The sequence below is a fragment of the Fundulus heteroclitus genome, chromosome 17 (genome assembly GCF_011125445.2).
Source record: "Fundulus heteroclitus isolate FHET01 chromosome 17, MU-UCD_Fhet_4.1, whole genome shotgun sequence".
Classification (NCBI taxonomy): Eukaryota; Metazoa; Chordata; class Actinopteri; order Cyprinodontiformes; family Fundulidae; genus Fundulus; species Fundulus heteroclitus.
Window position 1 is genome coordinate 22,672,056 of NC_046377.1, and position 71,282 is coordinate 22,743,337.

At 40.5% G+C, this 71,282-nt stretch overlaps 3 protein-coding genes across 6 annotated transcripts in view; all 3 read right to left on the reverse strand.

Annotated features, from left to right (window-relative positions):
* Positions 1–12,263: 12,263 nt before the first annotated feature.
* On the reverse strand, positions 12,264–33,342 carry mdm1 (Mdm1 nuclear protein). The gene is made up of 17 exons (XM_036149389.1): positions 33,113–33,342; positions 30,036–30,123; positions 29,836–29,952; positions 28,895–29,029; positions 28,742–28,812; positions 28,537–28,674; positions 26,029–26,190; positions 25,070–25,170; positions 24,907–24,994; positions 18,535–18,749; positions 18,343–18,456; positions 16,779–16,861; positions 15,102–15,166; positions 14,792–15,029; positions 13,149–13,211; positions 12,333–13,060; positions 12,264–12,299 (listed from the first exon to the last, which is right to left on the reverse strand). The coding sequence occupies exons 1-16, from the start codon at positions 33,128–33,130 to the stop codon at positions 12,951–12,953; spliced, it is 1,806 nt and encodes a 601-aa protein (XP_036005282.1). The 5' UTR covers positions 33,131–33,342; the 3' UTR covers positions 12,264–12,299; positions 12,333–12,950.
* Positions 33,343–37,235: 3,893 nt separating this feature from the next.
* LOC105918704 (ras-related protein Rap-1b) lies at positions 37,236–47,066 on the reverse strand. Of its 3 annotated transcripts, none has more exons than XM_012853842.3 (8): positions 46,959–47,066; positions 42,152–42,221; positions 40,899–40,967; positions 39,791–39,847; positions 39,576–39,716; positions 38,341–38,484; positions 38,163–38,255; positions 37,236–37,845 (listed from the first exon to the last, which is right to left on the reverse strand). In XM_012853842.3, exons 2-7 carry the CDS (start codon positions 42,206–42,208, stop codon positions 38,169–38,171), a joined length of 555 nt encoding a protein of 184 aa, XP_012709296.2. In that variant the 5' UTR covers positions 42,209–42,221; positions 46,959–47,066; the 3' UTR covers positions 37,236–37,845; positions 38,163–38,168. The 3 variants fall into 3 exon arrangements, with proteins under 3 accessions (XP_012709296.2, XP_021166983.2, XP_036005205.1); XM_021311308.2 differs by having other exon boundaries at positions 42,152–42,224; positions 46,959–47,063; XM_036149312.1 differs by lacking the exon at positions 46,959–47,066 and adding an exon at positions 46,484–46,501 and having other exon boundaries at positions 42,152–42,224.
* Positions 47,067–56,142: 9,076 nt separating this feature from the next.
* cand1 (cullin-associated and neddylation-dissociated 1) overlaps positions 56,143–71,282 on the reverse strand; it is a 30,492-nt gene continuing 15,352 nt past the window's right edge. Inside the window, exons 13-27 of one of the 2 annotated variants that reach the window (XR_004933099.1) lie at positions 69,440–69,648; positions 69,196–69,364; positions 69,021–69,110; positions 66,738–66,891; positions 66,420–66,657; positions 64,834–65,022; positions 64,607–64,750; positions 62,660–62,795; positions 62,404–62,580; positions 62,219–62,314; positions 60,257–60,426; positions 60,012–60,176; positions 59,777–59,884; positions 57,096–57,393; positions 56,143–57,059 (exon numbers count right to left, since the gene is read on the reverse strand). Coding sequence is in view for 1 of the 2 variants with exons in the window: in XM_036148830.1 (XP_036004723.1) it covers positions 57,169–57,393; positions 59,777–59,884; positions 60,012–60,176; positions 60,257–60,426; positions 62,219–62,314; positions 62,404–62,580; positions 62,660–62,795; positions 64,607–64,750; positions 64,834–65,022; positions 66,420–66,657; positions 66,738–66,891; positions 69,021–69,110; positions 69,196–69,364; positions 69,440–69,648 (2,270 nt within the window). In the remaining variant the exon portion in view is untranslated. Of the gene's footprint in view, positions 57,394–59,776; positions 59,885–60,011; positions 60,177–60,256; positions 60,427–62,218; positions 62,315–62,403; positions 62,581–62,659; positions 62,796–64,606; positions 64,751–64,833; positions 65,023–66,419; positions 66,658–66,737; positions 66,892–69,020; positions 69,111–69,195; positions 69,365–69,439; positions 69,649–71,282 lie in introns of both variants that reach the window. The other variant, XM_036148830.1, reaches the window with a different exon arrangement.

Genomic DNA, 71,282 nt, shown 5'->3' on the forward strand with positions numbered 1-71,282 from the left:
TGAAATGAGTGTAATTGTTCTTGATTTGAGCAGGTAAATAAGACGATCTGCCAATGGAATTAGTATTTTGACCCCTAAAATAAGATAATTAGATATCCTGCACTTGAAATAACATGATGGAGATGAGTTGTTCTTATTTTAATTGCTGAAATCTTATTCCATTGGCAGATCGTCTTATTTACCTGCTCAAATCAAGAACAATTACACTCATTTCAAGAAAATGTCACTATTTCTAATTCCCTTTCTGCAATGTATTGTTGTTTTAAAACAATATTGCAAGTTTTACACAAACATTTTTTTTGCAAAACTGAAACTAATTAGCAAAAGCAGAATGCAAATATATCTTGAACACCATTTTTGAACCCATTTTTAATCCAGTTTTCCAGGTATATCTTTGGCTGTGTTTACGATCGGACAACCAAGGAGTTGCCACTAATCTGTAGTTTTCATTTTTTTTGCTGATTTTCTGGAAAGTATTTCAAAAAGGGCCCCACATTAAGAGAGATAAGACTTTATTCATCCAACTAGAGGGGAAATGAATTATCGCTGCTGCAGAGTAGAAGGTGCACATCTAGAAGGAAGCTCTACGGTGTAAATGTGACGTATAATATTACAAAAAAACTATTAAAAGGACCAATAGATGTTATGTAAAAGCTGCCCGTGTTACATTAGGAGGCTGTGCGGGTAAATTTGAGCCCATTTTAAAATCCCATGGGATCAAATCTTGGCTGCCCCTTTGTCGGCTGTGTAATCTCACTGTTTATTAATCGGTGCCAACAGGTCAGATGAAACTTAATAACACGGCAGGAGCCTCAGATCGATAAATAGAAATAAAACGGCAATTTTATAACTCAACAAAAAAAAGCTTCACAAATTATGAAATCAGGAGTTTTATGTCATTTATAAAAAATTTTAATGAGATGGTGTCTAGTCAGCAGTAAATGACGGCTGCTGAGGTTGTGGTGGAAAAAGAAAAGGAGCTCGGTACGAATCCCTGAGGGACTCCGCTGCAGTGGACAAAGCCGCTTCTCTCCTGGAAAAGAAGCCATTGAGCCGCATTTCCCCTCAGTGCTCCAGGTTTTCCTGGTTCCGTGATTAAAAGATCAAATGGTCGCTTCCTTTATGTGTTTTTCCCTCGTATTGTGTTGGTTGTGGGTGTGAATCCCTCTGAGGCCGCGGGTTGTTTCTAAGCCAACCGATTTCAGCTACGCTCGTAAAACCCATCATTCGTTGATGGGTCTGTGAAATTACGCTGCGGGTTTATTTGCTGGAACTTTTTTTTTTTTTGTTGTTTTTATAAGTTCAAATAAAACTGACACACTGACAGGTAGCATCACGTCGTCGTCGCGTAAGAAGTCCCCCGTCGTGACCTGTTGACACACTTTTTTGACTATTTTGAATAAGCAGCGTAGACCAGAGTCCGCCATAAGAGGGAAATGAGCAGCTGCAGAGATTTTGTCAGAAATCCACAGAAATTTGATAGGAACTGTAGTTCAGAGACAGTTTTTTATGAGTTTTGGTTGGTTTAAAAAGCTGAATAATTCAGATTTGCATGATGTAACCACACACTGCACATTTCCGACTGATTGCATATCCTGTTGCCCTAAAATTCAGTGCTGTCACGCACATTATCAGAAGCCTGCCTCCTGTTCCCCCCCTTTATGATGTCGCTCCCTGCATAATACTGCCTGTAGATTTAGAGCTGTGCAGTCAAGCAAAACCATCATTTTTAAGATAATTAGGCTGTAATCAAAGAATCATGCAATGATGGGGGGGAAAACGCACCTTGCACAAAGTTTAAAAGTTCGATTACAAACGCAGCTTTCAAAGAATACCATGATTTCAGTCACAAATATTTAATCTCTTTTTGCATTTGAAACCCTTCTGTTGATATTAATCATTTAGATTTTGGTCCATCCTGTGTGTGTCGATACTTTTAATATTAAGTCTTGCTGAGTAATATATTAAAATGCAGACGAGAGGAGCCGGGAATTGAACCAGTAACTGTCCTACTTCTTGAACCACAACTCAGGAAGTTACTGTTGTAAAACCACAAATAGGAAAATGCTGCTACGCCTCTTTAGATTAATTTCATTTCGCGAAGGCAAATATGTTAGATTATTTTAGACTGAAAAAGGTCTAAAAGCTGCAGCTAGTCGGACTCTTTTCGACATCTTGAAGCCCTATTTTTTCGTCCAGAAAAGGGTTCATTCAGCTGCAGTATTCTTGGCAACAGTCAGCAAATTATCTGAGCTCAAACTGAGACATTTTTATCTTTTCAGACCGGCACAAAGTTTCATAAAGCAGCACTGGAGGCACCCAGCCCTACCTCTCCAATCAAAGCAGTGAGTTTGGCTGGAAGGTTAAAACATGGCAGTACGTCTTTGTGACCCTCTTTTGGTGTTTGAAGGGATTATTCCTAAGGCATACGAACAGAAAAAGCCAAACCCTTATGGTGTTTTACAGATTGATGAATACAAAAGTATATTAAAGAACACGATAGTTACGAAACGCCCAGCTGCAGACAGGTGCCGTTTGTCCCTAAAAACTCTGGATATAAAACAACCTCAAGCCTGAAAATGTAAAAGGCTGAAATGACCTACAGCTTCTCCAAAGGAGTTAGCATGTATGGCTGGTAATAAAAATAAGTATATAAACTGAATATTTCAACAATGAAAAGCCGCTGTTAATTCAGGAAGTTGAGCATTTTTGGTCTTAAAGCAGTTTTAAGACCAAAAATTACCAAAAAAAGAGCAGTTTGCAAGAAAGCCAATAAACATGATATCATAGACATGATATATTAGTTATATTTATCCTGTAGGTAAAAAAGAAGGCATTAAGTCAAGTCTCAAATTCCTGCAAATAGGTAGTTATAACACAAGAAGAGGTTGACTTCAAGCTCAACGTGGGTCGACTTTGTCAAGTTAAAAGTACTTTAAGGCCAAGAAAATTTGATAAAAATGTTAAAATATTACCAAAAATTATTAGTGTTTTTTTTTACCTGCTCTACAAAATTATAATTTCAATTAAACAAATTAGTCTGATTTTCTGAAGGAAAGGGACGTTAAATCACTGTAGATCCAAAGTTAAAAGCTAATTTGCTTTATTAAAACATGGTCACCCAGTTTGCAAATTATGTTTGAGTTGATTGAAAAAAATTTTTATTTTTGGTCTAACAATATGAGAACAGTATTTGGGCTGGTATTATTTCTTTGAAAACACTTGCTACATTTAACCAATTTTAATAAATGCACAAAAAGGTTGCATTGTAATGCCTCAGATAGATGTGGTCATATTTACTATTAAATGGAATAGAAAGTAAAAAGTGTGATTAATAAACCAATAATACATTGTGTTGTACCCAACATTTTCCATTGTTAGATCTTAACCTGTCTGTAATAATTTTACCCTAATAAAAATAAAAAGTTTCCATCTCTATCAGTCATCTGGGCTGGTGGACCAAATCTTTCTTGCACAGTTTCACACAGTTTAGTCAGATTTGATTTATAATATTGCAGAACATCATGTTTTTCTGTTACAAAAAGAAACATCAACCTGAAAGGTTCTTACATTAAGAATCAGAGATCAACATCATGTGCAAAATGATGGCAGGATGCAGATGAGAAAAGTGGTTTATTATGTTGTTCAGTTAAAGCCGTCTACATTTATTACCCGTGAGCTGAAATCTGTGAAACTTTAGGTTTAGGGTTACAAAAAGGCAAAAATATATTACTAAACACAATCAGACAAACACTATTTAGACTAAACACATAAAATTGCATTGCTTGCACGAGTTCATTGAGAATTTATTGTAAACATGCTTGGACGGAGTTTTTGTCAGGTTTCCTGTGATGAAACTTAATTCAGCAACGTCACCGGAGCCCCCGCCGCCTCTGCCGGCTCTGCATTGTTTATTTTGTCCTGTATGTTATGAGGGGAATTCACAATCATTGGAGCAAGCGTGCACACCTGAAGGCGTGGCCAGGTGTGTTTGTTCAGGGCAAACCGGTTAGTCATGCAGCAGAAAACGAGGATGTTTGTTCTTCCTCCGCAGTAACGTCACCGCACAGAGGATTTAGCTTAGAAAAGGGAGGAGTGGAGAAATGTTTTCAGTAATTCTGCTGGAAATCCCTGTTTTAATTAAAAACAGGAAACTACGCACAGCAGGATTTACTCCAGTTTTCCCTCTGAAAAGACCTGGAGCAACTGTTTTAATTCAAATTATATTTAAAAGGTTCATCCGTTTTACTTGCGTATATGTTTGTAAAGGAGCAATAAGTGACATTTCACCACTAGGTGGGCTTTGGGCACCAAAACCAGATATGTGACAATCCTAGACTCTCCTGTTGCGTTCAGTTTGCCTCGCAAATCAAAAATAGGAGCTGGGAATGAGCTCCAGGTAACAGAAAAGTCTGGATTCCAAAACTAAAGGTTTGGATTCCAATATGGCGACAGCCAGGAAAGCTGTTGTGTTGTTCGTCGTACCTCTTGTAAACGTCCTTTAAAAATCGCACGTTCCACATGCAAGCACCACTTTTTAAGTTGTTCGGGTCGCAGTCGCTGCATGTAACATTGATTTCAGTTGCACTCTCACAGCGGTGTCTTGTAGCATAAGCCTGCTTTCACCACAGCTTACTGCCATGTTGAATCCGACAATCCTTAAAAACCTTCTCCGACTTTCCGAGGGAAAAGTCCGACTACAACGTCTGTTAAAGCTGATTTTTCTGATGGGAAGCCGAGATTTCCAGGTCCCAGCTGCAAATGAAAAGCAACATCTCTACCCCCACCCCAGCAGCAACCCGGCCCCCAAATCCCCCGTCGCCTCGTAACAACACAGCAGGACAGCTTTACCTTTCAGATGAACATGTCTAAACAAGAAGTAACTCAGCTTTATAAAGCTGTTAGCAACAGAACGCGTTGATCCGCTGGATGTCCTTCCCGCCATGTTGCTCTGATGGTGGCGTTTTATGGGCAGGGAGGGGCTAAGCCCTGAGTGGCAGCTGTCCACGTGCACGTACGTCCACGTACAACTGGAGGACAACACAGAGAGATGGTGTCATAAAAACCTTTAGTTCTTCAAAAAAAAATTGTTTTTTAGTTCTATCTAAAATAATACAATTTCACTTATTGCTCCTTTAAGTTTAAACTGTTATTTGTGCAACATGCCGTCTGGTGGCTTCATTTGATACGACAAAAAGAAAGAAAAAGCTCAACGTTTCTGGATAGCTTTATATGAAACTCAACTTTAACACGTGTAAGATGGTTTTTCACATTAGACACATTTTCCTATTTTTTATCTTTTTGAATCTGAAAAAAAATATTCTTAAAGAAGCAATAACAAAATCCTGAAATGATTATTCTGCCCAGCAGGAGGCGCTAATCTAAACATGAAACTGATGAGGAGCATGATTTTCCCAGACCTTAGGCTGTTGGTTCAGATCCTACAATTAAACACAATGAACATATTATAAAATATTTTCAAACACTACAGCACAAACATTTAAAGCCAATATAACAGATAAAATAAATTCAGGAGTCTGATTTAAAAAATATTGCATCGAATCCATAAAATTGTACGTACGGCAAAATAAATCTGAATTATAAAACCATCTCAGCTGTACCTGAGCGTTTGTGTAACATGTGACTGATCTTTTTTTATTTTTCATGATGAAGAAAAGGAAACTATAAATCTCGCAGAGAGAAGTTTGTATAAATTGTGTAAATCAGAGTAGATTATAGCAGAATGCGATGTTTGCCGTCTAAAGTGGAATATTAGCCAGTCATCATCACCGACCGGGAAATATTTAATCCCTGAAACTACGTTTCTTCCTAATTCTCCCATTTACAAAATGTCTTCCAGCATTACGCACGAGTCAGTTTGACTGTTTATAGCAATTAAAAGTAATTGTCACAATTATGTGTTAATCTGTGGAACACGTCACCCTGGTGATCATCGGGGAGAGGAATGTGATGCTAGCAATGTTGTGGGGACTTTTATTTAAGATTTATGGATATGGAAAGAAATTAAACATCTGAGAGGAATCATGATGCAGTTTGGCTGCAATTCACCACTTCAATTTCCCCCCGTCTACAAAATTAGCATACGCCTGGGTCAGAGCTGCTGTGAGGACCGCACATTTTCCCGTCAAGTTGACATGTCATTTAAATCCCATATTAAACAGATTTCCAGAGTTTCCTTTGTTCACCTCAGGAATATCGGCAAAATTAGAAACATTCTGTCCAGGAGTGATGCTGAAAAACTAGTCCATGCATTTGTTACTTCAAACCTGGACTATTGTAATTCTTTACTATCAGGAAGTCCACAAAATGCAGTTCAAAGCCTTCAGCTGATCCAAAATGCTGCAGCAAGAGTTCTGATGAAAATCAACCAGAGGGATCATATTTCCACAATTTTAGCTTCCCTTCATTGGCTTCCTGTTAAATCAAGATTAGAATTTAAAATTCTCCTTCTAACGTATAAAGCCCTTAATAATCAAACTCCATCATATATCAGAGCTCTGATTACCCCGTATGTTCCTAACAGAGCACTTCGCTCTCAGACTGCAGGTCTGCTGGTGGTTCCTAGAGTCTCTAAAAGTAGAATGGGAGGCAGATCCTTTAGCTATCAGGCTCCTCTCCTGTGGAACCAACTCCCAGTTTTGGTCCGTGAGGCAGACACCCTGTCTACTTTTAAGACTAATCTTAAAACTTTCCTTTTTGACAAAGCTTCTAGTTAGAGTGGCTCATACCCTGAGCTACCTCTATAGTTGTGCTGTGATAGGCCTAGGCTGCTGGAGGACATCAGGGTCTATTTCTCTCACTCTGCTGAGTTCTCCTACTGCTCTCCAGTTTTGCATTGCATTGAAATGACTGTTGTCATTTCAGCTTTTAACTTTTTGTTCTTTCTCTCTCTTTTATCTTCATAGTAGGTACACCTGGTCTGGCGTTCTGTTAACTGTGACATCATCCAGAGAAGACGGCTCACCCGCTACTACCATCTAATGTAGAACAGATTACTAGATCAATGTGTGCTTCTGTGCTTTTTTGTCTCTCTTGTTGTGTCTCTGCTCTGTCTTCTGTAAGCCCCAGTTGGTCGAGGCAGATGATCGTTCATACTGAGCCCGGTTCTGCTGGAGGTTTTCCTTCCCGTTAATGGGGAGTTTTTCTTTCCACTGTTGCTTCATGCTTGCTCCGTATGAGGGATTGCAACAAAGCCATGTACAATGCAGACGACTCTCCCTGTGGCTCTACGCTTCTCCAGGAGTGAATGCTGCTTGTCGGGACTTTGAAGCAATCAACTGACATATTTCCCTTATATAGGACATTTTTGACCAATCTGATTGATTTTGACTTTGTAAAGTGCCTCGAGATGACATGTTTCATGAAATGGCGCTATATAAATAAAATTGAATTGAATCTTTATAGATCACTGCCTTTGCTTGGAAAGTGGCATACGGACGTTTCATAACCCGTTTTGTGCGTACGCAAGCTTTATAAATGAGACCCCGGCTGTTTCCGATGCTTTGGGGCAGCACGGACAGTTTGGAGAGGCATGCAACCTGTGCAGTGGGTATCGATTATTGTTCTTTTACATAAAATGTGCGTAAACGTAGAAATTGTTTCATTTTCTGCTGAAATCTATGGTACATTGTATTATATTTTGACATCTTTATGATTTCCATTCTCTCTATTTTTTTTAACCACAGTCACACCCACATTTCCACATTGTGGGACAATAAAGGTATTTCTATTCTATCCTGAAACATCTTGGTCTGGTCTGCCAGGTGTATGAATACTTTTGGGTTTATATTAATGCCTAATTTTTCAGGATCATCTTCATCAAAAAATGAAGCATCCTGCTACTGCACCATCTGTGGCGTTGTGCTATTTATTTACAAAAGTATTTATAACCTTTAAACTTCACGTTATGTCATGTTACACACAAACTTAAATGTTTTTTATTGGGTTTATTTGTGTCAGACCATCACAAAGAAGAGCAACATTAGCTTATAAAACAACGTCCCAGACCTCTGATCAGTCCATCATCTGGACCTGGAGAACCGACTGAGAGGAGAGCTTTAATCAGAGAAGCAGCAGGACCATGGTGGCTCTGGAGGAGCTGCAGAGATCCACAGCTCAGGTGGGAGAGTGCAGAGGACCTGAGATTAGGGTGGAGGTTCACCTTCCAGCAGGAAAACCACCCTAATATACACCCAAAGGTATTATGGAATGGTTTAGGACAGACATGGCTTTGCAACCTCTTTCAGAATGATGCTTATTTTAGGTCGGATCATGGTGTGTTCGTTTTTTATTTTAGAGATATCTTGATTCTGTAGATCTCGCCGTAAAACGTTTGGCTGGTGAAACTGAACTCAGCTTTGCAAAAACAAGGTTATTCGTGATAATTCATGATTTAACAAAGAGTGGATTACATTCCCACACAGTGTCATGTTGGTCTAGTTTATTCTAGATTTAGTTTTAGTAGGGGTAAGAGATCATCTGTTGTGATCAACAGATAAATGGTAAATGTTTTGTACTTGTATAGTAAAGCTATTCACACCCTGATGGTGGTGAGCTATGCTAGCAGCCACAGCTGCCCTGGGGCAGACTGACAGAGGCGAGGCTTTCACATATCGGCGCCACTAAGGACTATAGTTGGTTCACTTTGATCCAAATCAGTTGATGACTTTGACAGCTTGTACCTTGTAAGCAAGAATATTCAGTCTGTTTATTGGTCGGACGTGTCCGGGTCGGTAGTACCAAATGTACGACCAGCTGCAGTAGCAAAAACAGTTATTAGCTGGTCCTTGACCAGATTAGCTGCGTTAACTCTTACTGTCCCAGACTGTTAGCCAGCCAGACTAACTTTTACCTCTATCTTATACAGCTGAAGTGAGTCTGGAGCTGCTCTCATCCCCTTTTTCTGGGGCGTGGTTAACAGGCGCTAAGCCAACCAATCAGGGAAATAGGGCTGGGCGATAGGACGATACATATCGTACGGACGATAGAAAAGTGTCTACAGTGCTAATTCTATTCTATCGTTTCTATCGTTTCTACCACCATTTTATCTCGTATTCAAGCAAATATTCCCCAATGTAGACTACGACAAACTTATTAGTGTAGTCACGTAGCCTACACACAGTTTATAAGTGATAAACAAGATTTATTTATTTTTAATTCACAAAGAAGCGCCGTCTTGTGGTTTTGCAACATGACGCTGCTTTACGGCTTTTGACTCACACGCAGGTTTGCGACATGCTTTACGTTACTTAACTCATGAGAGCTGAGAGATGGAGACGCAGGAGGCTGAAGTCTTAAACCCGTGCTTGCAACAAACAGAGACAGCTACGCCGGCAACCCAAGATGAAGCACTTTTACCAAAAAAGTTTTGATAATCTATATTGCCGTTATGGTATGCAAACTTTGCACTACAAGGTTAAATATTTCAGAAACTTGTAACTAACGTTCGTTCAAAAATGTGTGCTTTTCTACTCCGAAACTTAAACTAAACATTAGTGCACTTTTATTTATTTATTTTGGTAAATTAATTTAAAAACCTGTAGGATTTTGAAAAAAAATGTGAAGGGTACTGTAGCGCTTACCTGACTCCGCCAGATAGATTTGCTCCGCATATCCATCTGTAAACCTTCCGTTGAAGTAATTTTGGGAAGGGGCGGAAATACTGGTTAGCTGATTGGCCTATGTTGGTGATAGACGGGCCAAATAAACCAATCAGAACAGAGCGACGACGAAAACACAACCACAAGCCAAGCTGCTCTTGCTGCTGCAGGTAAAGGCTCGTTAGCTCAGCAAAGGAATACTCTGTAATTCCGATAAAACTTGCTCGATAGCCACGCTAACGCTAGTTTCATCGGCTGAAGCCGCCATGTTCTTTAGACTGAACTGTCGCTTCCCGTTGCGTCACACCTCAACCCGCCTCAAAGCCAACACTGATTGGACGTTCGTTTGGTGAACGGCTCCAAATTTTCTTTAACGGAGAGTAGCCAGACTGATCTGCGAGTGAAACCTTGAAAGCTCGCGAGATCAGGATGGTCTCACGAGGCTACTGTAGCGCTACCTCTGCCTCATTTTATGTATTTATGTTACTGCACTACAATTTATTTTTGTAATTTGTGACAGTACTATAAATGTCACTTCAAAATAAAGTTGGAAAAAAGTAAACAATTATGTTTTGTCATATTTTTCAGAGATTTGCTGAAAACTTACTTAATTGGGGCATATTGCAATATATATCGTTATTGTGATATAAAATAGTCCATATCATGATATATGATTTTTTCCATATCGCCCAGCTCTACAGGGAAACTGCAGACGTGATGTAAAAAAGTCACAATCAGACTTCCGCAGTCAACATTTCACAATATAATTCAAAATGGCGGAGATGACGGTGAATGAATAAAACAGAAGAAAGCGCACTAGCAAACGAAATGCTCGGTAGCAGCCGCCATCTTGTTTGTTTGGGCTGAGGGATTCTTGGGCGCTGCGTGTCATTTAACACATAAAGCCCGCCCACTCCTGTGATTGGTCGGTATCAGGAAAGATGGCTCTATGGGAGCAGCTCCAGACTGAGTTGAAAAAGTGAAACCGAGTCTCCCTGCAGAGAGGAGGAAAGCACCAGACACCAGTATATGTAATTTAGATCTTTCTTTATTAAAACAAATAACAAGGTTTATACAACAAGGCATTATACCCCTCCCTCACTTAGTGGTGATCCCTAATATCGGTTAAACTATGTTTACATGCACAAAATGTCACGATTGGATTGAAATGTATTCAGATTAAAAATCTTAAATAATCGGATTATACCGCTTATACAGACACAATCAATAAACCCGATCATAATATGCGTTTATCTGCACCTGGCGTTTTTCAGAATAGAACCACTCTGACGTGTGCAGTTATCGAATTTCCCTAAAAAAAAAAAAAACACAGAAGAAGAAGAACGTCTGTGTTTGCTAAACCACAAGAAATAGTAAACAAAGCAATATTATACAAGTTTGTTTGTCTTCCGAGCGCCCAGGCTGGACTTGCACAACTTTCTAATTACTGTTGAAACGTTACTGAATAAATAATTTTGAGCTCTTTTATTTTTCCGACCCAAAAGGTTGTATGGACAGTTTTGCTTCCTGATGTATTTCCGCCGCTCATCAACGCAGAAATACATCACGTTTACGACGGACGCACTCGGCTCAGTTTACCACATTCAGAATAAACTTGATCCTGACTTTGATTCGGATTATCAATCGGCATAAACCCCCACCTTTCATTCAGATTCAAATTTCATTCTAATTGAGCTTAATCCGATCATCATATTCTGATTTTCTTGTTTACATGAAGCTTTTTTATTCCGATCGGCCCTTTATTCCGGTTACTTTTGTCCAATTGGACGCATCTCCTGTGTCGTGAACTCAACAGAAGACAGCTGTGACACCCTGCTGTCAGCCTGGGGTTTTATGGTTTAAGAAGACGTGCTGCCATTGTTTATTAGTTTGTGTAAGGGACCGAGCCGAAAAAACAGAGAAGCACAGGGAAATCTTTGAGAAAAAAATAGTAACAAAATTTATTTACCACACAGGAACATACTTTTTCTCCTTCCTCTCTTAAACTGACACACAAGGGAAACATATACACTGGTTGATCAGACCATTTTGACACAAGAGGGGAACATAAAATACATTTACCTAAACAAAACTACAACAAAAGACCAAACTAATAAGTACAGTACTTAAATCAGCAACCTATGAGGAAGAGGACTTAAATAATTAAACTTTCCAAATTTAATTACAAAAGACAAAACCACATAGAAAAACCTAAACATTTCCAACTCCCCTTCTAAAACTAAATGGAAGAGTCCAACTAAGCCTCCTTGTCATGGAGATCTTTTACAGCTGGGGACTCCTTTCCTTTACTGGCCACACCCACATGACAGCCTCCCAGGAACTGGCAACTCAGATGAAAAGCATATTAGTTTAAAGTAAACCAAAACCACAAGAAATGACAAAATGAGTCAACTAAATGTGTGCACCCAAATAATTAACCAATGTCAAATCAAAGTGAAAAAGTGACATGTGTTAAAGTAAAATATGACATTTATTTAAATGAAATCATTACCAGATCATTTGTTGTGTGGTTGCACATGCGGCCATCACAGTTTGTATCCCACAATGCAATGCAAACATGGTTACGGAAAGGTGATTGGCTCCAGCTTGCAGTGCGCTCCTGGTAGCTTATTTTCACACCCTAAACGAGCCGTACTGAGACCGTTTGGAGGAGGTGGCCTTGGTGCCATCGTTGTTCACATGCACACAAACGGACCGCACCAAGGGGGGAAACAAATGGACCAAACACTGTGGTGCATTCAGACCAAACGCGTTTTGAGCGTCAGAGGCGTCTGGTTTACATGCAGAGTCGATGCTGGACGTTCTGCGGCGCATTTCACCTGCCGGGCCCGGTGCGTTTTGAGGTTTCAAGCATCTAAATGTCCAAAAGGCAGACGCTAGAGTTGCAAAAAACTGAACTTCTGCAACAGAAGCGTCCACCAATCAGAGAGACCCCCACATGTGACGTAGTGGCAGATTTTCTGAGGGGACGGAAAGACGATGACAAGCTGGGAGGACAAACTGAGCGTTGCTGTTTGTGCCCATCCTGTTATCTACGACCAGTCAAACATTCACTACAGAGACAGTAAAGCACTTTGGGATCACAGATAAGTCATCAAACCTTTTCCCTGCATTTGAGGAAGCGCATTGAGGCCTTTTTGACGCTCAAATCACGTTCAGTCTGAACGCAGCTTTAGTATTTTCATGTCCCGGATGACTGAGAATCTACACCAGCATATTGGCTCTGTTGTGGAAATAGAAGATTTTAACTTTTTCTACATAAACAAAGAGCTCTAACGTCTACAGCTGTCACAAAGGTCGACAGAAAGGTCATCTCTTTCCCCAGAAGCTCTCCCGTCTCTTCTGAGCGCGCTCCAGTACGGCGGACGCTGCAGAGCAAGAGGCGGCGGAGCGCCATGACATCACCGAGAGTCGGTCGTCTGGGTGACAAAAAGATAAACAGCAGATTCACCGTGAACATTTAAGAATAGATTCTTTAAAAAAGGGTTTTCTGAAGAGGAGGTTCACCTTCGTCAGAACCGCAGCCTCCTCTGGAACATGGCCGCTCCCTGAGCCTCAAACCCAGCTCACCTAGAGAGAAAAAGAGCCGACCCCATTAGTTACAGAACCGCGATCGCTGCCATCCTCTTGCCTTGCTTCTATGATGCGTTGATCCAATCTTCCAGATTTTATGTGAAATCTGATCCGTTGAGAAACCTGCAGGGAAAAAAAGATGAGAAGGAAGTAGAGAGGAGAGAGGGACAGCCCCGCGTTGTTATCCAACACTGGATCCTCTGTCCGCTTTGACATCTGGGTTTTTTGTACCGCTAATCCTGCTGCTGCCATGTTTTAGGCTGGAATAAAAGGTTGCTGCTTAGAAATTCACCTGAGGAGCGAGGAGAAGCAAAATACTTTCATTCGTTCAGTAGGACTGGAAGAAGGAACGTATTTACAAAATAATTTTTATTTTCCCTTCTCTCCTAGTTTTCAATTATTCACCTTTTTTTGCAACGTTAAGAAACATCTGAGAAAAGGTTAGGATGAGATTAACCATTTAAAATGGTTTACTTTAAATGTGTTTTTTTAACTTTTGACTGAAGTTAGGACCTGGAGCAAACAGGCTAAGCTTTCTGGAAACAAAGTTATGCTGATGTGTTTCATACGGAAGAGCATTACTGTCACTTTTATTTTGAAAATTATCATGTTAAAACATAATAGTTATACTGTACAAACTTGATAATTATATTGTATAAACCTGATAACTATATAGCATAAACGTGATAATTATATTGTATAAACGTCATAACTATATAGTATAAACATGATAATTATATAGTATAAACCTGATAACTATATAGTATAAACCTTAAGGTTATTGATTTTTACTTGGCAAACCATTTTTTAAAATGTTTTTTTCTCAAATAAGTTTTTGTTTAACTCAGGATTTGCATTGTGAAACACACCAAATGTTGTTTTGAATTAGTTGAGCTAATTTAACCTTATTCCACTTTCTTTAAGATGAACTTTGGTTCTTTAACTTAGATCTACAGTGAACCAGGATTCACTGAATCATTCTGATGATGGTTTTAAACTATTTTGTTTCCTTTTGTATGTTCATAGTTCCTTAGTATCTTTAATCTTAATTTGCTTAGTAGTTTTAGTTAATTTTCACTAGCCTAGTACAGAGGTTGATTGAAATATAGTGTTAATTCAGATAAACAGCATTTTATAGTGATGTTCTCTGGATGTTCATTTTATTTCTGTTAATAAATTCTTGAACTTGAAGAGAAGTTGTCACTTATTTAATCTCTATGTGTGCAGAGTTTGCTGTTAAAAGAACGCCAGTGCTCCAATCATCCATTTCAGCAACACCTAACAGACAGAGAGTTATTTATTAACCATTAAATAACTTAAAAACTGGCGTATTGGCACAACACACAATTACATATAAATAAATAACATCGATTTCAGATTAGATAATCTTACACTACAGACTGTGAAGCCTTTCTTGGTTAAATATCCAACATTTTGATTCATCCTCGTCAAGTTCATATTTTCTGTTTAAATTAGTTCTGTATTTCTGTTTGGGGATATTTAAACCCAGCTATCGATGCTGATTGTTGTTGTTGCAGCTGTATGTGTACGCAGCAGCAGAGACATCCAGAGCTTACCGTTGTGCTGGAAGTCCGGGTGTCTCAGCATCCCCTGGATCCCGTGCTGTGGGGGGGAGGTCAGAGGACAAGGGGACGCCTGCTTGGTCCTGGTTGGGTTAGGGCTGGGCATCCGCTTGTGGTTAGGAGAGGGGCTTAACGACACGGGGATGTTTTCTGACCACGCCTCCTTCAATTTGGCCGGCTTGCTGATATCAGCCTCTGACCCAGATTCCCGTAAAACAGCCGTCCCCAATTTCTGAACAGCAAAAAGTTCACGTGACCCTAACTGTGTGACATCATACAATAGGTTTTATTATTATTTAATTACCTCCTTTTGTTTGTTTGGAGAAGAAGCGTCGGCGTTGGTCAGTTTCCCAACAAGTATAGCACCCCCTGAAAGACAAACAGGCCACATTTCTGTATTTTTGGTCCTACAATACGGCGAACGCTTGATAAATAGAGCGACGATAACGCTGTCAGGACTCATGAGAAGGTGCAGCAGCACGAGCCACAACAACAGACTAAGGGCCGATCCACACCGGCGGACTCCAGGCCAGACGGCCATATTGTTGTAACTGTGGTTTTTATGTGATTTTACACACTTATGTGTTATAAGGCAGTTGATCTACAGTGTCAAATACCCCGTAAACCCATTTTGTGTTGATATTCTGTCTTTCCACCTTAAAATTAAACTACAGTAACATTTACTGGCTTTCTTTCTATTTCTAAGTGATTACGCTTAATAAATGGGGACAAGCTGAGTTCATGATTTTAACCAATCTTAGTTTTCAGTCTCACCAGCTGCACATTTATTCCCCTAACCACAAAAAACAACCAACATCTAGATCTATTTTTTATATATAGATCATTGCATCTTTGGAATAATCTACCTCAGTACATCTGCTGCACTTATAGTAAATGATCTTTTAAAAAGAATCTGAGACCCCGTTTGATGCCCTGAAGTGTTTTTGTTTTATTGGCTGTTTTGTTTTACTTCTTCTTTTGTGCATTCTATAATAATTTCTAAACTACAGTGTGTTGAGAAAAGACATTTTTGGAAATTTTATATTTGTGACCATGCTTTTTACTGAATGTTTTTAATGTGGACCCCAGGAAGACTAGCTGTTTGCCATGGCGAACATCTAATGGGGATTCTTAATAAAAATTACAAAAAATTACAAAACAGATCCGAAGCAGTGCCAGAAGTTCTGTAAAAAAAAATTATGTAGTGATTTCTGCTGTGACCCGCTCTAGTCCGGCCTCTTTTCAAAGTCTGACTTCATGAACGGCGACCCTTCCTCTCTGTAAGACCTCTGATCAGATTCTGCAGCATCGAGAAGTCTTAGAGTCTAAAAGCTATTAAATCTTTCACCAAACATTGTGACAGGGCTTATTTTGAACCCCTATGAATAAAAAAAAATGTCACTTCTGGACGGTCTCTGCAGAATGCAACATAACATTTAACAGCATTTGCAGATGAGGCGTTTTTCTTTGGGTTCCTTTTTCTGCAAGTCATGTTTGTGCTGGAAAATAAAAACGCTTCGAGCAGAAAAGAGACCGCTAAACCTGCAGTCTGACCAGTCTTCCTCTGTTTCACCGTCGTCACCAGAGTCATTCGTTTGTCTATCGGTCCTGTGAGGTGTTTTCTCGGAAAGCTTTAATAGGTCTTTTGAGGTCTTTGCGACCTCAGCTTGACCTCTAATCTTCTCGTTAACTCTGCGCTGAAGCAGACGGAGAGGTCTCCTGAAAACACGTCACTCTCAGCTGCAGATGCAGCCGTTTAAGGATTAATGCTGCCAAGTTTGAGGCAACGTAAAACTAAATAAAGAGTAACCCTAAACAGCAAACATTTTTATACATTTTTGCTTCTTGAACATCTAAAACTTTGCAGAATCAAGTCCTGAGGGTTTGTTCCCCAACGGAGCAGAACCTTTTACCCTGGATTGGAGATTACAGTCAGATGTCAGTGCATCAGGTGGTTTCCATGTCCTGTGATTGTGTTTACCTGTGGCAGGTGTGGTCAGGTCGTGGTGAGTCCTATGAACCGGCCTCGTTTTCACTCTGGGAGTCGGCAGCCTTCCCTCCTTTCTGCTCACAGAAAACAGAGAGCTGGTTCCTGAAAGCTGAGGTGGCTTTGATCTGAGTTTCACACTTTTGACACGCTTTCTGTCAGCGCCGGAGATCATGTTCAGGCAAATACAGACTCCGGTTACAACACAAAAAATACCATGTAGAAGTCAAAACCAAGCCTGTATAATCTATAAATATCATCCTTGTGGAAGATTTTCCAAAAGGCAGATTAGCCTGGAGGGTCAGGAGGAGACCACCAGCTGTCCCAGAATCACAGGAACTCATAAATTACTTAAATTGTTTCTGAACTTTACTTACTTACTTACTTACTTACTTACTTGAAGTAAAACTGTTTAAACATCTACAGAACAACAAACACCTGCAGAGTAAAGTGGAGGTTCGCGGGGTGGCAGATGAGGGCGGGTCATGGTTATCGTTAGGCGTTCGCAAGAGCGGGAAAACATCCGGCCTCGTATCGGTGCCGAATGTTGTGACAGGATTACCGTGTTTTTCGGACTATAAGTTGCACTTTTTTCTCGAATCCGATCCTGCGACTTATATTTAGCTGCGACTTATATATCAGTTTTAAATGGTAATTCATCTTGACCAACATGAACCAAGGAGCAAACATTACCGTCTGTAGCCACCAGAGGGCGCTCTAGGCTTGTGAAAACTATATGCTGCTTTTGTACCGCTTAAAAATTTATTGAAACAAAGTACACACGTTAGTATGTTGTTTCTTGTTCCAGTCTGCATTCACGCAGCAGAACGTTGCGTGGTGCAGAACCCAGACCAAGACAGAGACCGAACGCTCTTATTGGGCTGTCCGTGAAGCTAACAGCAGCCAGCGCTAGCTTACAGCTCTGTTGTCCAGGCGGTTTACAACTTTGCTAATTTACCTGAGCTTCATGTTGCTTTGAAACATCCGTGTCGTACTGTTAGCTTAGCACGTAGCACCGTTACGCTCGCGGTCTAACTTAGACGTAATTTTGACAACTTTCAGTGTAACGGGCCGTTATGCTGAAATACGCTGGATAAAACCTGCTGGATGGAGTTGCTAATTTACCCTGTTCATCCTTCCAGGTATGCTCCATATCCAGCTGTGTAATTTAATACGAATAATATTACTAATAATTTAATAATAATTTAATACTGGTTTGAGTTTCAAGAAACTTAAACCGGTTGCAAAATATCGTAACAAAAAGCAGAGAAAATAAAGCGGTGTAAATATTTTCTCCAGCGTAATAAACATGAAGCATTTCTCAAAGCTGCAGCCGTTTCCAATCTCCGTTAACAAGCAAATTAATTGTATTTATTTGAATTTTGCGAAACGTGTAGTTTTCCTTTTATAGAAGCGTTCCCTGATCTAAAAAGGAACGACTGTAAACATCACCGGTTGTTGGACTTAAACGTCAATCTGAATCCATTATCACAGGATTTATTTTTTTGTTCTAACAAATTATTTTCTATCTGGAAGCACTAATAAACGGAGAACCCACTCGTCTGTGTCTTCTTGTTCTCCCCAGGCTGTTCGGCGTTCATCTGGAGGCGTCTCTGTTCCTGGGCTCCTCTGAGTCTTTCCAGCGCCGGCTGAGGAGCCTTTACTGGAGTTACTGGAGCCGCCAGAAGAGAAATCAGCTCAGGTCAGTCGTTGGATCGGATTCCTGGTTCCTACCTGAGTCATTCCTCACCTGGCCAGGTCCAGGGCTTCTACGCAGGAAGCACTGCGGCCGTCGGGCTCAGGTGAAAGGCGTGGGGTGGAGGGCTCTGTGTGGGAGTCTGTGGTGTCGGTGGGCTCCCACAGAGCGTTGTATTCAGACAGCAGCTGGCTCAGATGGTTCCGGGAGAAGTTGGTTCCCCAGGCTCTGAGTCGGTACGTCAGGGCCTGCTGCCTCAGCTCCTTCACCTGGACGGAAACATGCAGCCAGCTTTTTATCACACTATGAATTTACCTGCGCTCACCCAGCTGAGACGGAGGGACGACGGCTGCTGGATCATACTAGTTCATACAAAACACCGGGTAGCATCCATTTCTGTTCCCTGGATCTTCCTACAGAATATCTTTCTTATTCTGTTCTCTGATGAGGAACAGGAAAGATGCAAAGAAAAGTGTAACCCCAGGAAAAAAAACTCTGTTAACCCTGTTAGCATAACCCTGGTTTTTGTTTCTAAAACCTGCACAATTAGGGCTGGGCAATATATTGAAAATGAGATTTTTTTAAAAGAGATACAATTTGAGATGGTCTATGTTGCCATATAATTATACTTTAATGTGTTCCAGTAAGTTATTTTTCAGCCGTTTCTCATATTTGTCTACAGCTGTTACAAAACGTGCCTGTGATGGATAAAGCTTTGATTCAGAGATGCCTTTTTATAATTACTTTATGAAAAGAAGAAAACATAGAGATAAATATCGTATATCAGCATTCAACATAAAAATATCCACATCACCCAGCCTTATGCACAAGTAAAATCCTGCAGTGACCAAGATCCTGACAACAGGAAGAGAGGACCCTAAAACTCCAACAAGCAGCTAAATCTACACAATCGGGTATATGTATACGTGTTGTTCCTGATGTTAGATTGAGAAAAAAAAAGGAGGAAAAACATGCAGGTTGACGAAGGAAGACTTTTAACGCATCAGGGGCAAAAAAAACTGAGACTTCAGGGTTTCCCCCTCTGTATTATAAATCTGTCGGCACAACAGGCTTTACGTGTCCCCGTGTCAGGCTCAGCATTATTTGTCTATTTATTTTAAATCCATTTTTTTACACAACAATAAGAGTGATAACGAAGAGTGTATACAGCGGGGTTGTCAAAAATAATCGATGCCTCGATGTTTGAGAGCAACATCAAAAGGTCAGTAAAGCTCCTGTATCTGCAATAGTTAAGTAGTAAACCTCCCGCACAACATAAGCTAAGGCTAGCTGGTATTAGCTTGACGGATACGGACAGCCAAGTGAACAAGTTCTGTAGGTCCTTCAAGCTGCTCAGTGCTGCACCCCCTTCATCACTGTTGCAGACACATGAGATTTACCGACTCTTAAGTTGCTCTCAAACATCAATGTCGTAGCTTAAGCATGTAGCGTTAGCTTGTAGCATTGTAATTTTTTTTTCTGTCTATCCTCTTCATTTGGAAAGTTCCTCTGAACCTCTACAGAAAAGGAAGACAGAAAGGTCCACTGCCTTGGTGCCATGGACTTTTAAGTTGTCCTTTATGGACGTTTCAGTCATATTTGTTTGTTTTCTGGCTGGACTCGTCATGCTAGCAGAGTTGAAACTTTGCAGCAATTTTTCTCAGGTGACAGGCTACAGGAAGCTGATTGTCTGTTATAGAAAAATGTGAGTCACTCATTTTGTATAAATCTTTGACTAATTCCTTTTCTTTAGTATGAATGTCGACATATCAATTTTGACAACCCTAATATGAAATATGTAGCTGTTGATCATAAGATAGATCACATCACTGCCATCAGCAGAACCTATTAAACTTCAGCCGCCCCACTCTGGTTGTGTCACTGAAGTTACAGTCAAAGATCCTGGTAAACCTGACATCCGCCCAGACTCTGGATAACCCCTGACCCCGTTTGTAAAGCTAACCTCAGTCTGTCCCTGGCCTGACCTCAACAGGAATCGTAAGGCTGACGCTGCACAACGCTCCAGAACCAGCCGGCGTTTCGTCTCTTCCTCCTGCCACGCGGCTCATGACTGCAACTCACAAAGAAAAACTGTTCAGAAACACCAAAGAGATGGAAATGTAATCCGTTCATCACAAACCACCCTCAGATTAAATGTTCTGGTTAATTTGATCATGGAGGATTAAAACGAGCTTCAACCAAAAATATCCAGCTTTTGTTTCTGCTGTAAATCCTACCCTCATCAGATTTAGGTGAGGGTATTTGGCCATTTTGAACTCCAATTCTTCCCCAAAACACCCCGAAAACTTAATAAACTAGGAGCTAAAATCTGCCAATGCAAATTTAGCCATTAAAAGGAAAAACTTAGAGGATCTACAAGTAATTTAAGACTGAAAAGTGAATAATCAGCAGGTTACTAATAGCCTGTGTTTATTCTTTTACTGAAGCATGTGGAGTAATTTGTATTTAAATGGAAATGGAGACATTTTGGACGAGTAAAATAGGTTAAAAAGGCTCCAGGAAGTCGTATGATTAGAAAGGAAAGTTCTTCTGTTTTATGTGTCAGTTTGTAAAAAGCTGAATCTTTTTCTGCATTTGACTGTTTTTGTTGAACAAGCATCAAAAGAAACCCAAATAAGGAAGTTACATATGTACTCAGAACATCCTGAAAGGGTCCAAACTCAACCTGACGCTGCTTTAAAAAGTATTATAGCAATTGTCACAGCAGGCGACTCATCTTCATCGTTTCCATTCGATGAGTGGAACTGAACCACAGTGGGGACAAAGCATCTAGTTAGAGTGGCTCATGTTACCCTGAGCTACCTCTATAGTTATGCTGCTATAGGCTTAGGCTGCAGGAGGACATCAGGGTCTATTTTTCTCACTATGCTGAGTTCTCCTACTGCTCTCCAATCTGCATTGTTTGTTGTTATTTCAGATTTTAACCTTTTGTTCTCTGTCATTTTTCTCTTCATAGAAGGTACACCTGGTCTGGCGTCTGTTAGCTGTGACATCATCAGGGGAGGCAGATCATCCACTATTACCACATAACATAGAAAGTACTCCTGGGTCAATGTGAGCCTCTGTGCTTTCTGTGTCTCTGCTCTGTCTTCTCTAACATAGAAAGTACTCCTGGGTCAATGTGAGCTTCTGTGCTTTCTGTGTCTCTGCTCTGTCTTCTCTAAGCCCCAGTGGGTGGAGGCAGATGAGCGTTCACACTGAGCCTGGTTCTGGTTCTGCTGGAGGTTCTCCTCCCTGTTAAAGGGGAGTTTTCCTCTCCACTGTCGCTTCATGCATGCTCAGTATGAGGGATTGCTGCAAAGCCATCAACAATGCAGACGACTGTCCACTGTGGCTCTACGCTCTTTCAGGAGGAGTGAATGCTGCTTGGAGAGACTTGATGCAACCTGCTGGGTTTCCTTAGAGAGGAAACTTTCTCACCAACCTGGAGGATCTGATGGAAGCTGACTTTGGAAAGAGCCTTGAGATGATATGGTGTTGTTAATTGGCGCTATAGAAATAAAATTGAATTGAATGGAAGTAATGAGCTCACGGGTCCCGGGTCGGCCTAAACTGAGACAGAACAATGCTGCCATCCATTCAACCTTCAGGTTCTCAGTCATTCCAGTTCATCCAAAATTAATTGGACTTTTGGTGATATTGAACATGTTTCATTCAGCAGCCATCACTGCAAATTAAGTGTTTTGCTAAAAAATAGCCGCTGTTTGCAAAAATACTAATGAAACAATACATACAGCTCAACACTATTAATAATCTCCAAATTAAACTAAAACATGCAGCCAAAGGTCTCCAGGTCATTGATCTTCTTGGGTTTCTGTGCTGCTGCCGCCTTGGTTCAAATCTCACCAGAGAATTTCAAATCAAGTGGACAATGATGGTCAATCTAATCTTCCAGAACTTCTCCTGAAACCAAAGTTGCTTGGGATCACCGTCCTGTTTGAAGGTCCAAAGAGGTTCAAGCTTCAGCTGCTTTACAGGGCGTCACATTTTCTTCCAGGGTTTCCTTAATTTAAAATTAATCCCTCAAACCCTTCGGGGTTCTAGTGCTAATTAACCCCAGAGCATCACTGAGCCTCCACCATGCTTCTCCACAGGCATGGTCTTCTTCTCACCCTGTTCTTCGTTCTTCTTCCTGCAGAAACACGACTGATCAGATGCTCCACAGAACAGGATCCCCAAACTTCTTTAGCTCATCTAGAACGCTGTGAGCTGATTGGAGCTGATTTGTCTGAGGCTCTTCAGCCTCACTGTGGAAACTGAACCTCAGCGGCTGCCTCCATGTCTTCTTTCTCAGCCAGTCGAGGCGGCAGCCATCATTACCTTCCTCTTTCTGCCACCAGGTGGCGCAGCAACTTAAACCTTAGGAACCCTCAGTCCAGCTGGATCTCTGGGAACATTTAGGGCCTTCGCTGTGTTTTGCTTTCCCTCGTTTTGGTGCGACGATGAGCTGTTCTGACCTTTTTGGACAACATGAAATGAAACGTTGCAGGTTTAGGGGACGTTGATTTCTAAAACCCACCCCCCATGCAACCAATGAGTGTTTGATTGAGGGCGTCAGGCGTGCCGTCGGGGTTAAAAGTCAGATTTCACGTTCTTGTATATTTTCTTTTTAAATCAGCTAATTAGCAGCGGCGTTTGACGGATTTTTCTTTTTTTTAACCACCACATCAGCAGCTGCTCCGGCGCGTTCAGGTGGTTTAAAACCAGCTGAGAATCAGAAGGACACACCTGCAGCTGCAGCAGCTACAGCGCAAACAGAAGCCGGTGCTTTTCTCAGTATCTTGATGTGTTCGGCTGAAGCGACGCTGAAATCTTTGATGTTGCACGAGCAGCTGCCCCCCCCCCCCCCCCCTCCTCAACAAGATTTTCCACAAGACTGTTGGGAACCTACCTGACTCTGAGTAACTGAGAGCAGTTTCCCTGAAATGAACCCTTTGCGGTTGCTCTGCTGACACTCAGCACTTTGGTTTTTCATCAGCATCACAAACAAACAGCGTTTAAGGAGCCGCTGCAGCAATCCCCTAAATCAACCGTAGAGCCGTCAGTGAGAGTGATCCGCGTTGCCACCCGGGGCGACAGTGAACTCACCACAGACGCTGCCCTGCCGCTTTAAAAAAACAACAAAAAAAAAAAAACAAAGCTGCCATGTTTACACCAGTTTGCTCATCGGTCAGCCCGGTTACTTTTACCGCGTTTAAAATAATGAATAATTTCTGTTTTCTGATCCAGCTTCAGAAGCTCTTTGCATGCAGACGAATAATTTAAACTTCCTGTCTGAGCAGCTAAACACTCATAGCAAAACTCTCCTTCCTGTTGTAGCCTGAGAAGAAAATTATTGCAGCACAGTTCGTATAATTTATCACCGCAGAGCCTTATAAAAAAAATAAAATAACTATTCACACCTCTCTCTCTCTCATTCGGTCCCATCACAACTCCAAACTAAAATGTATTTTATGTGATGGACGACACAAAGGTGTGCATTACATGTTTCCTCTGTGGAACGTGGCTGAACCTGGACTTTGACTAGGCCGTTCTTTGGTCTAAGCCACCCCACAGTGTCTCTGGCTGCATGTTAATGTTCAGAGTTTTGCATTAGGAGCACATGATGGATTCCTGATAGAAGTTATTTGCACTGGGTTTTATTTACTGAAACGTATTTTTCGGAGTAAAGGCGGCTGAACGAGACTTTTTAGTGACTCCTTTGTGTCGATCTGCCAGATAAATCTGTAATTAAATAGAAGTTTGTAGATTTAACACAGTGGATGTTTGCACAGCTTCCTGTCTGGGTGGAGAATATTTCTTTAGAAGGACCGTATTTGTGCAGATGTTTAATAGAAAGTGAGCCACATCTGGACCCATCCGGCACGCCGGGCCTTCAGAGACCCGGATCAGTCACAGTGGAATGACGCGTCCAAAAGCGCCGCCTCCATGAAATTCTGTCGTAATTCTGATGATGGCGCACAGAGACCCGCTCTAGAAAAAAAAACGGTACGAAATAACATCCTGGATGACCTAAAATCAGATCTTCCCGTCCGCCGCCGTCTCTTAATCCTGGTGAATCCATTCAGAGTCTCTCTCTAGAAGTAATATCGCATTTTGAGCCTCAAATTTAACCTCAGAGTTGAATTGAAACTTGGGGGCGGAGTTTCAATAACGGCGCCATCGTTTCACTAACCTGCTTTGAAGTCTTTCCCACAACTTTCCTCCTTGAAAGCGTAGGCAGGCTGTGATATTTATTCCTTTTTTAAATACTCTAGCTATGTGAGCTGATCCCTCACAGTTTATTTCACACACAAAAAAAAAAACACCAAAATACTTCACAGTAAAGAAAGAAAAAGTGAAAATGTGGAAGTTCGGTTCATAGTTTCGGCTTTTTTTTTTTGTTTTTTTAAATAAAGTTCTGACCTGCACAGCAATGTCGTCGGTGTCTCTGCCTCCTTCTGGGTTCCTGCAGAGAGGAGAACGAAAGCTGGACTGATACTCGGTCAACATCCTGTCAGACACAAACGGTTCCAGGAGTGACTTCACGACCCGAATCAGAGACACGGAGGCAGAGACGGAGACACACCTGCGTCTCCTCTGCACCTGAGCAGCAGGTGAGCGGGCCCCGCTGTCGCCCTGAGCGGCTTCCGGGTTGGGAGGAAGCTCCAAACTCTTCCTTCTGTGGATCTGCAGGTGAAAAGAGGACAACAGCGGCTAAGAAGAGCGAACCAGACATGTGCAATGCTTAGACTTAGACTTAGACAACTTTATTTTAGACAACTTTATTTGTCATTCGGTATGCACAAAGTGCGTACAGAACGAAATTTCGTTTCGTACAGCTTTTGTAAATCGCAGTAGAAGTTAAATTACAGTTTTAGGTGCGGCAGAGATTTAGAAGTAAACAGTAGATTTTAAATATACAGTATAAAAACAGTTGAAATGTAACAAAAAAGAGACATTATTTATGTACAGATTGGATTGTGCAAGGGCATTTGTGCACGAATGCATTTGGTTGTGCAATTTTAAGAGTAGGAGTCCAATAGCATTTTTTATTGCTATATGAGCTGCAATGATGCAAAAATGTGCAAAAAATGCAAATGTTGTGCAGAGTTTGTGGGTTGTAGTTTGGCAGTTCATCAGCAGTTTAACAGTCTGATATGCACCACAATGTCTCTGAATCTGGTGGTGTTTTATTACTTTAATGGGTTTGTTTCATCTATCATGTGTGTGTGTGTGTGTGCACTGCAAAAAAAAAAAATAAAAATAAGTAAAATTTTCTTGAAATTAATGTGTTTCTCCTGGATTTGAGCAGGTAAATAAGATTATTTGCCAATGGAACGAGTATCTTTACCCCTAAAATAAGATAATTAGACATCCTGCACTTGAAATAAGATGATGGAGATGAATTCTTCCTATTTTAAGTGTAAAAAATCTTATTCCATTGGCAAATAATCTTATTTACCTGGTCTAATCAAAGAAAAATGCATTCATTTCAAGAAATATTTTCTTATTTTTAGCTCTATTTTTGCAGTGTGTGTCGTTTACTCTGTGCGTGTCGAACACCGGGTCCCGCTCGCGCTCCAGGTGTCTCCGGAGGCGCGGCCCCGACGCCGGCTTCAGACCCTGGAAGCTCCGCCCATACTCCGTCTCCATGGTGACGGGGTTCTTCTTAAAGGGGGGGACCGACCTGCTGCTGGAGTGCAGCACCTGTGAGACGGGGGAGAGATCAGTGGTGACCTGGTGGGTGTGAAATGAGGCTGGAGTGCTGCCATCTAGTGGAGAGTTGTCAGAATTACAGGGAACACGTTGAGCCAAATGATCGGTTCTGATGATCAAATCGGGTCAGATTATAGTTTATTTTATGACCAACTATTTGGTTAATTGTTTAGAGAAACTTTTATCGTTCTCTATAAAAACGTTTTTTTTTTACCCAAAATGCGATTCTAATGTCTGACTTTATCTTTTATTTGCTGAAGTTTACACAGAATGTTTCACACATACTGTGCAAAAGATGTAATCGTTAAAATGTTATGCAAAAGGAAAAAAATCTGCACAGCAGAGAGATGATCCACTGTCTGGGAAGAGCTCGGTTCTGTTTTTATTTATTTTTTTACCGTTGTGTGAATCTGCACACATTCCTTATGCTTTGCTACTGTTGACAGGAAATGTTTTATTTATTTTTAATACCCAACACTCGTCACTACACTGTTAATTCAGTTCAGTGCTGCCCAGATCCTCACAAACTGGTTAAACAACCAAATATTCAGTTATTCACAGGAAAACTAAATATTCAAGCGTTTTGCCGCCTATAAATTATTGAGCTTGTAAAGAAAAATTGAGTCGCTGCTATTTTTTAAGACCCATTATACTTTTCTGCTCACTGTCTGTCATCTAGTGACACATTTCATATATTTTTACTGTTTTACTTTTTGTGATAATGAGCTGTTTCCCCAAAGCATTGGTGTGTCTGGAAATAAACGCTTCTATTATGTTGACTTCCTGAGTCGACGTAAAATTAATGCCGATCAGTGAAAAGACTAAAATAACTGGTTTGGTGCTCATGTCTATTAAATAAAGCCTCAGATTAAAAAAAGCCTCAGAATAAATAAAGCCTTTGATTAAATAAAGTCTCAAATTAAATGAAGACTCAAATTAAATAAAGCCTCAGATTAAATAAAGCCTCAGATTAAATGAAGCCTCAGATTAATAAAGGCTCATATTAAATGAAGTCTCAGATTAATAAAGGCTCATATTAAATGAAGTCTCAGATTAAATAAAGCCTCAGATTAAATAAAGCCTCAGATTAAATAAAGCCTCAGATTAATAAAGCCTCAGATTAAATAAAGCCTCAGATTAATAAAGCCTCAGATTAAATAAAGCCTCAGATTAAATAAAGCCTCAGATTAATAAAGCCTCAGATTAAATGAAGCCTCAGATTAATAAAGGCTCATATTAAATGAAGTCTCATATTAAATAAAGCCTCAGATTAAATAAAGCCTCAGATTAAATAAAGCCTCAGATTAAATAAAGCCTCAGATTAAATAAAGCCTCAGATTAAATAAAGCCTCAGATTAAATAAAGCCTCAGATTAATAAAGCCTCAGATTAAATAAAGCCTCAGATTAATAAAGCCTCAGATTAAATAAAGCCTCAGATTAAATAAAGCCTCAGATTAATAAAGCCTCAGATTAAATGAAGCCTCAGATTAAATAAAGCCTCAGATTAATAAAGCCTCAGATTAATAAAGTATCAGATTAATGAAGCCTCAGATTAAATTAAGCCTCATATTAATGAAGCCTCAGATTAATAAAGCCTAAAATTAAATGAAGTCTCGGATTAAATAAAGCCTCAGATTAATAAAGCCTCAGATTAAATAAAACCTCAGATTAAATGAAGCCTCAGATTAATAAAGCCTCAGATTAAATAAAACCTCAGATTAAATAAAGCCTCAGATTAAATGAAGCCTCATATTATATAAAGCCTCAGATTAAATAAAGCCTCAGATTAATAAAGCCTCAGATTATATAAAGCCTCAGATTAATAAAGCCTCAGATTAAATAAAGCCTCAGATTAAATAAAGCCTCAGATTAATAAAGCCTCAGATTAATAAAGCCTCAGATTTAATAAAGCCTCAGATTAAATAAAGCCTCAGATTAATAAAGCCTCAGATTAAATAACCCCTCAAATTTAATAAAGCCTCAGATTAATAAAACCTCAGATTAATAAAGCCTCAGATTATATAAAGCCTCAGATTAAATAATGCCTCAGATTAAATAAAGCCTCAGATTAAATAAAGCCTCAGATTTAATAAAGCCTCAGATTAAATAAAGCCTCAGATTAAATAAAGCCTCAGATTATATAAAGCCTCAGATTAACTAAAGCCTCAGATAAATAAAGCCTCAGATTAACTAAAGCCTCAGATTAAATAAAGCCTCAGATTTAATAAAGCCTCAGATTAAATAAAGCCTCAGATTTAATAAAGCCTCAGATTAAATAAAGCCCTAATTTCCTCCAATGCTGCTGTTAGAGATGCAGATTTAGACGGATGTCTCACCCGCTCGGCGGTCAGTAACGGCGACGCTGCAGATGCAGGCTTCTTCCAGCCAAACTGTCTGTGGTACTCTGACCTGTGACCCCCTGACCTCTGACCTCTAGGCCTCATGCCGGCCTTCCACCGCAGCGCTCGGTCGACCTGCAACACGGGCAGATTAGATCCTGCCGACGTTCCGATGAGAGCGTCGGGGTTCAGGCGGTCTTACCCGGCTGTCTGGCCGCGGTTCTGGCGCTGCGGCGGTTCTGCTGGACTCGGGCTCAGAGGGGCGGAGCTTCGCTGGAACCAGAACAGCCGTGACACCAGCACCTCTGAACCTCACAACAAATGGTCAGACGTGTCAAAGTTCTGCATGTTTTACCAGATTTTCCGTCAATTATTGGCCTCGAGGATCCAGGTTCTGCTGGGGACTCGGGTTCCGGTGCTGACCCGGGAACCTTCCGTGGTTCCGAGTCCATCAGAGGAGGATCCTGGTGAGGTGAGCAGCTTCTAGAAGCTGGAGAATCAGAAAGCAGACGGTGAGGAACCCGTTTCTGCCACTTTAGGCTCTGAAATCTCAGCTTTAAACTTTTAGGCACATTTGATTTACATGATTAAAATATAGAAAAATAAAACAGAATAAAAGCAAGTTAGAATAAAATCTAGAAACAAAATAAAACATGGGAGAATAGAAACTAAAAGCAAACATTAAAAACAGTTGGACTACAAAGTTGAACTAATGATGTTTCAGTGAAACAGTTTAACTAGAACAGTCAAAAATAATCCCAAACAAATACGTTTTTAATCTTGATTTAAAGGAACATCCTGAAGGAATCTAATAAATAGTGGAATGGGTTAAATATAGAAATAAAAAGGAGTATGACGCTAAGACAATTTAAAAGCAGGTATAAATATGTCATCTTTAAAAAACATGCATGTAACCCAAACATTTAAATGTGATAATTTGTAACATTTTCAATAAGTACTACTAGATATCTTCTACTGTACAATTGCTTTTAAAATAAAACACCGTATTCATGTAACTGTGCTTTGATTTGTAATGCCTTTTATCAAAAGACTGCATACGGTATGTTACATGACATGAATATTGTAATTGGGGGTAGGTTCTTATAAATTCTCTGAACTTCTACCTACTCCTTTTGAGCGCTACTAAAATGTCTTAACATCTCAATGTAAATCTTACTTGTATTTTTGCTCAAAGAAATTGAAAAAAAAAAAAAAAAATCTGCATTAAGACATTTTCCTGATGGTTTCACCAGAATAATTTCACTCAGGCTGAAACTAAACGCTCCCCATTCCCACCAGCAGAGGGCGCTCCTCTGGCACCTGGAGCTTCTTCTGGAGAACCCAGCAGGGACCGGGCGGCACCAAGTGGGCCGGGTCTCTTCAGGCGCTGGAGCCCCGGCTGCCTTCTGATGCCTTCAGATGCAGAAACAGAACAAAGACGTCGGGTTTTTAGATGAAAACGGGTTTTCTGGACTCGTTCTCCCAGAGGCTCCTACCCGTCCGGTGGTCCAGCGGGACGTAGCGCTGAGGTGAGGCGCTGCTGGATCGGGCCGCACCGTAGCTCTTCTGGTACTCGCTCTGAGCCTGAAACACAAACGGCGTCTCAGTTTCCTGGTTCTGACACCGGGTCCGAACCCGGCGGACCAGAACCTGATTCTGATCATCAGCTGCTCCACCTTTAACACTTTAACTGCACAACCAGGAAAATTGTTGCTCTGCCTTTTCTATCTGCTTGGGCGACTAATAAGAGTCAATGATTATTTTTATATAACATGCTCTTAATATGAGAGTTATTAATTTAAACACGGTGTGACAATGTGTAAAATTACTAAACACACTGAACAAAGGTTAATTTTTTTACATTAAAAGACAGCAAATGATTAAAAAGTCTATCAGAACACAAGAGCTCTGATATCAGTGGTATGAGCCATATTACATGGGTTAGTTGTCCTTTTTTTATTATTATTTAACCTTTATTTAACCAGAAAAGTCCCACTGAGATCACTAATCTCTCTTTCCAGCGGCCCAGATCACCACAATTCAGTACGTTACAATTTCATAAGAACGTTTAAAAGCATTTCCAAACCTCTGAAGCAGAATATTGGAATCGGTTCCTTTAATTTCCTGTCTTTTTCTAAATTGTTGTGGGTGCAGGATACTGTCCTTAGTACAGACAGTAGCAGTGCACCTACAAGTCTCCTTTTCGCTTTGAAAGAAAAATAAAGCCTGATTCTGATGAAAAAGCCAATTTTCAGTCCGTTTCCTAACCAAAATGTTCACCATGTCCTTTAAAACTAAGATTATCATCAATTAAAGTACCTAGATATTTAAAAGATTTAACTCTTTCGATTTCTGGCCCTTAAAAAAGTGACAACTGCAGATTGCTTTTTGTTCCTGAGAATAACGGCAACTTACTCTTTGCATTTAAAGTAAGATGCGGTTGTAGAAACATGTTCTGAAATATTTTAAAATCATTTTGTGATGCAGAGACAGCGGCGCTAGTAGTTCATGGGTCCCAAATAACAAATACGGTGCTTTGTGACATTATTTAAGGCCATTTTTTACAGAAATGTGCATTTAGATCTTCCGGAGAGAAGAGAGGGAGATAAAGAAGCAGCAACAGCAAAGTGATTTTAACATTTAAAGGACTATAACATATTTGACGTTATGTGGATTGTATATGATGAACATGTGATGGGCAAACTCAGCAGGGGGTGATTGATGGAAGGTCTTTATGTAGCAGAATATGTTAAAAAATAAAAAGTCTTCATAACTTTCAAAGTTTACTCAGAAACAGACATGATGCCAAGCTCGATTTTCTTGTTTTTAAACTAGTGGTTGGAGTATGGAGTGAATTTTGTTTCAAGAAGCGTTCTGTTAATTAAAATTTGAAGAAGTTAAAAAAAAACACGTTCTGTAAATGCAGTGTGAAAAAAGCAATCTAGATATTAAACTTTGTAAAACCTCTTAATCAAAAACGGTTTTGAGAGTAAATTTACTGTTTTCTTATATTTTATTTTATATAAGATAATTGTATTTAATATTTTCAAACTATATTTTTAATTTTTATTTTACTGATTTTATATTTTCAATAATTTTTTTCCAATTTCTCTTTTTCAGATCACGTTCTCTTCACTTCTGGAGTCTATTGGTCTCCATGGACATTTTTATTGGTCAAGAGCGAGAAACAAAGAGAACCTAATCTGTAAAACGCAATTTGAAAAGGAGAAATCTGGAGCAAAAAAAATTTTAAATATAAAATATGTAAAGACATATTTTTTTTGAAAAATCAAACGTTAAAAAATTTAAACTAAAAAAAATGGTTTTTAAAAAAAATTTAATAAAATCTGAAAAAAAAGTTATTCTAATTTCTGTATTTAATTTTTTTATTTCCATTTACAAAACGTGTTCTTAGTAATGAAATAAGATTCTCTCCATATTGGAGACAAACCTACAATCTCCAGCCACAGCGCCATCTGGCGGATCTTTTTAGCACTACATCAAGGAAAAGGTTGAGATGGCTCAATAAATTTTTTTAGTTTAAGCTAGGAGTGGAATATATATATATATATATATATATATATATATATATATATATATATATATATATATATATATATATATATATATATATAAAAAAGTAACCCTTAAAAATCAAAAATCCTGTTTTAAGAGCTGTACAGCACCCCAAACCTGAAAGTAAATTCCCTTAAAAAAAAACAATGCATTCAGCTGGAAGAGTTTAAAAGGAAAATCTGTAAATAAACAGCTTGTATAACAGAACTGCTGCAACATCAGACCACATGGTGACCAATCAGGGCCTGGTGTGTTTTACTCCCTTTGCAAAGTACCAGTATCTATAATTTCCTTCATCGCTGCACACTTCAGCAAGCCTTTCTGCAGGATTTAGCGATTTCTCAGGTCCAGCTTCCTGCCTTAGTCCAAAACCAGGAAAATCAGGTAAATTGGCGTTTGGTCTGATTGTTTGTTTTCAGGGTTGTCCTGCTCAAAAATTGTGGAAATGTAACCATTTATTGTGTTTACAAGATTTAGAATTACACTTTATAGGCATTTATTATGGTTCTGGTCCCTGTTTGGGCCTCTGACACCTATGCAATATGACAGAAACTTAAACAAGCGACCCGCAGAACCTCTTTGTAGTCTAGAATAAACTTTCTGAACTCGTTTGAAGCTGCAGGATTCTGCTGGCAATGGAAACAATGCATGCTGGGTCACAAAGTCCAGTTAAATCAACATTTAAAGCCCAGATTCATAGTTTAAGGGGTAGAACCGCAACATGTCACTGCATTTTAGGTCAGAAAACTATAAAATAATTTAAATGTAGTTCAGCCTCTGCAACTAACCTGATTGGTTGGATCATCAGATTATATCAGATTAAAACTTTATTGACCCCGTTTCTGCTGAGCGGTAAACCGCAGCAACGCTTCAGCGCCACAGAAAACTCCTTAAATGTGTCGATTATTTAAAACAATCGTCTTTGGTGCCGTTTTTAATCGTGATTAGCATCAGCTGCGATAGTTAGCGTCACTTTGTTCGGATCACCTGTTGTTACCTTGAAGCGGACCGTCATGGCGCGCTGCTTGTCGGGTCAACACCCGGAAAAGCCGCTCCCCGGAGATGAAACGCGAATCTGAACGCCCCTACCGGGACTTCTTTAGTCCGGTTAACCGTTTATTTAACCGGAGCTACAAGCTAACCGGCAGCCATCAAGCTACCGGTGTTGCGCTGCGCATCGTTCCCACTGGATGAGCGTTTCTCCGCCAGTTGCGCTTCTACACTTGGGTTTACGGCCGCTATTGACTCCATGGTGCATTCAAGTCCAATCGTACATTAGAAAATCTCGACCAAGATTTCAAAATATTTGTTTTTTACCCCCAAACGTCAACGAAAGCTTAATCAACAGCTCATAAATTAAATCTTCCACCATTTTTAACAGTTTTCATGTTGCACATTTGATTTTGTTAAATAATAAAATCTGACCAAATCTACGTTCACTTTATGGTGGCTACTTTTGAAATATTCCAATTTGATAAAAACGAATTATCATTAGTATGGTTGTTTTAATGTTTTCTTCTGAGCAATGTCCTCGTGTCTGTCGCTTCTGGCAGGGACTAGCAACTTAAACTAGAAAATCTAAATGAAAATAAACATTTAATATCAACTTATGTTAAACAATTTAATTCCTTATAAAAGGCTTTATTTATTATAGCATTTAAAAATTGACTTGTATATGTGATTTTACCCAACAAAACACAGTAAAACCACCTCAAAAGGTCAAAGAATGTCATTGAAGGCGAGAGACTTTCCAGTGTCCGAGGTGTATGTGAACGCACCGTGAGGTTATCGCCTATGACCGTAAAGGACTGTCTAGAAGCGCAATGGCGCAACAGCACAACAGGTGGGGAGCGCATCCTGACGCTGTGACTCGTCCCGACAAAACACCAGTGTTGCCATGGCAGCAAAGCCTCATGCGCAGGCGCGTTAACAGACAACTGATACGTCATCTTTTTTTCAGTTTTAGAACACATTTTATCATTTATAAAGACCTTAGGGATGTGCAAGAAGTGGCAGTTTGCGTTAAATTAATCTTTTTTTTTTTTTTTTTTTTAGTAGGTGATTCTGAAACAAGCATCCGCTAATAATGGCTTAATACCAATATATGCCAGTTTTCAGACTTATTTGTAGAAATATGGAAAGCCTTGAATCATTTACCACTACTTTGTCCGTCTGTCATGTAAACCCCCAATAAGATAAACTGTAGTCTGAGTTTGTAGCATAATGTGAATATTATGAAGGGGTAGGAATTGTTCCCTAGCCATCAAAATGAGAAAATGACCAACCAACACAAGTTTCTGTTACAAAATTGCACCAGTTTTATTCATTTAAGGCTTCTTAGTTTGTTTTTTTTTTTTACATTTGGCTTCACCCCCCCTCCGCTCCCCCTGCCTCTCCTGCTGCTGCTGTGGGTTTCTGGGATGGAAGAAACCAGTTCAGACGACGTTCATACCAGTTCAGAATCTCCCATCAACCTAGTGGCTGGGGCGTTAGCCTGATACTTCACTGCCTGAACTGGCTTCCTTTACATTTCACTGGTCACCGTGCCATACAGTGAAAAAAAAAAAAAGGTGTTTCAATAAGGGGGAAACTATTTTTCCACTTTGCTTTTGGCTGCAGTTGCAATCGTCACTGATGTAAGTTGGGCGTTTTTATGGGACTCCAACAGGTTTTCTGGATCAGGATGAGTCCAGTTTTGTTTTATAATCAGAGATTAAACATGTAAAATGGTTCATAAAACACTGTAATGTCAGTGTAAGCAGATAAATGGACTTGAGAAATTTATTATTGCACAACATTTGAACTCAGTTACATTTTTCTTTTAAAAGCATCACACAAACATATCTGCTTATAGCTACATCACAAAGTTTTATTACATTTTTACAAAAAAAAGATTATAAATGCCCACAACTGAGAATGCGTATTATTAGTACAACAACTACTGTTAAGGCCTCAATATTCTTTAAAACAAGAGTTTTCCAAACAGACTATAGATCTATAGAGTTTGGCGAATGACGAAAGCCCCTGCAGCCTGCCGTCTGGAGGCCAGAAAGGTCTAAATGCAGCCAAGGCTCAGATTTAATGGCTCATACAAACATTTCAACACTAATAAAGAGGATATGAGTGTAAAATCAACAGCAGAGAGGTAAAAGGACATTCATAGGCATTTATAAAACACATTCTTAGAAAGCTGAAAAAAAAAGAAATGACCAAGCACTGATAAAATAAGACATTTAATGAGTTAATTTGTTTTAAGCGCACTGTCACCCCCCACTAGTAGCAGAAATAAAAACTACCATCGGCGATCACACGACCATGGCTGCAAGCAGACCTTCCACAGCTTCTGAACAGCACGCAAGCTGTCACAGCACCTCCTGGAGGTCAGACCGAGTACTTACTGAAACATCAACATGCTACATGACTGAACGTACTGGAGGAGAACCAGAATACTGACAGCAGTACCACGCCGTACCGCAGCACTCCTGATAGTACAACACTGCGCAGCAGAGCTCACAGAGGTCCACGGCCGCCCTCATTTACCAATTCTGTGAACCGCAAACACCGATTCCACGTCGTGTTTTAAATTTCATCTTTCAATCCTGCCCAGAACGCCACGCCTTCCCATTTTCCAGGGAGCAGTTTGGTGTTAAGAGGACCAGAACTCCAGAAGACATCATTATCAGGGAGGTAATTGAGACTGATCGAAACAATCACCAATCATTTGTTAATTAATCTTGGCAGATAATTCTGAGTTTCCCCCCTAAGTTATTAAAACCTGCTAGTTATTTTGGGTAACAGAGAAACAACTGTGTTACGGAACCGGACCGCTGTGAGTCTGCTGTCTGAAGGCAACACGTTCGCCCATCACAGCAGGTCCAGACTGAGCTCACTGTGCTGCTAACAAGTTCGCCTCCTTGTACTTTCACTCATTTGGCTAATTCACTCGTTTATGTAAAAAAAAATAAAAAAATCTTACATGGCTGCCGTTTATCAACCAAAGTCAGGTTTAAAAAACTTATGTAAAGCTCTTTGAAGCTTACAGCAACACAAAAAAAAAGCTGTAGAAACTCCGTTAGGACAGAGTTAGCATTACGGCAAATGCTAACTTTAGCTACTAGCTTCAAGTACTAGCCACTCATTTTATGCGCTAGTTGCTAATGTTAGCAGAAATGTTAACTCAAGCTTTTAGCTTTAGTTGGTAGTAGCGATTAACTTTAGCTGCTAGAGCATAAAATTCATAACTTAAGTTAACATTAACTAACTTTAAGAGCATAAATCTAATGTTGCATTAGCTTGAGCGGAGAGCTAAGCTAGCAATAACTTTCCTTTTCAGGCTAGCCAGATAGGATCCACATTTTTTTTTCATTATGCTAATACCTCCTAAACAGTGGAGCATTAGTGTTTATAATAATTCAAATATCTGTTATATAAGATTACGGTGTGGTATATTAACTCGGAAGAAGGCTGGACTCCTTAAACTGTGTATTTGGCACAGTTAGCATATCTTCCAGCTAAAGCACAACCAGTTATTTCTTTGCAATAATGCCAAAGCTAAAATGCTATATAAAAAAAAAAAAAAGAGCGTAATTCACTAACAAAGTTTCTATAATTCCTGTATTTTTGTTAATATTTATATTCTCAGATGGTCTACAAAGTTTCCTGTTAAGAACAAGTTAGCGCAGGTTAGAACCATAAATCCCTGCAGATCTGCTTTAATAGAAGTTTATAATCACAGCAGCAAAATTATCCACATACTTTAAAGATGCCAAAGTGTCCATTAAGATGAATTCAAATTGCTCATGTACGTTGTAATCCGGATTTTAAAACAATAATGATCTGTAGACAAAAGCATCTGAACGTACTCTAAAAAAAAAATAGCGATGCTGCTGCTTCTGTTTACTGCCGACGGTGCAGAAGAAGATCCTGTTCCAGCAGGTGATATTTAACGTTAATCTTTTACCTCTCAGCGGAAGGCCAGAAGAAGAGCTACGCTGGGAAGTTAAACCAGATGGTAGCTCATCTTTTTTTAGGAATGAATATAATTTGTGGGTTTTTAAGAAGTTTGAACTGAACAGGGTGGTCACAGCTAGCTGTAATGTTTGTAAAAGACGATTTTTTTTTTTCCGCCACCTTGGTCCTTTTTAGCAACACAGTGAGCTGACTCCATGACCCGCTGTGCGCCGTTAGCCCCGCCCACCCAAAAAATGTTAACTAAAAACATCAACTGACTTTAAATTTTTTTTTTTTTTACACAGAATTATAATAAGCACTGCAATAATAATAATAATATAATAATAATAGTCACTGTAGAGGATCCACAGGCTCAACCAGAGCGGTGCACACAGACAGCCGTCACCGTGGCAAGCTGCATGCGATTGGATTCAGAACGCCGGAAAAAAACTAAGGAAAAGAAAAAGAAATGAAGAAAAAAAAAAAAAAAAGAAAGGAAAAGTTTAAAATCAAAAAGGCGTGAGGCAGCTCCCCCAGCTCAGAGCGCCTCAGCAGAGAGCATGATGGGAACTGAAGTTTTAATCTGGGCAGTTGTTTGGACAGGCCGCCCTCCTCCTCCATCATCATCATCATCATCTGATGTTTGGTGTTTTTTATTTTTTTTATTCTTTTTATTTGCCGTGGCGGATTTTGACGATGCGGTGGTCGTGTTAAAGGGGCGTGGCCAGCTGGAAGATGTTCTGTGATTGGTTGGTTTGAAGGTTGTCGGTCGAGTCAGAACTGATGAAGAGAACAGGACTGGATGTAAACGGCAGTGAAGTTTACCTCCTATGTCACACTGAAATGTTTCAGGTCATCAAACTTATTTTACTATTAAACAAAGACGACATAAGTAAATAAAAAGCAGGATTTTAAAATAATTTCTTTTTTTTTTGCTAAATCCCAAATTAACTTTGCATTCTCTGCATTTCCAGTTTTAACTCAACTATCCTGCAGAGGCGCTAACGAAGTAGCCTCCAACGCTACAGATCACGCCACGGCGTCTGATCTGAAACATTTCAAGGTATCAAAACAAAAGGAGGACATTTGCGACTCACGTGTCATTAGAGAAGCTGGCAGTTGGTCTTTTTACGAATATTTCCCGGAACTGGAGTCTTCCTGTTGATCTGCCGCACGAGGTCGTAGAAGATCTGAAGGAAACAAGCAGAGGCGTCAGCGGAGGCGTCGGCCGTCTGAGCCGCGGCGTTTTCCGGGCAGACGCGGCTGCGGCGTCACCTCGTTGACGTTTATCTTGCTCTTGGCCGAGGTCTCCAGGAAGGCGCAGGAGTTCCACTGACGGGCGAGGCCGATGCCCGACTCCTTGGCCACCACCCGCTCCACCTCCAGGTCACATTTGTTCCCCACCAGGATCATGGGAACCTGCGGCGTCACATCAGCACCACACGGGTCAATAAACAGCCACAAAGTGAATAAATCCACCTCCTCAGTCGTTTATTTATTAATAATCTGATTATAAACTAAATTGCTGGAATTTAATATCTCTAAAAATTGGTTCTGTACGTAACTATTTTCCTGTGGCGGTCCTTAAGCTTTTGTTATTTATTATTCTATGTGATGTAAGACCAATGCATCAGTAATGACTTAATAACTTCAGACAAATTTTGCATAATTTAGTTTGTCCCTGAAAATACCTTTAAAATTAACATGAATAACCTTCCACTGTGAATTAAAGAGGCTACTTCTGATTATAAATCGCTTCGTTGATGTTAGCCTGTGAGGTTAAGCTAATTTTATTACAAACTTTCATGCTTTTTTATGCTTTTATTGTTTTATCTAACTTATGTCTTTGGATTTGTGTATTTTTTTTTTATATATTCTTATTTTTACCTTGTTTACTGTACAGCACTTTGTTCCCTGGGAACTTTTACAAATAAAGTTGGATAGGATGGATGTAGTTTTAATTCAGTTACTAGACTTCTAACTACTTATGTATAAAAACTTGTCCTTGTTAGCGAAACGTTAATTTGTCCTTAATTACTCCACATTTCTTAATTGTTTTATTCCATATTAACTCAAAGTGTGAATCACTTTACAGGAGGAGGGAAGAGGTGAATCCTGACCAGCAGGGGGCAGCAGAGCTAAAGGTCAGAGCTGCTTAAAGCATCTTTTCACCATCTAACCTTTACTGAATTCTCACGGTTAACAAATAAAAGCAAATATTCTTCCTTGTACAGTAAAAAGCTGCATAATTCAGCTTGTCCTGTTTCCTAAATCCAGGATTTATCTATAAACGGATCTTAGTTCAACATTTGAGGCCCACAGCATTACATATTTGACTTGATGTGACGATAATACTCAGTCAGGATTTTATTTAGAAACTAAATGCCGCTTTCTTACGGTTGGTTTAACTAGTCTGGTTTGTGGCCCTATTTCGATGCGTAAACAGCAACGATGGGAACGTTTAGTCTGCGGCTGAAGCAAACATGGCGCGTTTTGTGTTTGTGTCGTACGTCCTCGGTGTCCTTCACTCTGAGGATCTGCTCTCTCAGGTCCTGCAGGTCGTTGAAGGTGGACTGAGCCGTGATGGAGTAAACCAGAGCGAAGCCCTGGCCGTTCTTCATGTACAGGTCCCTCATCGCCGTGAACTGCTCCTGTGAGACGCACACATGGAGTCAGGGAGATGCTCGAGTTCACATCATGCACCTGATCTGAGATCAGATCTTACTGTTCCAGCCGTGTCCAGGATCTCCAGCATGCACTGCTGTCCGTCCACCTCCACTTGCTGCAGACAGACAGGAAATCACAATAATTCAACTTTATCTGCTGATTATTATTATTATTATTATTATTATTATTATTATTATTATTATTGACCTTTTCACAGAAATCGCCTCGTTAAAATTAGATCAATTGGATCAATCCACACCTAATTAGTTTGAGTTTTAATGTCGGGGTTTGAAATTATTTTTCTTCTTACAGTAAATTTGTTCCTAAAAATCTGCTGAAGGAAATAAAACTAAAATATTTTTGATTTACGGCGGTAATTAAGAAAAAATGACTAATACCAATGAAACTGAAAAATGTGGAGCAGATTTTTTTTCTTTCATCAGCACAAGAAGTCTTTTTGAAAATAAATTAAACCTAAAGAAATAAAGAAATTATAAAGTAGTGCATAATATGTGTAAATGTTCTAAATCTAATGCAATGAATAAAATATAAAAAATATTTCGCTGCGTACATTTAAACAACTGTATAAATAATTGTATTATTATAACTGCATAGTAAATTCATAATTTAAATAAAAACAAATACTTTACTAACCCCAAACAGAATTTAAATAATAAAAAAATTAAATAAATAAAAAAAACACAAAATCCAGAAGTCTCAAAATAAGTCCATGATTAATAAATGTATAAAAATGTAATAAACAAATACAGGAATAAAATATAGAAATCAGTGTACCAATAAAAAAAAAAAATATATATATATATATATATATATATATATATAAATAATAAAAAAAGTGCAAATAAAACAATTAAGATTCTAAACAATCACAGGAAATTACAAACTCAATGACCAAAAATAGTAAAGATTAGAAATGCGTAATAACAATTAGTAAACTTTACTAATTAAGGTCATTCAGTTTGTTAATTAGTTTCTGACTTAGGTAAATACTGAAGCCGATATGTTCATAGATGTAATAATGGGACGCAGCTGAAAGCCCGGCAGAACCGGCACCAGAACCGGCAGCAGAACCCCGCCCTGCCCGGGACGTCCCAGCAGGTTCTCTGCCTCAGACTAAGGTTCTGGTAGAACCCGCCTTGCCTTACCTTCCTGTAGGAGTCTTCTATCGTCGGGTCGTATTTCTCCACAAAGATTCCCTGAACAAACTGGACCGTCTGGACAGAGAGAGGAGGACAGTTACTGGATCTCTGCTCTGAGGAACCGAGACTTTAGTGCTTTGTCCTGAAAATAAACTGAAACCTAAACCCCCCCCCCCCCCCCCCCGCCGGGCGGTTTTTTACTCACCACACCCAAATAAAAACATTTTTAAACGTGCAGAAACAGCAGAGAGGAAACTTACTGAAGGGATTTAAAGGACTTTATAACTGACCACAGCGTTTTTAAATCAGACCCAAACCAACACGCTGAGGATTTTACCCGACAACCTTCTTTTATGGTCTTCCCGGCCGGGCTGGTCAGGTGATCTAACCAATCAGGGCTCCCCAGGTGTGGGATTTGCTCTGATTATTTTCCAGGTGTGGATAAAAGTTTTATATAAAAGACACAATCTGAATTTCTAAAGAAGAAAGAGCTTTACTCTGATTTACATCCTTTAAATTTAAATCTTTGTCAATCTTATAGGTTTCTAAATCTTGGGTTTTATACGACTGAGTGAAACTTATCTGATTCTTAGGGGTGGTTGTTATTCTTGGACATTTTATAGTGGAGCATAATTAACTAATCTATAATAATGATGGCTGCACCGATTGCTGTTTTCTGGCCGATCACAAATTACCGATCTTTAAAAAACCTGACAGGCCGATTCCAATTTTGACCGATACTGATTTTATTTTTTTATTTTTTATATAAAACTGACACTGTCAGTTGTCAAAAAGATCACAAGACACCTTCAATATTTCAAACTTATCTTTAAAAACATTCATGAGAAACAGTAAAAACCCGTCAAATATAAAATCAAATGATTTTCAGACCGTAGAGCAGATCAGATTGTTGTTTAAGATCGATTTCCAGAAATTAAGAAAATTGTCGGCCAGCTGATCAATCGGTGCACTAATAATAATAATAATAATATTAATATTAATCCAGAGTCCCTTTTCCCCACTGCTAAATTATGTTGATTTATAGGATGAACAGATAATAAAGCCACTGGATCATGTTTATTTAATTAAAGCTTCAAGAAAAGCCTTGTGAGACGGGGAAAGAAAACATGAAGGGCGGCTGACTAACGATGTGGATTTAAACGTGTGTGTTGGGGTGGATGGGTGGGGGGGCAGCTCTGATCTGATTGGTCGAGTTATTCCATGACAGGAAACCAGACTCTGAAGTCTTTGGGACTTACCAGCGCTGACTTCCCGACGCCTCCTGATCCTAAAACAACCAGTTTGTATTCACGCATCCTGACTGCCTGTCTGCTGAGAGAGAGAGAGAGAGAGAGAGCAGGGTCAGATCAGCCAATCACAGCGCAGCGGACACCTCCAGGTCATGTGACCGCGCAGCTGGTGGACCGGTCACCTTCCTGGTTACCGTTGCCGGGCAACACGGCACACACACACAGGTTTAAGCAACAAAATGGATCTGGCAGAGAAAACGGTCTGGATTAATAAAGCAGCTAAACTTCTCATCAGTTTCTGGATCGTTTTGAAGCAACTTTCTCTAAAATAAGTCAAAGTTCCCAGAAGGTTTGTGTAAAGAAATGTAAATATGTTTAAAGAAGGGAGAAACGAGGCAAAACGTTCCCGTTTCTGGGAGAAAACACCAGAAACCTGTCCGTTAATTAAGACATAAAAGCTAAATCTGTTCCTAACGTGGATAAAAAAGAATCTTAATCTGATTTATTACAGTTCTAATAATATCTACAACATTTATTTTGATATTTATAAACATTTATTAGATTAATGGAGTCGTTGTGAAGCAGTCAGACTGTCTGCGGTTAGCAGCTCCCCAGCAAAAGTTTTAACTCTTTATTTAAAATTAAAAAAATTAGTGATGGGTGGTGCCACCAGTGCCACACCTTGGTTTATGAAACCAAAAGATTTAGAAATAGATTAGACGCTGCTAAACTTGTTTTTATCATAAATAAATTGTGACCTTTTAAGACAAATTTATTAATAAACTCATTGCTTTACCAACAATTATAACCCTGAAACTACAACAACCGGCTGCTTTAACAGATTAACGACACGAGGAGGAAGTATCTTTCGTCTAAGAGGAAGATGAACTTTGGTTACATTTTTAAAAACATGAAAAATAAATCAACAAATCATTGTTTAGCCTAATTGAGATGGAGGAAAAACGAAAGTTAACAAAAAAGGTCCAGGAACCGAACGCCTGGCATTAATGGTGCAATTGTTTCGACCTGCATTCGTTAATAACTTTTTAAATAAATGAAAAACAGCAGAGCCAGACCGTTTTTCCACAGCAGAGCAGAAATATTGACCCGGTCGACTGAATGAGGAATAAATTCAACTGAGATCTTCCTAGATTTGTTGATCCTAGAGACAATTTTCTCCTGATCACGTTAAATCAAACCAGAAACAGCTGTCAAACGCTGCCTAACTGGCTGCCTCTGCTCACTGCGGATCCCAGGAGATAACCTGAGTAAATGTACCACCCAGACTTCACTCCGTACTTTGACTAGGCCATTTGCAGGAGGCCTGGTTGCTTCGGACAATCTTGCTGCTGCTCCATCCAATGAATTCAGAACTAAAACATGAAGAACATCTCACACAACAGGCTGTAGTTCTGTTTTTTTTCTTCTTTTTTTTATAGCTGTGGCTCTGCATCTTCATTCAGTCGCCTGGCAACGGTAACCAGGGCAACGGTTCCCCAAACACACTACCCAGAAACGCCTGCCTCAAATTTAAAACCGCACGCGCGTGAGTTGCTGCGACATTCACGTCCTGACCGGCGATGCGGTCCACTCAGGGACGGATTTTAAACCTTTTAATGGTAAACATTGTTGGATAAAGTGACATCTAGTGGCGCGGAGGCTGAACTGCAACCTGCCCCACTGCTGTAAGTTAAAGCCGGGCGAACACGGTACGAGTTTTTACCCTTTTTGGGACGATTCTTTAGTCGTGTGACAAATTTTTTTTGGATCAGGCCGAGTTTTTATATTCATATTTGACAGAAAGCATCGACACTTCTGCCTTTTTCTTCTACTGTTTACGTTTGATTTCCGGATAGACGAGTGTGAGTAGCGCCATCTCTCTACGGGGCTGAGTCCGACGTTTTAGACGTACAGTAAGAACCAATATAATGAACTTTTAAACTCGGAGGTTTCGTCGTACAGTTTCAGTACGACGACTGAAAATATCGTACAGCGTTTAAATCAAGTTTCATTCTTTATTCCAACACTAACATGGATAATATGGAAAAACGCTGATATTCTGTATTCAGTTTAATTTCAGAAAGTCAGACCCACAGCTATGCACGTTGAACCTTTATTTTTTTACGTTTATCCGCGCCTCCAGAGAAGAGTCTGGATGAAGGATTTAACTCCTGATTCCTCCCTGAAGCGGTTTCCATCAAAGCCTCCGAGGAGCAGAGACGTTCCAGACGTTGAATAAACTGATTTCTCAGCTCCGTGGTGCAGAAATATCCCGAAACCATCCGGAGAATCTGCTGGAAAGCGACGAGGGATCCGTTTGAGTCACATCTAGGAGCGCAGAGCGAGTTTCACCTTTACCGACTGTCCCTGAATGCGTCGGCGGGGCCAGATTTCAGGGCCTCAGGGTTATAAAAAAAAAAAGGGCTTGTCTCTGATGCAGCAAGTCTAGACGAGTTTCCTCTGAGCAGAACTTCTCATCTGAATCAGAAAACTGCAAATCCAGGCTGCCGATCTGTATTTTCCCCACAAAATCACGACTAAAGCGCTTAAAAAAAACACGTAAGATCCGTCACAGCTATTGGCAAGACGTTAAAGATCAGAGGTAAGCCTCTAAAAGTCTCATTTTATTATTAAATAACAATAAACAGAAAATAAAACATGTTTAAAATGAGACATTATGAGCAGAAAACATCTTAAAAGGCTCAACGTATAATTTAAAGCTGATTAAATGAAATTAGGTTTTCTTTTTAGAAGGATTTCAGATGAGTTTGTCGCTCTAAAAATTAAACGTTCTCTTTGTAAAAACCCATCTGGTCTTAATTCTCTTAAGTCTAAATGTTAATGTTTAATTCAGACAATTTTCTCCAAGTAAAAGAAGTAGCAGAAAATAAGAGAAAATATTTCTGCAAGTAGGGTTAAACAGTCAAAACGTTACTAATCTTATTTTATTCGTTTCTTTTTAGAAGAAATGGCAAATGTGAAGTAATGATTTAAATGTTTAGTTAAACGTCGCATCTTAACGTAATCTGGGAATAATTATCGGCCCAGAAAACGGCTGATCGGTCCGTCGCTAATTAAGGCTTCAGGGAAACTGTCAGCTTTGATTGACTAAAGGAGGAAAAAAGCAGCAAATAAGCCGATTTAATTAAAAGCGATTAAACTCCCAGAATGAGGCGGTTGTTGCCGGATCTGCTTTCTGCTAAAAATGAAGATATTTCTAATAAAACTGAAAAAGGCACAGAAGACCTTCTCAGTTCTATTCCAGTCCCTGAAATCTGCAAACGACGTTTATTATTCCTTCATTTAATCAAATCAGAGGTTAAAAAAGATGAATTATTTGGCTGGAAGAAGAAAAGTTTAAGATTTGAGATGAAATGTTGCTATAAATAACTTTCTGGTTCCCCTTTTAGATCATTTATCAGTAAAATAATCAAATATTAGGATAGCGTGTCTTTAACTAAAACTACTAATAATTCTGATTATAATTGGGATTCTCTATCGTTTGTGAGACGACGGAAACAAACGAGAAGGAGAAGTAAAACACGGAGCTGCGTCACGATGTTCTCCGTCAACCGATCCAGAACCAGAACCAGAACCGGTCCTGCTTCTCTGCAGCAGCTTTAACTTCACTAATTCAACAATTTGTTTCCCAAAGCAACAAAACCACTGAAGTGTTTCAAGAACTGGATCCAAACGTGGGGCTGAGCGGGCCGTACTGGACCCCACTGACCCGGGCTTTTTAAATCAGAACTTCAGAACCTTTAAATTAAGGAAGGATTTTTAACACCTCCACTCCACATTACTCATCTGGTCCCTAATTGTTGGACTAACACCTCATTTAAACATCTTCACAGAGCATTGACCCAAAGGTCAGATTCTAACACAGTTTGATTCCTTGTGATTCTGGGTGACATCTTTAAATAAAATGCAACTCGTGATTTTTTTTTTTTTTTTTAAAGCAGATTTTCTGGTTCTGGCGTCGTTTTAAAAGTTTCTGTCTGGACGGTGACGCGTCTGCAGGCGTCTGCGGGCCTGCAGCCTTCTTCCCCTGCATACCCCCACATGTTCCTACAAGACCTGCTGCCTGCCCACAGCCACCAGCATCTGCCGTGTGTCAATGTGACACACGGCAGGCCCCACGGGTCCAGAACTTCACCAGAACCTGTTGTTCCACCCGGACACCGGCTCCAGCGGTGCTCTGGTGGAGAGGAGCAGCCGGGGGACCAGGATGGACCGAACCCCGAGCAGAACTAGGTGGGGCCCGGCCACGGTTCGCTCTGTCTGCTGCTGGCAGAACCAGCAGGGGGTGAAAACCCCGAGCTTTGTGTGGAAGTCACCCACCCAGCGTGGGAGAGGCGCAGACTCACTCCTCTTTACTTCCTTTCTTTCTTTATTCCCCCCAGCAGAGCAGCGGGGGATCCTCGCCGCTGCGGCCGCTCCGGAACGCACCGTGCGCGGACTGCCGCTGCAAGCAGGCCCCGCTGCCCCGGAGCTCACGATCCAAAGCGGGAACCGGAACCAAAGCAGAACTCTTGACGGTCGGAGCCAGGAAGGCGGCCGGCCTGGTGCCACCCAGCTGTCTAACACCCGCTAGCTGCCTGTCTGTCTGCCTGCCTGACCGCCCGTCTGTCCGCCGGTCGCTCGCTTCCGCAAACCCAGCCCCGCTCGGCTCGGCTCGGCACCGGCCTGCCCGCGTCCCCGGCCGCCGCGTCCAGCCCCCCCGGACGACCGGAGGTTAACCTCCACGCTCCAAATGGAGGATAAGAGCCGAAGAAAGAGGGAGAAAAAGGAGGAGAGCGGCGAGGAGAGCACTTACAGTCATCCACCCGTCCGCTGTGCTGCGCGTCGCTCTCTCTCCCGCGGTCCCTGAACGTCTCTCGACCAGAGCCGCTCCCTCCTGCCGCTCTGACGTCAAGCCCGACGCGACAAACATGGCGGCTTCCGGAACGCTTTTCAAAATAAAACCGATCACAACCAAATTAAAGATTAATATGAAAATAGGAAGTGGAATTCAATTTATAAATATACGTTTAGCTTTTTTATACATCTAATTAATGAATCTAATTATTTTAGAATGTTTTTATAATGTTGTTTTATAATTATGAGTAGCGCTGTTGGGCGGGTTAGCTACTTGCATCGTTGTCACACAGCAGGTTGTTGGTAGACAATAGACATAGACAGCTTTATTTGTCATTTTGTATGCACAAAGTGCGTACAGAACGAAATTTCGTTTGCATACAGCTTGAAAAATTACAGTAAATTGCACTAATTTTCAGGATAAAGATGCAGCAGCGATTTATGTAAACAATTGAAATAAACAAATGACAAATAAAGCTGGTCGTGGCACACTGCATGCAGGCTCAGATTGTAGCCGTTGAAACTCCGTCCATTAATCTGAATTATTTCACTCACACTGTGACACCATCCGTTTCTGCGAGGACGTGTTGTGCAGACCAAGAGCTTTCATGCAGAGAGAATAACAATAAACCATGGTCCACTTCACATCTGAGGAAGCTGCGCAGAAACAAGGAAGAGATTTGCAGCAGTGGGGACAGAGTCCAGTAAACCCAAACCAGGAACGAAGAGATCGACATAATGACAGTAAAGCTTCTTGATTCCTGACACTAAAGCTGTCCATGAATTTATTAAACTCGCCTCCTCAGACACCCTAACCCTGCTCAACACTCTGGAGATGATGGTGGACATCCGGAGAACATCTTCATCCTCAGCAACACCCGTTGATCACTTTATAAACCACAAAGCTATCATTCTAACACAATTAAAATAAATTACGTACATTCATTGGAAACGAAAGAAGTAAGAACTAAAGAAAAACTATTTGAAATACACTCTTGTAATTGTAATCCTTGTAACGGACACGTTTGTAAATCTGACGAAACAAGATAGTTTGGATGACAACTTAATATTTTTGTTAGGCTTAAATTTGGAAAACTAAAACCGAAAATTATTTAATACTCCTTTAAATATGACCACTGATAAAACTATTAGTATTAAATGTACAGTAATGGTTATATGTTCATTTGGTAACACTTTATTTTGTAGGCAGAAAGTGCAACTTCCGGTGTTGTTCTAATTTGTCCTTTTTAAATGTTTTTTTTTTTTTCGTCTCCCTCACAGCCGGCTCTTACTTCCTGGAGTGTAAAACTCCGCTTTTATTTATTTAGATAGTTAGTCTCATTTTAAAATATAATCTAAACACGATTAATCCAAAACATTTGAAAACTTTTCCTTGTCAACCTAAATTTTTCATCCTATCAGAAGATAACGTCGGACCAGCAAGTTAAAACAGTAAAAATTGTGTTTTTACCAGAGGATCTGACAAGGCTTTATTCTAGGTCCTGCTCTAGTTTATCCCTCCTCAGAAGCTGCTATTATGGATCCAAGTGCAGCAATTTATTATTTATAAAAAGACAACTAATATATAAATGTATTCTCAAGTCCAAATAGATTAGATCAATGACAGGAATGACCTCTGGGTAAACTGTTGAGGGAATTACTGTTGCTGAAGCTTCTTTGTGAGATGCTTTAGATATTTAAGAGCTTATGTGTACGACATACAAGCTACAAAATAAAAAAAAGAGAACATTAACAGGTTCATTTGGGGTCGACGACAGTGGGAAACATAATCTGGGTCTAAACAATGTTCCCTGTGCAACACCGGAGTTGTTCCCTTAACAACAGTTCCCTGGTTGACGACGTCATTTGAGATGTTTTTATAACTTTATTATTAACACTGTCCCTTTAAAACTCTAAAATATTGTGTTCATACTCTAAATAAATCTAACAAATAATCAGGTTTAGCCAGTCGGTGTAATGGGAGCTCCTCAGGGTTCTGCTCTCGGCTCACTGTTATCTCCAGTGTCCATTTCTTAGTAGATAATATAAAAATGTAGGTAAGATTTATATTAAATGTAATATCTGCTGAACTTTCAAAATGTCTTGACAGAAGCTGTAGCTGTTAAAGTATCCATACGCAACTTTGTGGACAGCAAAATCACTGTAAACTGGGCAAATGGGTCAAACAAACAGTTTGAAAAGTTAAAAAGTTTGTGTTTTCTCGTAAAACTTGAGCTGCTTTTGTATTTGTTTTAGCGGCGGTGGCTGGGCAGAAACATGTCGAATCATTTCCCTTCCTGTTCGCCGCTCTGAGCCCGACAGTTTGTGTCAAAGTGACATTAAGAGGAGCTGAAAACGAGCATCTGTGGGCGAGTGGGTGAGTGGGTGTTGCAGTGATCAGCAGAGCATGCCGGAGGGTGTTGATGCTAACACGCCTCGACACTCACACCCGTGTCATGTTCCCGTTGCTTCAGAGGCCGCCTCGGTTACTAAAACACGCGTGTTCAGAGATCTGGAGTCCGAACAATGAGAGGCAGCGAGCGGATCTGCAGTCCAGCCCCGCAGAACAAGGTGTTTGCTCCACTGAGAGACGTGAAGCCACACCCTAACAGGAAGGAGTCACCAAGAATAGAGCGGTCCTCCACCCAACCAGCTTCCCTTTTACTGACACACACTTCCTCTGAGGCTTTTTTTTTTGTTTTACCGTGAAGTTCTGCTAATTTTTTTTTTTTTTTAGTCAAAAGAATAAAAGGCAAACGGCTGGAGATCAACAGTCGATGGGATTTTAACTCCACTAACTCCACTGATGAGATCTGTGATGGTTTTCTATAAATAAATAAAAAACTACTTTGGTTTCATTTAATGCATGTTTTAACTTTGGACACTTCTTCAGCTTTTTTTCTGTTTCTTTATTTCCAAATTAAAGTTTTCCAAAGCTTTATTCCCACTCTCCACCCCAACTGCATTTCTTTCTATTGGAATGATTTGGCTGATGGAGACAGAAACGTTTTAAGGGGGAAATTAACACAGACAGGTTAAATGTTGGGCACAACACAACGTATTCATCTTTTAATAACCACACTTTTTATATCATGTTTAATTGCACAGTAAATACGACCACATTTGTCTAAAGGACTTTAACTCAGATGCAAACTTTTGTGCATTAAAAGCTGTTTTTTTTTTTTAATCATTTCTTAAAATGAACTAAATACAGGAAGTGTTCTTAAAGAAATAGCCCAAATCCCTGTTCTCGTATTGCTAAAGCAAAATTAACTCAGTTTCAGGTGACCATTTTGTGCAAAACGTGTTTTTAACCTTGGATCTATTTGATTTTAAATAATTTTCCATCAGAAAATCTGAATAACTTAGACTTAGATTAGAATAACTTGATTACTTAAATAACTTAAATAACTTACTTAAATAACTTAAATTACTTAGAATAACTTGATTACTTAAAATTGTCGTATTTTGTAAAGCAGGTAAAACAAAAAATCACATTTTTGGGTTATTTTTCATCGTTATTATCCATTTTTTTCGGCCCACGTGCCCAAAAGTTAGCACACCGCTGCTGTAGCTGATTCTCTGCTGTCAGATATTGAAACGTTCTTCCTCTCATCCCCAAAATGATGAAGCGGCCCATCAGAGCAGAATACATTACGGCGCTTCAAAGAGCTGAAATCATCAGCATGTCAATGGTCCAGACCCAGGCACACGATGCAAACTCCTCAATTCACATGTTGCCAGGAGACCAGATGAATGAGCATCATTTGGTTTGTTTACCCTCTAACGAGTTTCTGCCTCATTTAAGCAGCCAATCAGAGGCGCGCGGCAGCAGGATGAGAGGAAAGTCATCTCGTCTGACTCTTCGGACGAGGAGGTGGAAAATATCCAGCGTGACATCATCGCTCAGGTTTAGGCCTCCAGGTAAACACAACATCAGGTGAGACGCCGACTACCACAGAGCTCGACATCAAGGCTTTTATTTAAAAATCTTCTTGAAATTAGTGCAACTGTCCTTGATTTGAGCAGGTAAATAAGATGATTTGCCAATGGAATTAGATTTTTACACTTAAAATAGGAGCAACTCATCTCCATCATCTGATTTCAGGTGCAGTATATCTAATTATCTTATTTTAGAGGTCAAAATACTCATTCCATTGGCAGATCATCTTATTTACCTGCTCAAATCAAGGACAAATGCACTAATTTCAAGAAGATTTTACTTATTTTTAGTTCTGTTTTTGCAGTGTACACCTGCTAGCTTTAGCTTTGTTGCCATAAATCACCATTAAAGTGAGCTTTGGCTCCATCTGCTGCTGTGAGAACCCTTATAAACACTATTTTTAAAGCCTCATTACAAACGTGAAGGCAAATAGTTGAGAAAAATGGCAAAAAACTTTATAATTCACAAGGAAAAATTAGCTTTCTCTATGTTTTTCAGACGTTTGACTGAATTCTGGTTGTGACTGACATGTTTTTATCTCTGTGGACAATCTGCGGGTGCAGCTCAGTGGATACAGTAAAGAACCTGTACAGGAAATGATGTAATTTACCAGCTCATGCTCACACATGCTGGGGTTGCCTCACCGCAGCGAAGCAGGATGATTTCCAGTTTCAACATGAAAATATTTCCTAATTTCTTCCCCCCCGGTGTTAACCTCATGGTCAGGAGTGACCTCACGTTGTTATTAATTTACCCGTAAACCGAGGATATCAAACCACTGGGAACCACATATTGCTTAAAACATACATCTGGTCACATAATTACGTCTTAAACATGCGTCGTTGCCTAATAATCTGAGTTTTAAACGCATTTTTAGTTCGACCATAATTAATCTAGAAGTTACTCTAGAGGTCTGAAACCTGCAGCTCTTTAGATCCTCCACTGAGGATGTTTTAAAATATGAAGTTGATTCAAAAAATAGCTTTAGCCATTTTTCCCTTTTGTGTTTTTTAAGCAATTTATGTAAAACATTTCCACAAATAACTCACTGCAAACAGGAAACTATAAATAAAGGTTTCTTCTTACTAAGACTTGCGATGCTTGTAGATAGTTTAGTCTGAACATATTTAACGGGAGGTTTCCAGCAGATTTTGTAGATGATAATTACACCCAAAAATTTTATTTAATTTACTCTTTCCACCTTTAGCACATCTGCTATGACTTTCATATCTATATTTCCTTTGCCTGTGCAAATTCAATTAAATTTTATTTATATAGCACCAATTCATATAACATATCATCTCAAGGCTCTTTCCAAAGTCAGACTCCATCAGATCCTCCAGGTTGGTGAGAAAGTTTCCTCTCTAAGGAAACCCAGCAGGTTGCATCAAGTCTCTCCAAGCAGCATTCACTCCTCCTGAAAGAGCGTAGAGCCACAGTGGACAGTCGTCTGCATTGTTGATGGCTTTGCAGCAATCCCTCATACTGAGCATGCATGAAGCGACAGTGGAGAGGAAAACTCCCCTTTAACAGGGAGGAGAACCTCCAGCAGAACCAGAACCAGGCTCAGTGTGAACGCTCATCTGCCTCCACCCACTGGGGCTTAGAGAAGACAGAGCAGAGACACAGAAAGCTCAGAAGCTCACATTGACCCAGGAGTACTTTCTATGTTAGAGAAGACAGAGCAGAGACACAGAAAGCTCAGAAGCTCACATTGACCCAGGAGTACTTTCTATGTTAGATGGTAATAGTGGATGATCTGCCTCCCCTGATGATGTCACAGCTAACAGAACGCCAGACCAGGTGTACCTTCTATGAAGAGGAAAATGACAGAGAACAAAAAGTCAAAAGCTTAAATAACAACAAAAAATGCAGACTGGAGAGCAGTAGGAGAACTCAGCAGAGAGAGAGAAATATACCCTGATGTCCTCCAGCAGCCTAAGCCTATAGCAGCATAACTATAGAGATAGCTCAGGGTAACATGAGCCACTCTGAGTATAAGCTTTGTCACAAAGGAAAGTTTTAAGATTAATCTTAAAAGTAGACGGGGTGTCTGCCTCACGGACCAAACTGGGAGTTGGTTCCACATGAGAGGAGCCTGATAGCTAAAGGATCTGCCTCCCATTCTACTTTTAGAGACTCTAGGAACCACCAGCAGACCTGCAGTCTGAGAGCGAAGTGCTCTGTTAGGAACATACGGGGTAATCAGAGCTCTGATATATGATAGAGCTTGATTATTAAGGGCTTTATACGTTAGAAGGAGAATTTTAAATTATATTCTTGATTTAACAGGAAGCCAATGAAGAAAAAGCACAGAAGCTCACATTGAGCTATCCGGGTCATCGCAGTAGAGAAAACAGGCTTACATCAGAGGCAACCAGACCTTCGTTCAGATCTTCCTGAAGACGCTTGGACGTTCCAGGAGTCTCTGTCAGTTCTGGTGGTTCGCTCTGAGCAACCTGCAGCTGGAATGCTTCTGTTTTTAAAAACATGGAGGCCCATCCTCCTAGCATTCTGTCAGATGTGAACCAATGACCCACCTCCTGGGTCGTTAATGGTTGTTGTGAGTAAAGGACTTGGTCACCTGAACCATGATGAGATGCTGATGTAATCTCTCTAATGTTGGAGGAACCGAGCTGTAAACACTGGGGAGCTGGAAGCTCGATCCTCCTCCTCTGTTCAGTGACGACTTTTCTTATTGACCAAGATGGCTTCTTTCTGTCCAACATCTGGACATCATTGTCATCTAAAGAGTGCTCTTTGTTCTGGAGGGGGATTGCTGAATCTGGCTCTCCTGTGCTGCTCCATGCGTTCATGTTGCTGCTGTTTAGTTTCTCTGATGTAGGAGTCTGAGCAGTCCTCGCTGCATCGGACCGCACGCACCTGCTTACATTTCCTTTATAATTTCCAGATAACATGAACTTAGCTTTCTCCAGATCTGAGGAAAATGTTTTTTTTTTTGTTTCTTTTTTTAATCAAATCAATTTTTACACTGCAAAAAGAGAACTAAAAATAAGTAACATTTTCTTGAAATTAGTGCATTTATCCTTGATTTGAGTAGGTAAATAAGATGATCTGCCAATGAGTGAGTATTTTTACCCTTAAAATAAGATAATTAGATACATTGCACTTGAAATAAGATGATGGAGATGAATTGTTCCTATTTTAAGTGCAAAAATCTTATTCCATTGGCAAATAATCTTATTCACCTGCTCAAATCAAGGAAACATGCTCTCATTTCAAGAAAAATTTTCCTATTTTTAGTTCTATTTTTGCAGTGTAGTTTGATCTCTGGAGCGAAATGGTCCAAAATCTGCTGCAAGCACTCACCTGTACAGAAAACATTTGTATCATCTACAAACAAACTAATACTTTTGAAACCTTACGTGTAATTTACGTTGAGAATAAACCGTTTGTGTCCAAACATGATGACTGATCAGTTTCACAAATTCTTGCCTGCTTCTTAAATAGCTCTTTATCCACTTCAGAACCTCCCATGTCCACCATAATGCTATAATTTCCTGGTTAATATATTAGGAGTATTTTTTTTTTTTTTTTTTTAGATCAACAGACGGATCCATTAGACTTTTTATCTATAGAGACGAGGCGGTGATTTCCTGTTAAATTCAGGAGTGAAAATCCTGTGAATCTGTTACCTAAATCCATACCGACTTTCAGAAAGCAGTTTTGTGTTTATTAGTAGAATTTTCTAGTTCATTAATTAAGAGCATTTCTAAAATCTTGGGAAATTGTGGCGGAAGAGAAACAGGCCTGTAGTTTTCTGAACTGGTGTCTAATCCCCACTTTTGTATAATAATGTGATTTAGGCAGTTTTTTCATTCTGTTTGGTCACAGATATGAGTCGGTGGTTTAACAATTGCAGTGTTGAGGAACAATAACATTTGTCCCTCCAGAGAATACGCCTCCACTAATGAAGAAAAAGTGAGTGGAGCACCTGATTTAGGGTCAAATGTGGTTTATTGGGTAGATTACTTGTCATCTACATGTAACAGCTTCCCTGTTACATAGATGTGCCCCTGGGCAAGGCACTTAAACCCAAGGTTTCCCACAGATCGGTGTACGAACGGGAGTCCAATGGGGTTCAAGTAGCCTAAAGCGCTTGGAGAGGTCAGTGACTAGAAAAGCGTCACATAGATTCAGTCCGTCTACCATTTCCATTATTAGGATGGGTGAGCGAATACTTTTGGAAGTACCAAAACGGAGTTGGAGGACTTTTTGCCAGAGTTAAACTTCAGCGTTTAGATGTGCTAAGCTTGTGAAGATCTAGCCTCGTGAGACCATCCTGATCTCGCGAGCTTTCAAGGTTTCACTCGCAGATCGTTAAAGAAAATTTGGAGCCGTTCACCAAACGAACGTCCAATCAGCGTTGGCTTTGAGGCGGGTTGAGGTGTGACGCAACGAGAAGCGCGACAGTTCAGTCTAAAGAACATGGCGGCTTCAGCCGATGAAACTAGCGTTAGCGTGGCTATCGAGCAAGTTTTATCGGAATTACAGAGTATTTCTTCACTGAAAGAAGAGCAAAACACTGCTCTGGAGGCTTTTCTCAGAGGAAAATATGTTTTTGCTCTTCTCCCGACTGGTTTCAGCAAGAGCTTGTGGTTGTGTTTTCGTCGTCGCTGTTAGTACGTCATATGCTTCGTTGATCTGATTGGTTCATTTGGCCCGTCTATCACCAACATAGACCAATCAGCTAACCAGTATTTTCGCCCCTTCCCAAAATTACTTCAACGGAAGGTTTCCAGATGGATATGCAGAGCAAATCCATCTGTTGGCGTCAGGTTAGTGAAGATCAGCCAGACGTGGCGCTGTATTTGTGAACCAAAGAGTCCCTACAACGTTCTGACAGTTGTGGAGGTTTTCCTATTTTTGCCACTGAGATTTTCGTTTTTCTCAATCTTGAAAGTTGTCCAAACTAAAATATACGGCATCCCATATAAGCTCTAGACTACACACAAATCTAACCTTAACTGGACCAACAATTACAGTCACTGCGACTCATGACATATTTATTCTGATACACCTGTCAGGTGTTCAGAAATGCGTGTTTGAATATTAATCCAGCCATTCATGTATTATTGGGTGCCACATAAACCATCTCATCAATGTGTTTTTTTATACGTTACCTGAACCAAAACACGCAAAAAGCAAAGAAAGAAAGAAAGAAAGCAAACAGTCGGAGTATGTAGGCAGGCAGAAATGGACCTTTTTTTTTTATTTTTCTCGGGTGATAAACAACAGTGGAGTTTCCTGACCACACCATAAGGGAGTAAACTGGTCTAAGCCAGGTTTACCCACATCTGACTAAGATAAGAGAGACAGCAGAACCAAAAATCCAAACCGCAGCATACCAGATAAAACCAGCTGGAACCGGTTTAAGGCAGCCGAACTCACAGAACAGCCAACAGAAAGTTGTTACTTTGTTTTACACTTCGTAACCCTGGCAACGGCCAGCATGGTCCGGTCCGGTCCGAAGGAACCTGGTCCAAAGATCTCTCCCTCTTTCTTCCTCACCTCCTCGGAACGAAGAAGTCAAGGGCGCATCTATTTAATCAGAAGAACAACGGAGAAGCCGATTGGTCCATAAACAGTAAAGCCCCGCCCATCAGTTCTCTCCCCAAAACCTCCTATTGGTTGCTTGTTTCATTTGCAGAGACAGCCTTTCTCCCATTGGTCACCACAGCTTGAGGCGGGAAAGGCTTTTTATTTTTTTTTATTTATTTTTTTTATATTTTCCTCCTATTGGTCCATTTAGTTAACACGCTGTCAGTCACTCAGCAGCGGCCAATCAGGTTACAGTACCTGTGGAACTTCCTGGAATTATGTAGAAAAGAAATAAAAAAAAAAAAAAAAAAAAAAAAAAAAAACGATGCACAGGGAAAATCAGCCAATCTTATGAACTCTTTGTGAGACGTTTCCGATTATTTTTCTATATTTCTTTCTTTTCAATCTTCGTTTTTTTTGTCCGTGTGAGCCGTCCATCGGTCTTCGTCCTTTCTTTCCCAAACTCAAAGATCAGTGCAATGCATCATGGAAACAATCGATTGCTAGGAGAGGGTGTATCACTACAATGTGTGTGTGTGTGTGTGTGTGTGTGTGTGTGTGTGTGTGTGTGTGTGTGTGTGTGTGTGTGTGATGGAAACATGCTGCAGGGTTAGCGCTCCAGCAGCGGGATGGTACATCATGGTAATTTGTTCTGTCCGCCTGTTTAGCTGGTGTCCATGGACTCCATGTTGGCCGAGCTGGAGTCTCTCTGGATGGAGTCGAATATCGCCGCTAGCTCCTGATTGGACGAGATCTGGGACTGGAACTCTGACATCAGCGGCGACTTCTCGGCCTCCGGGATCGTCAGCAGCGCGACAACCGCTCGCATCGCCGACCGCTTCAGCTCGTCCTGCTTCTCGAACTCCTGTTTCACAGAGTTTGCCTTGACCTGCAGAGACACGACGTTTTTATTCTGCTGGCAGGCAATAATTAACCTCCAATTAAACAAGAGTCCAAGACATAAACTCAAACGTGGTTGTCTGTCAGGTTGCTTACGGTCCGAAAATCAATCCCTTTGACTTTAACAAAGATCCACTCATTGGGATTTAATTGTCCAATTCATTTCTACTTAATACAGTCCAATGAACTCAAAGTGCAATCCAAAAACCCGTATTTTTCGCACTATAAAGTGCACGCATAATCTTTAAATATCAAAAATTGATAGTGCGCCTTATATCTGATCACCGTTGTGCTTACTGACGGATTTTATGTGGTACAATGTGCTCAGAAATCTGTTAAAATGCATACAACTAAATACAACTTTGGTTAGCAACGAAGCATTACGGTACACCTGAGGACCCCTGAGCTGTCTACCAGACTGCCTGACTGTAATGTCTAAACTAGAAGTGCATTCATATAAGGCAGCCTGGAGTACGCGCTAGCAACAATAAACCTATTAAGTTAACTCAATATAAAAGTTACGTTTATTTTGGCCTTATGTTAGAAACAGGGCAGTGTAGTCCAGCTATTCTGCAAAAGGGCAGGTAAAAGTAGGTAAAATTCTCTTGAAATTAGTGTATTTTTCCTTGATTTGAGCGGCTAAATAAGACTATTTGTCAGTGGAATGAGTATATTTAACCCTGAAATAAGATAATTTGATATCCTGCATTTGAAATAAAATAATGGAGATGAATCTTATTCACTTGGGAAGAATATTTAACGCGCCATATGATCTGGTGAGCCTTATGGTCTGAAAAATACAGTAAAATAGAAGTTTTTACAGCTCTGAACATTCAGATTCAATAGTCCAATAACCAGTTAGTGTAATAAAACTACTAAATCTAATGCTGTTAAATTAATTCTAGTCTAATTTGACTCCCACTCTAGATGTCTACTATCCAAAACCAATTCAACCGTTTACTGACAACAGGAATTTAACAATTCAATTCTCTAGGTGGACACAGTTTTAATGTAAACATAATTCATTCACAGCAGTCAAATTCAGTTTTAATCCAGTATAGTCCGATTCAGTATGGAAACAGTCCCGGTCAATTGAGAGGTTTCAATTGTACTGAATGCTCAATTAGTTTCTGTTCAGTTCATAAAGGAACGACAAACATCAGGTTTCATTATTTACCAGAAAGTGAACCATTTGATCACGAATCATCGCATTTTTTCAGATTATAAGTCTTTTTCTTTTTTCATAGTTGGGCCGATTGTGCGACTTATCAATTTTAAATGGTAATTCATACCGACAGAGATGAACCAAGGAGTAAACATTACCGTCTACAGCCACAAGTGGGCGCTCTAGGCTTGTGAAAACTATCCTGCTCCTGTACCACTTAAAACTTAACGGAAAAAATAACTTATAGACAACAAAGAAGTTTGTATGTTGTTTCTTGTTTCAGTCTGCATTCACGCAGCAGAGCGTTGCGTCGGCAGTCTGGGTTATCTGTGAAGCTAATAGCAGCTAGCGCTAGCTTAGAGCTCTGTTGTCTGGGCAGGTTACAACTTCTCTGATGCACATGAGCTTTATGTCTGAAACATCTGTGTCGCACTGTTAGCTTAGCACGTAGCATCGTTACGCTCACGTTCTAATTTCAGCGTAATTTTGTCAACTTTCAGCGTAACGCTCCGTTACGCTGAAATGCGCTAACGAGAATTTTCCGGGTTAGAGTTGCTAGCTTGTCTTGCTAATTTACCCCATTCAACCTCGCAGGGTTTGTTTCATGATATTCAGCAGGTTGTGGATGCAGCTGTGTAATTTAATAAATTGATTTACCAGATTATAATGTCAGTTTTTAAGTCTTGGATTGTGTGAAATAAATTTCTAGAATGCGACTGATAGTCCCAAAAATACGACTCGTCGGTTTTACAAATCTGTGTCTGTTAACTACTTCGTAGCTGTTGGTCCAAGTCCCCACAGAGTGGAGCAGGAAAAAGTTCACCATCTGTTTCTGAACGTTATCACTTGAAATAAGCTACAGAGTATTTCTCCATCAGCGCCACAGTTTGGAGGTGAGTTGCACTGCAAAAATTGAACTAAAAGTAAGTAAAATTTTCTTGAAATTAGTGAATTTTCCTTGATTTAAGCAGGTAAATTAGACCATTTGCCAATGGAATAAGATTTTTGCACTTAAAATAATAACTATTAATCTCCCTCATCTTATTTCAAGTGCAGAATAGCTAATAATCTTATTTTAGGGGTAAAACTACTCATGCCATTGACAAATAGTCTTATTTTCCGGCTCAAATCAGGGAAAAATACATTAATTTCAAGAAAATTTTACTTACTTTTAGTTCGCTTTTTGCATTGTGATTTTACGGCGTACCTTTGTGGTGCAGGTAGCTCTCAGCGGCTCCACCAGTCTGTCCAGTCTCTGCAGCACAGCGCTGGGACAAAGGGACGACAGTCTAGCCAGCATCAGGAAGGTCAGCATCTAACGACAGAACCAACGAGAACTCCATCAGTTGCTGAACCTCATCACACATAGAGGGAGAAACACCGTTCCTCGCTTTCTAAAGAGCTTCAGACCAACAACAGTAGGACTGTCCCGACAGACGGACCTTGATGTCATAGTGGTCCTTCAGACCGTCCTCTACGTGGTTCAGGAAGGTGAAGATGTCGAGTCGGTCCAAGCAGCTATCCAGCAGCGTGTACATGCACTCAAACGCAGCCTTCCTCAAGTCCAGCCCGTCGTCTACCGTGTGCTTGAAGGGACCCATCTCCACCTGCGCACAGCCAACACTCGGTCAGTCACCCGGGCCACGCCCACCTGACGATCGCAGTCCGGGGGGTTTGGGGTGCTCACCTCTCGGATCAGCTCCTTTCTGACTTTGGTCTCGTTGTAGAGGTGCGGTAGAACCGAGTCCAGCAGTTCTCTGATCAGACTGGGCTTGTTGTGGGCGGCAGAGTTAAACGTTACCAAGGCAACGCGCCGCACGTTCAGATCCGGGTCTTCCAGCGTCTTCAGGAAGTCACCTGAGGACAAGCAACCAATGAGGGGTCAGACTCATTTGTTTAGACATTAATCTATGGCCTTTGCTGCAAAAAGGGAACTAAAAAGTAAAGTTTTCTTGAAATTAGTGTATTGTCCTTGATTTGAGGAGGAAAATAAGTCAATCTGCTAATGGAATGAGTATTTTGACCCCTAAATTAACATAATTAGACATTAACTTGAAATAAGATGGAGATGAATTGTTCCTATTTTCAGTGCAAAAAAAAAAAAAAGGACAAATACACTAATTTAAATTCTTTCTTTCTTACTTACTTTTAGTCCCCTTTTTGTTCTAACCTGACTCCGCCAGATGTATTTGCTCCGCATATCCATCTGGAAACCTTCCGTTGAAGTAATTTTGGGAAGGGGCGAAAATACTGGTTAGCTGATTGGCCTATGTTGGTGATAGACGGGCCAAATAAACCAATCAGATCAACGAAGCATATGACGTACTAACAGCGACGACGAAAACACAACCACAAGCTCTTGGAGAAACCAGTCGGGAGAAGAGCAAAAACATCTTTTCCTCTGAGAAAAGCCTCCAGAGCAGTGTTTTGCTCTACTTTCAGTGAAGAAATACTCTGTAATTCCGATAAAACTTGCTCGATAGCCACGCTAACGCTAGTTTCATCGGCTGAAGCCGCCATGTTCTTAGACTGAACTGTCGCGCTTCTCGTTGCGTCACACCTCAACCCGCCTCAAAGCCAACGCTGATTGGACGTTCGTTTGGTGAACTGCTCCAAATTTTCTTTAACGGAGAGTAGCCAGACTGATCTGCGAGTGAAACCTTGAAAGCTCGCGAGATCAGGATGGTCTCACGAGGCTATGTTTGTTCAGCCTATCAGAGATCAATGATGACGTTTCCATCAACAGGGATTAGAACCAGTGTCAGAAATTGATTTCCTGATTCACCGGAAGCATATTAATCCTGACCGACTCCTGCTAAACATCGCCATATAATCCTGCTACGTAATTAGCCTGAGCTAACCGCTAGCTGTTAGCAAACGGACGTAGTTGCCGTCGTTCTCGCGTCGCCTGTGTTTGTTGTCATACGAGCTGAAAGAGGAACGTAAAGAAGCCTTCGCCCAGATGACGACTGGAAAAACACGATTTATTCGGAAGCAAACATTTACTCGCCATGTGGCAGCTAGCTAGCTCTCTGAAATTTACTCGCCAAATGGAAGATTTACTCTCATTTGGCGTCTGGCGAGTGTTAATTTCGGACTCTGACCAGAAACTCTCCTCTGAAGACAGCGGGGAGCCGTTTAGTTCTGCGTATTTAACAGATTTAAAACACGGACGCGTACGGTATGTGAAAACGTGTACCTCAACCTTCTAGTCTGGATGCAAAAGAACCCGATGGTTGATTGACGGTCAGAACACATGTATGTATGTATGTATGTATGTATGTATGTATGTACAAATGTATACAATGTATATGCACATATATACGCGTAGGTACGTATATATGTAGGCGCATAGATATATGTGTATATATATATAGACCACTATGAATGTAAATAAGACACCATATGCCCATTCCTATTTCCTTTTTTTGTATTTTTTGGTATTCTTTTTGATCCATTGTATATAAGAAGATTCACTGTATATAACTAAATGCACCTTCCCTACTCTGCACCTTCTTGTATGAGCCGATGTGACGAGTGAATTTCTCCATTGTGAGATCAATAAAGACCATCTTATCTTATCTTGATTACAAGAGGAGTAAACAAATCCTGCATATGTTCAGTGATAAAAAAAAAAAAAAGACATCACCTATGCAGTTCTTCAGCAGCGGGTCGATGGGCTGCGGGTGATCAGAGATGGTGAACTTCACCGCCGTTACCACGGAGCTCCTGGCGTACGAAGAACCTGCAGACAGAAACCGACGGACATCCCAGTCAAGATACCTGCTGGCTGGATCCTCACGGCGCCTCTGGATGGAGAAATAATCTGCTCACCTGACAGCAGGTACCCCTTGAGGCGCGGCAGCAGGGTTTCGGGGTCGATGAGCGTCAGCTTGCCCAGACACTCGGCCACCACGTTCCTGGTGCCCTCCTCCTGACACTCGCAGTGTTTGAGCAGCAGACACCAAACCGACTCAACGTAGGGCTTCAAGCCGGAGACAGACGCCGAGCCTGGACACACGAAAAAACGCGCGTCACAACCAAACACGCCCTCAGAAACCCCGCCGCCCCCCCCAGCTGCGTCTCTTACTGATGATCTCTTTGAGGGAGTGCAGCAGCAGGTACTGCCTCTTGGAGGAGGAGATCTCCTGCAGGACGAAGGGCAGGTACTCCGGGAGATTCCCCACGGCGATGCTGCCCAGCGCGTACGAGGCCGCAGACTTCACCTGAGACGCAGCGAGCAAGGTGAGGAAATCACTACAGGCCGTAAAAAACCAGGGCTGGGTATCATCTGGGCTGTCAAACTCATTTCTATATGGGGCCACTTTGGCGTCATGAAGTCGTTATAAGGGCTGGTTGAGCGTGTGCAGATGATACTTTTCATTTCATGATTTCATTCCAGTTCACATAGAAGTATAAAAAAATGCACAGTAGCCCCCTAAGGCCCAGTTTATACAGTTTATCTGCAACAAAAAAAGTTGATATTGGGGTGAGTTACACTTTGAACTCATCATTCTGCATCACTTGTTCTCTTTTTGGACGTTTCTGGGTTGTTCTAATGTGTTGTGGAAAAACTGACACCTAGTGGCAGGATGCTGTTACTACACAGTTAAAAATAAATAAACATTCACTACAGGAGGCACAGTTTAAGCCACTTTATATACTTTAAAAGAATATATGCCTCTACTTTATGACACAATATGCCTTTTCTTTTTTTTTTTAATCTTGAGGGCCGGATAGTTTACCTCGACGGGCCGGATTCGGCCCGCGGGCCTTGAGTTTGACAGCTGTGATCTAGGATGAGCCGAATTGATACGATTCTCCATGTAGCTCAGCTTGATTGGACTCCAATATCGATATTTATTACTTTTAAAGTAATGCTCAACGTCATTCAATCAACAAAAACAGCCAAATATTATATTTATGTTCAACTTATTGAACACTGAGATATTAACAGGAACATAAAGTGCATTTAATGTATCACAGAAACCAAGAATGTGGCCAAACATCTGATTTTTAGATACGAAAATCCTGTCGGCCGTTCTGCAAATTCGTCTCGCTGTGAACAGTAATGGCTGTAATAACGCCCCCTAGGGGTTGGGAGGTATATCCACGGACATCATATACGTAGACGCGTCATAGGGCGCAGGTTCGCACGTCAACGTCACCGCCATATTGTATGTGGCAGAAAAAAGTCGAGTTCTGTTATTGTGAACGTGAATCAGAGAAGATGCCTCATTCCTGTGCTGCATGGAAATGTATTCTGGCTGATTTCACTACTTGTATCTGCCTTATATATATATATGTTGCAAAACTGGACACACTAAAGCTGCAAAGTGGCAACACAGGCTATATATATATATATATATATTTATTAAGAATATAAGGATCAATTTGTTAAATCTAAACATTTTGGTCTTCATTATTTCATAAAAACGTGTCACATATGAACTTTTAGGAACAGACTTTTTGGGGGAGTAATAAAGAGGTAAAATTAATAATATGAGAAAAAAAAGTCCTAGGTCAATAAAGTAAAAAAAAAAAAAAAAAAAAGACAAAAGTGATAATGTTATGAGAAAAACATCATTATGACAATTAAGAGGGAACTTTTCCAGAATAATCACAGTTTGCAGAATTATTTCACTCCTGGAGTAATAGGGCCAGGTTAGATTATTTTAATTATTTTTATTCTTTAGGAGAATAAATTCAGGAGAATGAAGCTAAAGGGATACGAAAATAAACTTGTAATATTACAAAAACAAAAATACTACGAATACAAAGTATATTCAGAGATTAAAGTCCCTCTGATACTGTTTAAGTGACTGAGTAACTGCAGATTTGCCTCATTAAAGATGGCGGACGCTCTGACGCATCGCAGCAGAGGCAGAACCCGCCCAATGACGCGTCTACGTATATAATGTCTATGGGTATATCGATATTGAAAGCAGAATTATCGATATTAAATCGTTTTTAGAAACATCGATATTAATCTTTGTATGGATTTTTATACGCAGCCCTAGTAAAAACGGCAGCTTACCTCTTCGCTGGAGGAGGAGAACGCGTCCAGGATGACGGTCTTGAGCTCCGGTTGGCCGCTGAGGTCCACATGGTGTCCCACCTCGCCCAATGAGAGCAGAGCCAGCAGCCTGATGGAGTCTGTGGAGCGACTGTTCTTCACGTCCTGCCCGACAAACAGATCCGACGTCATGAAAAAACACAGCTGAACCCAAGTGAGACGCTTTTTACGAGTTCTTCCTGGCCCACCTGGATGAACTGTCCCACCACAGCCGGGCCCTCGGTGGGACAGGCGCGCGTCAGAGCGGCGACGCATTTAGCGATGGAGCAGTACGCCTGTTTGTGGGGCAGAGCGGCGCTCTGGGAGTAAACCGGACCCGTCAGCATCCTCAGCAGGTCCATGTAACCCAGACCAGGAGTGCTGGTGGCCACCAGAGCCTGAACACAGGTAGAGAACCCACAGATGGAACGATAAACCACAGCAGCATCAAAAACATCATTTGTTTCAGGTTTTCAACTCAAAAAGTCAAAATCTAATTATCAATTGTTTCTGTTCATTTTCATGATTATGGCTTACAGACGATTCTCGTTACATTAGATTACCGGTCGCCAACCTTTTATGAAACAGAGAGGCTCGCCTTAACTTATACGTAATATATATATATTTTTAACGCTTTTTTCATTTTTAAATCTATGTAAATTCAAGTGAGATTAAAAAGGAAGAGCAACTGAAAAAAATAACACTTTAGATGCAGCTCGCTGGAGGATTGTGATACTTTTTTTAAGCAGGCCTGAGGGCCCAACATGTGGTCGTTGGGGGGCTACCGGAGGCCCGCGGGCCCCATGTTGGGGACCCCCAGCTTTAGACCAACAAAGAGGATATTTAAATACAGAAATGTTTGGTTATGTTGAGCCCAATCCTGGGGAAGCTGCTGACTGGACAGTCTCTGCTGAAGAAGCTGCTTCTGAATCCAAGCGGAACACGTTTACCTAGAAATTAATTTCACACAAACCAAGGCTAAAAGTTGACATTTAATCTGGAAAGGCAACTTATTCAATTACACAGCTGCATCCACAACTGGCTGGAACATACCTGGAGGTTAGAACGTGGTAAATTAGCAAAACAAGCCAGCATCTCCAACTAGGAAGATGTCGGCTCGCTGAAACTAGACAGTGAGTAACGGAGCTACGCGCTAAGCTAACTGAATGACACGGACATTTTAGACAAACGTAAGCTAACGCTAGCTGTCGTTAGCTTCACGGTCGGCTCGACTAAACATTGTGGTCTTCATTATTTCATAAAACCGGGTCACATGTGAACCTTTAGGAACAGACTTTTTGGTAAAGAGGTAAAATTAATAGGTAAATTAAGGTAAATTAAGAGGTAAAATTAATAATATGAGAAAAAAAAAAGTCCTAGGTCAATAAAGTAGAAAAAAAACCCAAAAACAAACAAAGTGATAATGTTGTGAGAAAAACGTCATATTATGAGAATAAACGGGGAACATTTCCAGAATAGTCACAGTTTGCGGAGTTATTTCACTCCTGGAGTAATAGGGCCAGGTTAGATTATTTTAAATATTTTTATTCTTTAGGAGAATAAATTCAGGAGAATGAACCTAAAGGGATACGAAAATAAACTTGTAATATTACAAAAACAAAAATACTACGAATACAAAGTATATTCTGATATTAAAGTCCCTCTGATACTGTTTAAGTGACTGAGTAACTGCAGATTTGCCTCATTAAAGATGGCGGACGCTCTGACGCATCGCAGCATAGGCAGAACCCGCCCAATGACGCGTCTACTCTTATATTAGACATCGATCCCCCACCTGGTAGAAGTCCAGCATGGCGACCAGCGCCCCTCCCTGCAGGAGCGGCGATCGAACCAGCGCGATGAGCTGCTGCAGGATGTTCCCCCCCGCCAGCTGACCCAGCGACGCCGGGTGCGTCACGGCCAGCGTGGACAGGAAGCTCAGCGCCATCTGGGACACGTGCATGTCGCTCTCCGAGATGAGCGGCGGCAGCTCGGCCAGGACGGCGTCCACCATGACGGAGGTGACGGCGGAGCTGAGGATCAGAAAGACGGCGAGGAGCGTGAGGCGGGGGGGCGGGCGGAGCCGGGTTTGGGGCGCAGGTGTGAGAATTACCTGTAGTTTCTGAGCAGGATGTCCAGAGCGGCCAGCGTGCAGAGCTTCAGCGCCCGCTGGTTCTTCCTGAGGAAGGAGGCGAGGATGGGGACGGCGTCGGGCAGAACGGGCCTCAGGTCGATCTTCAGCGGGGAGCCGGCGATCAGCGTCAGAGCTGCGGAGCAGAAACAACGTTACGCTTCGCCAGTGTAGGTACCAGATCGCCCCGGGCGTTACCCACTGAGCTATATTATCCACTGGAGTGCTAATAGCCGCTGTTAGAACGAGTCGCTGTGAAGCCACCAGCCGCCATATTGGTACTCCCTATTTCCCCTCAGTAACTAGGGAATATGTGCGCTACAGCATCGAATAACGAGGATTTTCTCATGTTCAGGGGGGGCTTAAAACTTTTAAAATGTCAAATGCCATATACTTTTATGTTATGTTCTAAAACTATCAAGTCCTGAAAAAGTCATGTGCTGAAATATTTAGCATTTTATTTATTTAAATATATATGTTTAACATTTATAAATATATAAATAACAATATACAAAAACATATATTTACATATGTGTATACATATATAAACATACTTATATATACATATATTTATATTTAATATGAATAACATGTAAAATATTTCAGCACCTAATTTCCTAGTAGTTGATAGTGTTAGTACTTCCACTGACTGTAGAATTACCTGTGAAACGTTTTCACTCAGCCAGAAAACTGCTTGTTGTTGCAACCAAATCCTGTGGGATTCTGTGAGAGTAGGGAGTAGCAAGATGGCGGCCAGTGGCCCGATGACATCATCATATGGCAACTCAACTCAAACAAACTACATTACGCCCACGGTCTCCATTTGTTAAAAATTTATTTTATTTAGTTAATTTACGGTTATTTTCCTGTAAATTAGTCGAGGCATGAAAACTTTTAACATCATTTTGGAATACTTGTGTGGTAGTCTGACAATTTAATCGGTAATTTTGCCGGATCAAAGTTACAACCTTAGAAAAATTTAATTCCTCCAATGTTTTTTTTTTTTTTAAGTTGTGAAGGGAAACTAAACCATAAACTCATTTCATTTTTAATAAAAGTCAGCAGCCAAATTTAATTTTTATCACGGCATTCATCACTTTAAAATCAATAACGTTCATTCCTCCTTTTTGTACTGATGTTGTTCTTTCTGATCACATGTTTTTTTATTATTCCAGATGAAATTGTGATGAATTTGATTATTTTTTTATTGTGGTATTTGGTATATTTAAGATATATGCTGGATAAATTAGTCTGGCTATCCCTTCCATTTTTGTTAAAAACAGGGTTCCTACAGCACAAGGCAAGTTAAATTCAAGACTTTTTAAGACTTTTTAATGCCACTTGAAATAAAAAGTTAAGACCAACTTCACGATAAACAAGATAAACCTGGTTGGGACAACTTCACCCAAATGTTTATTTTAACATAAACCATTACTTTCTGGCTGAGTAGACATATTAAAGATTTTGAAAAACATTCCATATAGGAAGAAAGCTAAACAACACACAAATTACAGATATATTTTTAACAACTACTGAACTGAATTCACAAACTTTGTTTTGTTCCCTACTAAAACAAACTATAAATCAGTTTTAAAAACCACAACATAACCAGTGCCAACTCTTTTTAACAGCTATAGTCCGGCTGCAACAGTTTTTATTGGTTCCGCTATCGGGATGGAACCAATAATGGTTACATAGAGCCGTTCAGGTAAATTAAAAAAATATAATTGTGTCAATTATTTTACTGTTTGGTAAGGATTACAAAAATAAAATCCTATTTATGACATGGTAACAATTTTAAGACCTAAGAAAGACTGATTTAAGACATTTTAATGCCAATTAAGGCCTTAGTTTTATATTATAGAATTCAATGCCTTTTAAGACTTTTTAAGGATCCGCAGGAACCCTGAACAATATTCTTCCAAACATTGAGCCAATTGTCAAATATTTGTTTATTTTTTTTATTTTTTATTTCTTGTAAAATGGCTTGAATATTTGTTCAAACTTTTGAGAAAAAAGAAACCGCTAAATTAACTTAATAAAATTGATTCGTTACAAATGCAGACCGCGGGCTCAGTGTAGTTTATTTGAGTGGCGTTGCCATAATGTGATGTCATCAAAAGGCGCAGGGACCATGGAGAATTTCTTCGTAAAATTGTCCGTTTACAAACCTACACCCCGCTATAATTACTTTAGTAAGTCGTCCAGACCAATTACAATATTTTGCGCAATTGAGCAAACGTGCGGCGCCTGCGGGTTTCTCACCTTTAACCGTCGTCAGCCGCGTGATCTCGTTCTTCAGGCGCTCCAGGAAGATCAGCAGCGTTCCTGGAAGCTCGTTGGGCAGACGGTCACCTGCGCGGCAAAACGGGGGTCAGCAGGTTAAAGCCCAACCGGCGCCCGATGACATCACGGCACGTGACTGACGGGCGGTCGTTACCTAGGTTACAGATGATCTGCCCCATGCAGGAAATGGCGCGCTCCTTCACCTCCTGGTCGATGTCGGCGGCTTTCAGCCGTTTGATCGTGCAGGTGAAGAGGTCGTTAATGTAGGGGGAGGGGTCAAAGCTGTCTGAGGCCTCTGATTGGTTGTCCAGCGGCCTGATCACCTAGAGACGCCGAACGCGTTAAAAAAGTAGCCGGGAAAACTAAAATCTGCGGTTCGAAACACAAAGAACTCCCACCTTGACGAGCTGCTGGGTGACGAGCAATGCCTCGGAGGTGATCTTGTAAAAGGGGTCTCCCACGCAGGCCACCACGGGCGGCACGAGGGCGGGGACGTGGGCGTGGAAGGCGTGGGCGGGGTGCGTGACCATGATGACGTGGAGGCAGGACAGAGCGTCGATCTTCAGGTTGGAGCTGCTTGACTTGTCGTTCAGGGAGAAGATGATGCCTGAGAAGTAAAACCAGGATTTATGGCCCCCAGAAGACAAATTAACACCATTTATCAATTAATGGCAGTCAGCGTTTCCTCCACTGCTGATATTCTCATTTAATTGGTGATAAAAATCACTAAATACGCCACTGGAGTCCTGATGAAGCCTAATATAAAACAAACGTTTCTATAAAGCATCACTACACTGCAAAAACTGATCTAAAAATAAGTAAAATGTTCTTAAAGTTTGTGTTTTTGTCCTAGATTTGAGCAGGTGAATAATATTATCTGCCAATGGAATAAGTATTTTGTCCCATAAAATAAGATAATTAAACATCCTGCACTTGAAATAAGATGATGGAGATGAGTTGTTGCTATTTTAAGTGCAAAAATATTATTCCATTGGCAGATCACCTTATTTACCAGCTCAAATCAAGGACAGATACACTTATTTTAAGAATATTTTACTTATTTTTAGTTCCGTTTTTGCAGTGTACGGGCCCAGAACCGGTCAGTTAAACCACCAGAACCCCTCAAACTACCAGATAGTGACGCTCTGAGCCCGAATCGCCGCTTCAGGACCCGGACAGGCTCCAGGACTTTTAACAGCTTGAATATTCACTAAACGCTGCAACATAAAGAGGTCGTTTATTCTCAAAAATTCTGCAGTTCTCCAATCTGCATTGTTTGTCGTCATTTCAGCTTTTAACTTTTTGTTCTGTCATTTTCTCTTCATAGAAGGTACACCTGGTCTGGTGTTCTGTTAGCTGTGACATCATCAGGGGAGGCAGATCATCCACTATTACCATCTAACATAGAAAGTACTCCTGGGTCAATGTGAGCTTCTGTGCTTTCTGTGTCTCTGCTCTGTCTTCTCTAAGCCCCAGTGGGTGGAGGCAGATGAGCGTTCATACTGAGCCTGGTTCTGGTTCTGCTGGAGGTTCTCCTCCCTGTTAAAGGGGAGTTTTCCTCTCCACTGTCGCTTCATGCATGCTCAGTATGAGGGATTGCTGCAAAGCCATCAACAATGCAGACGACTGTCCACTGTGGCTCTACGCTCTTTCAGGAGGAGTGAATGCTGCTTGGAGAGACTTGATGCAACCTGCTGGGTTTCCTTAGATAGGAATTGTTTTTTTTTTTTAACAAATCTGTATAATCTGACTGAATTTGACTTTGGAAAGAGCCTTGAGATAACATGTTTCATGAATTAGCGCTATATAAATAAAACTGAATTGAAACACCGCAAAAAGGGAACTAAAAGTAAACAACATTTTCTTGAAATTTGTGTATTAGTCTTTGATTTGAGCAGGCAAATAAGAGTACTTGCCAATGGAACGAGATTTTTTAACATAAAATAGTAACAATTTATCTGGACCATCTTATTCCCAGTGTACTATCTAATTATCTCATTTTAAGGGTAAAAATATTCGTTCCAGACTTTGATGCAACCTGCTGGGTTTCCTTAGAGAGGAAACTTTCTGACCAACCTGGAGGATCTGATGGAGTCTGACTTTGGAAAGAGATTTGAAATGACATGTATCATGAATTGGCGCTATATAAATAAAATTTAATTGCAGAATTTGTTAAATTCAGCCAAATTCTGAAGAGGATCCAGATTCCTCTGGACGTTGTTGGCAGCAGCCGGACTTTAC

Excerpts from the sequence above, each read along its gene's own strand:
- LOC105918704 (XM_012853842.3), bottom strand. The coding sequence starts at position 42,208 with ATGCGTGAATACAAACTGGTTGTTTTAGGATCAGGAGGCGTCGGGAAG. Across the intron at positions 39,848-40,898 it reads TAGAAGACTCCTACAGGAAG|CAAGTGGAGGTGGACGGACA; the intron begins GTAAGGCAAGGC and ends GTCTGTCTGCAG. Across the intron at positions 39,717-39,790 it reads TCCTGGACACGGCTGGAACA|GAGCAGTTCACGGCGATGAG; the intron begins GTAAGATCTGAT and ends TGCGTCTCACAG.
- mdm1 (XM_036149389.1), bottom strand. Across the intron at positions 26,191-28,536 it reads CGTTACTGACCGCCGAGCGG|GTGCTGCACTCCAGCAGCAG; the intron begins GTGAGACATCCG and ends CCCGTCTCACAG. Across the intron at positions 18,457-18,534 it reads GAAGCCCTGGACCTGGCCAG|TAACTCCAGTAAAGGCTCCT; the intron begins GTGAGGAATGAC and ends TGGCGGCTCCAG.